This window comes from Eschscholzia californica, unplaced genomic scaffold, assembly GCF_041429995.1.
Source record: "Eschscholzia californica isolate CP2 unplaced genomic scaffold, dmEscCali1.0.p SCAF_1, whole genome shotgun sequence".
Classification (NCBI taxonomy): domain Eukaryota; kingdom Viridiplantae; phylum Streptophyta; class Magnoliopsida; order Ranunculales; family Papaveraceae; genus Eschscholzia; species Eschscholzia californica.
The window spans coordinates 64,377,874-64,449,962 of NW_028238198.1; the positions used below are offsets into that span (position 1 = coordinate 64,377,874).

General features: G+C 35.0%; 4 protein-coding genes across 5 annotated transcripts in view; 1 reads left to right on the forward strand and 3 right to left on the reverse strand.

Moving 5' to 3' along the window:
• The window catches only part of LOC147568220 (uncharacterized), a 4,373-nt gene extending 3,077 nt beyond the window's left edge, over window positions 1-1,296 (reverse strand). The window contains exon 1 of the mRNA XM_086654644.1: window positions 785-1,296. Within this exon, the coding sequence (XP_086510770.1) occupies window positions 785-865 (81 nt within the window). The 5' untranslated portion in view covers window positions 866-1,296. The remainder of the gene's footprint in view (window positions 1-784) is intronic.
• A 24,986-nt stretch (window positions 1,297-26,282) lies between these two features.
• On the reverse strand, window positions 26,283-27,735 carry LOC147568221 (uncharacterized). The gene has a single exon (XM_086670742.1). The coding sequence runs from the start codon at window positions 27,515-27,517 to the stop codon at window positions 26,333-26,335; it is 1,185 nt and encodes a 394-aa protein (XP_086526868.1). The 5' UTR covers window positions 27,518-27,735; the 3' UTR covers window positions 26,283-26,332.
• A 3,690-nt stretch (window positions 27,736-31,425) lies between these two features.
• On the forward strand, window positions 31,426-36,476 carry LOC147568222 (patatin-like protein 6). Of its 2 annotated transcripts, none has more exons than XM_086654650.1 (3): window positions 31,426-33,326; window positions 34,293-34,576; window positions 36,025-36,476. In XM_086654650.1, exons 1-2 carry the CDS (start codon window positions 32,181-32,183, stop codon window positions 34,560-34,562), a joined length of 1,416 nt encoding a protein of 471 aa, XP_086510776.1. In that variant the 5' UTR covers window positions 31,426-32,180; the 3' UTR covers window positions 34,563-34,576; window positions 36,025-36,476. The 2 variants fall into 2 exon arrangements, with proteins under 2 accessions (XP_086510776.1, XP_086510777.1); XM_086654651.1 differs by having other exon boundaries at window positions 31,556-33,326; window positions 35,369-36,476.
• A 1,005-nt stretch (window positions 36,477-37,481) lies between these two features.
• LOC147568223 (putative E3 ubiquitin-protein ligase LUL2) lies at window positions 37,482-41,848 on the reverse strand. Its single transcript, XM_086654652.1, has 4 exons — window positions 41,535-41,848; window positions 40,764-41,358; window positions 38,168-38,666; window positions 37,482-37,980 (listed from the first exon to the last, which is right to left on the reverse strand). Exons 2-4 carry the CDS (start codon window positions 41,255-41,257, stop codon window positions 37,861-37,863), a joined length of 1,113 nt encoding a protein of 370 aa, XP_086510778.1. The 5' UTR covers window positions 41,258-41,358; window positions 41,535-41,848; the 3' UTR covers window positions 37,482-37,860.
• Between the last annotated feature and the right edge of the window lie 30,241 nt (window positions 41,849-72,089).

Sequence of the window (72,089 nt, forward strand, 5' to 3'; positions counted from 1 at the left end):
AAAACATCATGATATAAAACAACTCTGAATCTTAATGCTAGAAGGAAAGTAAGAGTTCACTCCTGTTTCGAAGGAAAAAGGACCAGAAAACTGAAAACAGATTGACCATTGTTCAAAGATGGAAAGGCAACATAACAAAGTTGTATCCGAAAATCTCAATCATATACAAGTTGAACAAAATTTATGGAGTACTTGTCACGTTATAAGTTCCCGATCTTCAAACTACAAAAATACTGATCAACAGTAAAGTTTGAATGCCATGATATTTACCTAAAACAAGCATTTTCCTCGAAATTCATCGTTTAGTATTAGTTGTTAGTCATATTGAAGTATCTGAAATAGTATCGTGGATTTCGAAATGAAAACTAGTGCACAACTGAATTTTGATCAAACTTTAAAGAAAGGCTTCCAGTTATATACTGAAACTAGCCGAATTCTAGACAGAATCAGTAAACAATGATCAAAACCAGAGATACACAATTAAGGGTTTCTCCTAATATGGTAAAAAAGAATTCCCCATGAACAAGAATGAATCCCAAAAATCCAAATACATCCTTGTAGTTTTCTAAGATCAAATTTAGTAAACATCCAAAACAGAATCTCACTCCCTAAGATACAAATCCTTCATAAAATTAGTACAGAAATCCAAAAACACTTCATACAGAGAAACATGAAATTAGAAAAAAAAAAAGTAAAACCCTAGAAATCAGGAATACAGAAATGAAAGAGGAAAACATACAAAATAGTAATAAACTAGGGTTTGAAAAGAATAAAGACAAACTACCTTCTGGTTAGGAAGAACAACTGCTCCGATTCTTGTACTTTCATCACGAACTTCAGAGATTGATTCCTCTTGATTTACCATTTTTCATCACAAGTTCTACAAAACCCAAACCCTAAAAACTCTCCCAAACCGAATAACTTGAGAATTCAATAACAATTAACTTCACTTTCATGAAAAGCCCATAAAACAGAATTGAAATATCTGACAACAACAACAACCAGTCCTAGAGAGAGAGAGAAATTGGGTGTGTAAGTGAAGTTATCTTTTGGTGAGACAATCGATGAGGAGAGAGAGAGAGAGAGAGTGGGGTGGGAATAGTAGTTATTGCTTCTTCATCTTCTTCTTCACAATTATGGCAAAAGAAAAAAAAAAATGGTGTCTAATAGGAGTGGGCTCACTTAACACTACTGTATTATCGACTCGTGCTGCGACATCAATACAATATGCCGCAGTCTAGCAGTAGCGCGTAAGGTTCCACTTAGAGCGGGAATATTCAAAACCTGACGTGGGTCATAGATGGCTTTGAAGACAGCCTGCGACATCAATATTTACCTCTTCCTTGCTTGGCGCCATATTCTCTCTCTCCACCTACTTCTATGAAAATGACCGACACTTTCATCACCCACATTGTAACTTGAGTAGGGTTTTGTACACCCACGTTAGAGTGTCAATCAATCATCTTCTCTTGAAGTTTTTTTTTTTTTGGGTTATTTCCCTAATGGCCCCCTACTTTGTGACCAGTTTTCCGCCTGGCCCCCTACTTTACAAGAAATACCCATATGGCCCCCTTCCGTTATAACACCGTTACTCTCTCTCCTCCATCTCTTTTTCTCTCTCTGCCATGTCACGCCACATCATCTGTTACGCCACCTCATCACCTTCTCCGGCAGAAGTCGCCGGCCGGCCAAATTTCCGGCCGGCGACCTTCAAACTAAAAAAAAAAAAAAAAAAAATTTCTTTTCTCTTCTTCTTCTCTCTCTCCTATTTTCTCTCTCTTCTTCTTCTTCCTCTCTCTCTCATCTTCTTCCTCTCTCATCTTCTTCCTCTCTCTCTCTCTTCCCCTTTCTCCTCTCTCTCCCTCTCTCTACACACTCCGGCGAAGGGTTTTCCCTTCGCCGGAGTGTGTAGAGAGAGAGAGAGAGAGAGAGAGAGGAGAAAGGGGAAGAGAGAGAGAGGAAGAAGATGAGAGAGAGAGAGAGAGGAAGAAGAAGAAGAAGAGAGAGAAAATAGGAGAGAGAGAGGAAGAAGAAGAAGAGAAAAGAATTTTTTTTTTTAGTTTGAAGGTCGCCGGTCGGCGACCTCTGCCGGAGAAGGTGATGAGGTGGCGTGACATGGCAGAGAGAGAAAAGAGATGGAGGAGAGAGAGTAACGGTGTTATAACGGAAGGGGGCCATATGGGTATTTCTTGTAAAGTAGGGGGTCAGGCGGGAAGCTGATCACAAAGTAGGGGGCCATTAGGGAAATAACCCTTTTTTTTAATGAGATATCTTCTCTTTGAAGTTAAAAGCTAGTAATGGAATTTATTGACTTTTTTTTTTATCATTTTAGGCACATTCATGTTTTGTGTTAGGCAGTTAGATAATAACTCCTAATTTCACTTGACTTTATAAGTAGTCCTTCTTCAAGTACTACTCAAATGAAAAAACTCATGATGTAGAAAGGATCATTGACTAACAATTTATTTTTCATCAATAAAATTAAAATTGCCTACCCTAGATATTACTAAATATTTTTTTATATTCTCGTTGTTATTCTGATTCTATATCAAATTTTAATTTACTTGAATCTTATATGTCATCTGAAGTTGTTACTTTACAATGGATTATCGTGAAAGAAGAAAACGGTGATATAAACTCATTTGATAGTTGACTCTATGTATAATGAAAATAAACACAACAATATGGTCACCCTCTAATGTGGTTGACTATATTGTCAGGTTTGGTATAGATTATGCCGCCTAATTATGTTAAGTAGGAGCAAGGTGGAAATGGATGGTGACAAGGCCAAACATTAAAATGATGTGAACAGAAACAAACTCATGATCAAATCCCTGGTAGGGTAGAGGATATTAGCAGCACTCAATTCTCAAAGATGTGGGCACTCTAATTGTAGTTCAAACCTTTTCTTAGTGCTAAGTATCTCTAATCCTAATTCTTTCTAATCCTAAATCCTTATCTAATGAAACATTTAATTTTCTATGTGTTTTCAATTAATAAAATAGAAATAATAATGTGAAAGGGACTACGGGAGTTATTTTATGGTCGCCTTGAATCATGTCGTTTTTGAAATACTATAAAATAGCATCTTTTTTTAACATTCTTTAAGATAATATAAAAACATTTAGTAAAATTTATTTTATGTTATGTATATATTAATCGAATAATCAAATTGTAATATATGATTGAGGGTAGGGTTTGATTGGGAAGGATTGATATTGGAAGTGATGTTCCAAAGTTGAATATATGATGTAGTCTGATTTTACATTTACATATTCCTTAGATGTACTTACCTAGTTACCTTAAAAAAAATAATGGTTTTTAAACAAGCCAATCAAACACTAAACACATCTTTTAATCTTGCTTTATGCAAGTAGTATCATCTTTATTTAAAAAAAAGGGATTAGTGGTTGAAGTGAAGTCAAATATTCTAAAGATAAATTTGGTGGCTATGGTTGTTTAATTATAAAAACATAACCTTTAAAGGCTAAAGTTGTCTTTCTTAGTTGGAGGATTAAGGAATTTTATGCAATAATGGAATTTTTTGCTTTGCATCTATCCAAAAGTGTGACAAAGCCAGACCGATTTATGTCAACCTTTTGTTAAACCATTATCTAAACTATTGATTATTTAACCAATCTTCATTATCTTGAAAACTAATTAAAAGTGTCTATATATAATTTGTTCAAGTCCGATTGATCTGAATCTGATTTGTCTTGCTTATCCAAACAAATAATTAGTTAATTCAAGTTTATTCAAGATAAAAAGACTCTTAATTAAGATTTATTTCTTGTATACATAACTTGTCCAAAATTAGTAGTGTCGTTCAAACAAATTAGATGGAATGGCGAATTAGATAAGGCACAAACATTTTGATATTATGAAAAAGAATACCTTAGGTTAAAAGAGGGTCATTGTTCTTCTCCTTCCCCCTCTCCCTCTCTCTATCTCTTTCTCTCCACAGATTAAAAATATTAATCCACTAGATTTGGATTAGGTTAGGTTATCATTTATTTAAAATTCATGTCATTTCATTGGATGTCAATCGCTTTGGCAAATTCAAATCTTCTTTTTGACCATTACTAATGCAACTAGGTGAGGTTAGCTAATTGGTGGAGTTGAAATATTCGACGTCTCTAGCTCTAAGAGCATCTCTAATGCAACACTCAACAAAAACTCAATTAATTCAATGTGTCAAGTATGAGTTGAGTTTCTCTTTCATAGATTACACTATTGACATACTCAATTCAAAATTCATCTCCAATCCAACACTCAAAAGAACTCAACATTTACTTTAGATTTACTTTTGGTTCTTATTTTAATATATAAAATGTTGATGTGGACCAATTGAGACACAACAATAAACGTTGAGATACTCTAAAGAAAACTCAACAATTAAGTTTTCTTTTGAGTATCTCAATATTTATTGTTGCCACATCATATTGAGACTCTAGTTGAGTGTTGCATTGGAGAGTGTTTTTTGTCAAAAACTCAAGTAGTCCTAGGTGTCAAATTGAGTTTTGTAAGTTGAGTGTTGCATTGGAGATGCTCTAAATCATATAGAACCATGCAAGAGAATTTACACATGAAATCTTCATAGACTAACAGAAGTGTACACAATGTATCATTCTCCTTCCATTCCAACTCTGCTACTATTACTATAACTATGTATTATACAAAAACGGTTAGGAGACTCCATGACATACTCCATAACTGAGTTGACTAATAAGACTAGAGGTATTTTGATCTTTTCACAGTTTGAAAAAGGCCAAACTACCACTTGTCCTATTAAGGAGTACACCATGGCGCATGTCATGGAGTCCCCCTATGAGCTTTGATGTATTATATTCAAAAGAAACCTTATCCTACTCAATTTCATGTTGGACTTAATATAGACCTTGTCGAAAAATTCAATGGAATTCTCATTCTTTTCAGAACCCCAACTCAAATTATTGATATTGTAATCCAACAATGAAACCAATTACTCACAAGATTGATTTTATAGGTCATTTTCCTTGCTCTATTTTGGGATATTATATTTTCAACCAAACAGTTTTTACTCGTTTGTTCTTAGAAGAAAAAAAAAAAGTGCTAAATAAATTCCTCAAGTCATAATTTTTAATTCGTGTGATATTAAGAAATTGGATCAATTGTGTTGTATATCCCACAATGTCACAGTAACTCTAGGATTTCTGTTGCATTGTCCTTAGAATAAACAGGCTCCACCATTTTGAATTAATGCATTTTCTAGTGTATGTCAAGAAAGAAGAAAGGCCGTTGTGCTAATGAGCTTATCTAGTTATCTCTTTATAATATAAAAATGGCTCTTGGAGCCACCCTAGGGACAAGTCTTCATCTACCTTAGGCTTGGGCTCATGGAGTTTTATGGGGTAACTAATTTAAAAGACCTAAATATGTAAATGAGAAACTTTAGCCACACAAAGGTTATTGTTACATACACACCCATAAGCAAAGAAAATTTTTTGCCGCACCAAGGTGTGCATAGTAATAACCCGCAGTGTGTGTGCATAATAATAACCCATGATGTTATAAGATTTTCCATAAGAAAATAGGTAAGTGTTGATAATCGCACTCAAAGCTATGCTTGCTAAACACATCCCAATGGAAGATCTCAAGTGTCTGTTATGTCACTCATTCGAACAAAAAACGAACCATCCCATGATACTGCACCAAAGCCCATCAACTAATGTTCGCTCTCTGCATACATGGTACATCAATTACCGCAAAACATCTTTGTGGGAATGGTATGGCTCTACCCACAACGGGACAACCACTACAATGGACACAATAATTAGATTGGGGCAACAAATAAACATCTAAATATGGCTGTGATTGATCTCAAAACAACCATGTGAGAATTGAGATGATCATCCAACACCAACCTCTAAACATATTCATAAAAGTTTGAGTTTCACACTCACTGTACAGACCAAAATACTAAAAGCAAACTCCCCTAAGCACAGCAACCCACCATGACAAAAGCCACCAGAATACTTTATCAAAATAAACTTTAACGTCTCATTTCTCTTAGTCACACAACCAGCCGCAATTGTATCCACTGTTAATGATTCAAAAGTAAAATGCATAGAAGGTGAAGTGCACCTCTCTCATGTGAGAAAGGTGATGGAGGAGACGTTTTACCTAGACATCGCCGTGTACAATGGGCAATAGAGCAAGGTCATAGAAGAATCATACTAGAAGGTGACTCGTGCTGACTCGCTGAATTGCGGATGTTCGGATACACTCAAATGGAAAGAGATAGTTCACCATAGGACGACCAAAGATGCAATAGATGAAATCTTAAAACATCAACCTTATTTTGAAACATCTAGCTTTTCTTATGTCAATAGACTGGGAAATAGCAAAACAGACAAATTTGCGAAAGCATATGCAAACACTTTATACTATATTTGGATATTGTAGATCCCATGGTCAGCCCACTGTAATTTTGAATTCTTCTAAATAGTAGACGGTGATTAATTAAAAAGAAGAATTTTTGGGTTCCTAGTCCAAAAATCTACCCCTAAATACATATTTAGTCCCCCCTAATATTAATATAAGATTTTAAGCCAAAATAATAATTATAATTGATATTTAGTCCAAATTAGTTAAAGTATGTCTAGACTTTAAAGTTACAGTATTTTTCTGTTTAAAAGTTCTTGTTTTGTTTCATAAATTACCTGTTATTTATTGTTAAAGTTTCATACTTTATTTCATTTTTTTTATATGTGTCATACATAACACTTTATTTATCAACAATGTTTCTTACAAAACGAAAAGGACTAAAAACCTATTTTCTGGGAAGATTGGACCTTAAACTTTTTTTGAACTTTATTTTGGACTTAAAACCCGTGGACCCTAAAAAGAAAAGATAAATGTGTGGAGATTCTATATGCACACTATTTGACTTAGACTAATAGACAATGTTTTAATTTATTAACATTTGGAATAAGCTATGTTTTAATTCAACAAAATTCATCTCATCCAGTTGGATATAAAAAATTTCTTAGCAACTTTTGATAATCTTTTGTACTAAGTTAGTAGTATATCAAGTAGGTAAACTGACTCTGCGATACTCCAAACCATCGTCCAGACAGGAGTTGCAGCCAATTGATGCAGGTTTTATAGCTAGATGGGTCTGCCCTTATGATGTAGGGCTATCGTTCATAAAGAAAATGCTGTATCCTCAATCGAAGTTCTTTAGAGATTGTGATTATCTTCCTTTAGAGGGGCCGGTGAACACTTTTCTGATCAAGCCGAAGAGTCAATTTGTCTTGGATGCACTGAATTTCGGAAGACCATGGATCTTAAGAGGAATGATTTTAGTGCTGAAAGAGGTGGTGTTACCTTTGAATGACACCACAGATGACTTATTCTTCGAACCAATGAGATGTACGTTGTACAAAGTCCCACAAGCTTTGCAGAACAAAGAAGACTTCGATTTCATCTTCAGCTGTATGGGTAAGATAATTAGTATTAAACCAAGAAATTTTGGGAGAGTGAACAACAATACGGTAAGAGTGCACTTCATGTATGACATTAGAGCTCCTCTTTTGGCTGTCATCAACCAGATCTTCTCGGATGGAGAGCAAGAGATAAAGATCAGCTATCAGAAATTCCCAGGAGCCATCTGCCAGCTTTGTAGAATTTTAAAACACCCTCTTAATAGTTGTCCAATTGTGGTCAACTTGTCTGATGATGAACTGGACTCTAACCCTGATCCTATGGATGAAGCTATGGGGGAGGAAAATCAATTTCAGCCATAACCTCTTCAACTCATTGCTCCCCCACCCTCTCCAGTTAGTGGAGTCATTCCTCCCCATCAGCTCTTTCAGGTCTCGGGCAAGAGAATCAGAAACAATACAATCCAGGTGTCAGGAAGCAATTCAATCTCGTCCAGAGAGGAATCAATGGAAGGTGGGGACTTGATCGAGAATTTGGAAGCTAGGAGGTTATTGGAGGAGTCACTGGAGCTCAGTCGAAGTTTAAATATTTTAACCAATGCAGAAGATAGGGATGAAGCTACTCCCTCAGAATCATTCTCCCAGTAGTCTTGGTCTGTAGTTAGTCGGTTTTAGTTAGTAGTAGTGCTGGTTTAGTGTTAGTGTAGTCTTCTGCTTTTCTCTTTTCTGTCGTTGTTTTGGTCGGTTGTTTCAGCTTTCGAGTTGGTGTGCTTTGTGTTAGTGTAGTCTTCTGCTTTTCTCTTTTCTGCCGCTGTCCTTCTAGGACTTTTGTGTGCAACCTTATTTTGGGTTTGAGAGGCTTGTGTAGCCTACTCAGGTCTGGCTGGTGCAGCAGAGAGAGAAGCTGGTTCAGGTCTCTGTTTGTTTTATTTTCTTTGGTGTTGCAGGTTCATGTGGGTTATCCTGTTGTGTCTTGGTTATAAATTATCAGTGTTATATATTAAGTTTGTTTGTGTTAGTTTGTGTTTCTTCCTCTTCTTTACTTTCTTGTCTTAGTTTCCTACTTCTTTTCTTTTTGCCTTGGGTTTTCTATCCTGTTTCAGGTAGCTCGGTTGGGGGTAGTTGTATTGCCTCTTTGTGTTTGACCTTGATCCTTCTATCCTGCTTCTATTAGTTCTGTTAGGGGTTGCCTTCATCTAATTTGTGGTTGGCTCGTACTTGAACCTCTAGGGCTGTGGTTTGCTTGTTAGTTCGGTTTTTAGGGGCAATCATTAGTCGGACTTAGGTTTTATGGAGTGGTAGTCCGGGGGGGTCGGTAGACTTAATAGTTGATCTTCCTTATTAGGCTCACCCGGTTCACCTTGTAGAGGCGCGCTTAGACTTTCAGTTTTAGGGCTGTTAATTTTTGTGGGCGGCCTGGGCTTAGTAGTTTAGTAGGCTTTTCTGTGAGGAGGTGCCCTTAGTTAGCGGCTGGGCTGGGGGTCATTTCTGGTGCCCTCTGGCTGCCTCTTAGATAGTGCTCCTCTTCCTTGTGCCTTCTAGATACTGTCTGGCTCACGATGGAGCCATCCATACTAGCTTGGAACGTACGGGGGTGTGGGAATTTTGCGAATCGTAAACATTTGAGTGGGCTAATTAAAGAATTTAATCCGGATTTTCTCTTTCTGTCTGAAACTAAGTGTATCAATGTGAATCTGGATAAACTTCTGAATCTGAAGGGTGCCTATGATAAGCATGTGATTGACCCGGTTAACAAAGCTGGTGGACTTGCGCTATATTGGTCCCCGCAATATGATATTAAGGTTATTCACTCTGACAATAATATGATTCATGTTCAAGGTAATCTCTTAGATAAGGACAGCAGTTTCTACCTGACGGGCTTCTATGGAAGCCCATATAGTAAGGACAAATCTAAGCCTTGGGAGGTTTTAGCCCAATTAGCCCCTAATCCCCAAAACCCTTGGATAGTTATAGGAGACTTAAACTGTGTTTTTGACCAGGAGGAGAAACTTGGAGGCAATGCTACGCCTCAAAGTGTTATTGATAGTAATAAGCGGACTATAAATAGAATGGGTCTTCAGGATGTAGGGTATGTGGGCTACCCTTTTACCTGGTCAAATAAACAATTCAACAGTAATCTGATCCAAGAGAGACTTGATAGGGCTTTAGTGAACTACACCTGGCTTACCAACTACCCGCACTCCAAACTCACTCATCTCCCTACTCTAGGCTCTGATCACAACCCCATCTTGCTTTCCACTCGACCCAAGTCTACTCTGGGCCGAAAACCCTTCAAATTCATTCGTACGTGGCTGTCCCATCCTGACTGTGCTCAATTCATAAAATCTAACTGGACCGCTTTGCCTGTCCAAATTCAAACCAAACTTAACTCCCTGGCAATCAAACTCTCCAAGTGGAATAAGGAGGTCTTTGGCCACATTGACAATAACATTAAAAGCCTCACTCAGAAACTTCAATCCATCCAGAGAGCTGATCAATTCAAGGAAACCTTCAATCAGATTGAGAATCTCCTTCTTCAACAGGAAAGTCTGTGGAAAGAAAAGTCGAGAATAGCTAACATTAATTTAGGGGATCGCAACACTCAGTATTTTCATGCGAAAGCCACTACTAGAAATCGTAAAAACCAAATCCATGCCATTAAGCTAGAGGACAATACTTGGACGCAGGATGAAGCTCAAATTGCTAATGTCTTCGCTTCCCACCTCCAGAACATTTCGACTTCTGCTGGTTCCTACTTGTCACAGAACTTGTTAGATTGTTTTTCCCATCAGATAACCCAAATCCAAAACAACACTCTTACCGGCATTCCGAATTTAGAGGAAATTCGTAAAGCTACTTTCTCCTTGAAACCAGGAGCTGCTCCGGGGCCTGATGGTTACCCTCCGCTTTTCTATCAAGCCAACTGGGACACAATTAAAGAGGATCTCCTTCAGATGGTTTCAGTCTTCTTTCGTGATGCCACTCTCCCTATGATGTCCAACCATACTCACATTTGTTTAATTCCTAAAACCAAAACTCCCCAAACTCCGGCGGATTACAAACCGATCAGCCTTTTAAACACCACTTACAAAATTCTCACCAAAATCCTGGCCAACAGACTCAAATCTACGCTGGAAGAGATCATATCCCCCTTCCAAGCAGCCTATGTGCCAGGAAGGCAAATCACGGACAATATCATCATTAGCCAGGAGATTATTCACTCTTTTAAGAAAACCAAAGGAGCAAAGAACTACTTCGGTCTCAAACTGGACATGTCCAAGGCTTTCGACCGCATTGAGTGGCGTTATCTGGAGCAAATCATGACTCTGATGGGCTTTGACCCTATCTGGATCAGGCTTATCCAGTCTTGTCTTAATTCCAGCTCCATGGCTGTTCTGATCAATGGGCGCCCTGGGCGCGTTTTTAATGTTACCAGGGGGATTCGCCAAGGCGACCCTCTCTCGCCTTTCCTCTTCGCTATTGCGATGGAAGGCCTCAGCCGTCTGCTGGACAGTCGTCATGGTCAATCCACCTTCATTGGCTTTCCGATTGGCAACTCAAACCTCATTATTAATCACCTTCTCTTTGCTGACGACTGTATTATTTTTGGCCAAAACTCTCTGGAGAACATTCACAATCTCAAGATGATTCTAAAAGAATTCAGTGAGGCTTCGGGACAAATGATAAACTATTCGAAATCAAACATCTTCTTTTCCAAGAACTCTCATCCGAAATTCAAACGGATGATTATCCGTGAACTTAAGGTTCACCAATCCTCGAATGGTGATAAATATCTGGGCACCAATCTCTTCATCGGGAAAAACAAAAAATCTATCTTCCTTCCCCTCCTCAACCAAATCAAAAACAAACTTGCCAAATGGCAATCTAATCTGCTCTCGCAATAAGCTGGTCGCTCGGTTGTTATTTCAACAATCGCAGCGGCCGTTCCCCGATACCAGATGCAGTGCTTTGCGATCCCGAAAGGAATTAGCAACAGCATTGAGTCCATTCAACGGACGTTCTGGTGGGGAAAATCCAAAACTTTCCATACTTGCAACTGGTCGACTATTTGTAAGCCAAAGAAGCTGGGTGGGCTTGGGTTACGTCTACCTCACCTTGATAATCAGGCCTTTCTTAATAAAATTATTTGGCGTATTATTCATAACCCAAATGCGGTGTGGGTGCGTGTGCTCAAAAATAAATACTTCCCGGACACCCATAGACCCACACCCTCGAAGACCACTCATTCTTGGCCCTGGAAATCTATTAACAAACACTATAACACTATGGCAGGTCTTATCTTCTGGGACGTTAATACCGGTACGACAGTAAACATTTGGAGTGATTATTGGATACCCAACCATCCACCTCCCATAACCAACCACACCGGTGCTAATATACAATGGGTGGCCCAACTTATTACTAACAATACTTGGAATCTTCAGATGTTGCAGCAAAATTTTAATGATGATATATGCAATGCGATCCTGAGCATCAACCTTCAAAGAAATCATAATGACATACCAAGATGGTCATTAACCAAATCAGGTAACTTCTCGATTAAATCGATGTATTACTATTTAAGAACGGAAAACATGAATCTTATGCAGGAACAAATTGAGTGGGGATTTATCTGGAATTTAAACACTATCCCAAGGGTAAAATTATTCCTATGGAAATGCTGTACTAATAGCCTACCGGTTAAAGAGAAAATTGGCAAATTCATTGGTGGTCAATTCCAATGTACTAACTGTGATGAATATGAAACATTAGACCATGTTATGCTTCACTGTACTTTCGCTAAAGCAATTTGGTTCAACTATGGTGTGAGAACTAACCACATTAGCTCGACTAATCAATGGATAAAACAATGGAAAATCCTCGATGAGGATACTACTAATCAATACGCCAAGATACTATGGTTCATCTGGAAAGCAAGATGCGAAAATTGTTTCAACACAAACAAATAGAATCCGCAACAAATTATAGAACGAATCAATAACGTGTCTATTACTCCACTTAAGATTAAGATGGAAAATACTAACAAATGCAGGAAATCGACTGAGAAACAAAAATGGAGCCCTCCATCGACACCATATTTAAAGCTAAATGTTGACGCGTCGTTTAACAAGGCTACAGACCCAGCAGGAGTTGGATGTATCATCAGAGATGAGAAGTCAAAATTCATTATAGCGGCAGCATCGTCAGTGCGCTGCCAGAATGCGGAAGAATGCGAAGGACTGGCCATACTAACAGGGATACAATGGGCTGTACATCTCCATATTACCCATGCGCATATTGAAAGTGATAACCAGGCTTTGATAAATCACATCAATGGACACAATAATTTTCTTCAATGGCAATCCTTAAAGATAATACGGCAGATCAAATCACTCATGAACAACTTTGACGAAATCACATTCACCTATATCTCCAGGGAAGGCAACGCTCCGGCCGATGCATTAGCGAAATGGGGAAGGAAGTATATAATTAGGAAAGAATGGATTAATGTACCGTCTTTTATTTCGCATTTACTTTAGTTGTTTTGGTTGTAAGACTCTTGTTGGTTTAATGCTATGCTACTTCATCAAAAAAAAGTAGGTAAACTATATAACGTAGCACGTGATTGGGCAATGCAACTAAGTTGAAAATTTACTTTTGCCACAAATTTATTTGTCATGTCAATCCTCCATAAATTTTATCCTTGAAAAAATGCTACCATTTTTGTCATGTCAACAAAAAAAAATAGATTGAATTTAAGCCTGTTTATGGATATTCGATTATTCGATGACATCTGATCTGTGTTTGATTTTTTTTTTTAAATCTAAAATTTCAGATATCGGATTCAGATATTTTTTTCATCGGATACGATTTGGGATACACCGATATCTGATCCGATAAATATTCATACCCGATAAGCAATATATAAAAATAATAAAAATATAAATTTTATTAATATAATATAAATGGATGGTTGAAATTTATTATTTAGATCTAATGGTTAAAAACTTAGAAAAGTTCACCGGGAATTGTTTTTGTTTATAATATCTGATTTTATCCGATATCCGTTAATACTATTGAAATCGGATTCAGATATTGATATATAATATCCGTCGGATAACTATCAGATATCAGATAACTTATCGAATATTGTATACGGATATGCCTATACCTAACACCTATTATATAACCCAACGAAGATCTATATAAGATCCGTCGAATAATTATCAGATATCAGATAACTTATCGAATATTGTATACGGATATGCCTATACCTAACACCTATTATATAACCCAACGAAGATCTATGATTCATTTATATCATAAAGTCACAGATTTTTTACATATAAGTAATGAAGATCACCCTTATGAATCGAACCCAGTGACCTCTTGGATTTTTGAGTACTATACATCTAACGCTAAAGTTAGTGGAGAATGCTGAGATTTGATGAGTTTGTGCCTTTCGTAATAAAGTGGTTGATCGAATACAATTTTTTTTTTTCTGGATGTCTTCTCTTCTCCATAGACTAACCAAAGTGTAAATAACCGTATCACTCTCCTTCCATTCAAACTTTGCTACTATTACTATAATTATACTATGTTAAAAAGGAACCTTATCTTACTCAATTTCATGTTGGACTTAATATAGATCTTGTCTTAATATAGATCTTGTCGATAAATAAAAAATTCAATGAAATTCTCGTTCTTTTCAAAACCTAACTCAAATCTCAAACTATAGGTATTGTAATCCAAATACAATGAAACCAATTACCAACGAGATTGATTTTATAGGTTATTTGCCTTTCTCTATTTTTGGGATATTATACTTTCAATCAAAAAATTTTACTCGTCTATTCTTAGAAGAAAAAAGTGGTAGATAGATTTCTAAACTCATAATTTTCAGTTTACTCGTGTAATAAAAAGTAAGTTTAGGATTTGTGCAGCATTGTCCTTGGAATGAACAGGCTCCACCACTGAATTAATGCATTTTCTGGGGTATATCAAGAAAGGTGGTTAAGCTAATGAGCTTATCTAGTTATCACTTGAAAATGTCTCTTGGAGCCACCCCAGGGACAAGTATTCATATATACCTTGGGGCTAGGGCTGATGGAGTTTTATGGGGTAACTATGTAAAAGACCTAAATACGCAAGGGAAACGTTATATACACTTACTGTTTTTACCCGATATACTCACGGTTATTCAAACTCACAGTTAGACCCATGAGGTATGCACCATCATCCAGCCACTGATTTTTTCTGGGAGCTCCACGGCCACTTGTTTCAATTGCTGTATGTGATTCTTCAGTCACAGAGTTCTGTCAAAAATATTTGAAAATTAGCAATGTGAAATACAATATTTGTGCGTGCAAACACTTAATAAGAGATAAAGCAATATGGTTATACAGACAGTAGATCAAATCTGAAGCAACTGATTCGAAAGCTGCATCTACTATATGAAACTGCAGTTATACGAACCAAGCTAATTGCCTCATCTATGACGTTTTAGTAGCCATTCTGATACGGTAATGTTTTCCTCCTTCAGATAATGACAAATTACAGTTAATGAGGATACAATCTCCGAAAACATTATTGTTCATCTTCATGAAATTTGAAACAAGATAAGAATAAACAAAAGCAAAAAGAGAAAGAATGCATGAAGCTAGTATGCGCTTGGTGGACATAAATTCCAGCTTACCAAGTTTCTTTTCGATAAAAGTAGTTACCTGAAGTTACACGGTTGGTGACTGTAGTTATTCTTGGATGCTAATAGCTAGTAAGCTAGAGAAGACAACCAGATAAGAACAAAAGGACATCCGAAAATTTCTTAACGAAGCTGACTGACTGTTGCACAAATAGAACCCATTTCGATTGTAAGGAAGTTGACTGACTGTTGCACAAATAGAACCCAATCAGGATAGCTTTATGAAAGTAAACGGAAAACCAAAAGGTTTCTAGCTGAACTGAAACTCTCAAAGTACGAGCAAATCATGACAGGCCAAGGTTTCAGATAGCAAGTGAAAGCTAAGTTACTTTTACGAACATTCACAAAACTAAGTTAAATACCAATGAGGATGAACAAATTGATAGTCGACTCCTGTTCACGCACTAGGAATACAACTGGAATTGGAGAAAAAGAAGTGGGTAAACCATCCAGTCATGCACTAGCAATTCCTTGAGAAACTGGATCCTGAAAATCATACCATTAATTCCTCAGCATTCACCAAATATACTTTACATTTCACTGCTATTTTTATTGAAGAGGAAGTAAAATAAAAGGACTAGAAAGGTAAGCTTGAAGCTTTTCTGCTGATATTCGAGAGTCATGGTTAATTGAAACTCAGACATTTAGATGCATCTACATTATTTTTGTTCAATAACTACAGAGCAAAATTAGCAGCTATTGCATCTGTAACAAGCTCTGTCAGATTACCAAAATCTCCATTGACACAACAATAACACCTCAAATATAACTGCGCAGCTCAATGAAACTCTAAGACCTACAACATGCCAACAGTAAATGTAAATCACTAAATCATCCCCCCGAATACCACACTCCATGGATTTAGGCCTCAAGTAAGAGACTTACATTAATTGCTATTGGTGCTAATAGATTTCAAATTTCTTTTTCTGTGTACACAATACACCAATATTAGAGTTGCTTTGATATAGACTATACCCTGAAAATGCCTTTAGAAGAGCATTTCCTCTATATGAAGCATTTAGAGCCTGGATAAGGTGCTTCATGGTGAACAGTGGTCCAGTCTCAAAAGCCGTATAATGTAACTTCAACACTTTTCTTGAATCAACTACATTATGTAATATAACGCTGAAATGTACGGTACCTTCCGTTCTGAAGCTTACTAAAATCAACTTTTCTCGCAGGTGGTGCTGAACTAGTAGCTGCAACAGCTGCAAAATACATAAATTAATAATAATTTACATTAGCTAAAAAAGAAATTAGTAGTAGAGTTACGAATCCAAGAGCCAATCAACCATATCAAAACATTAAACAAATCCCTGTAAACAAACACCAATCAACTCAAAGAAAATATTGAAATATTAACCAAATCTTGGTAAAAGAGAACTTCAGTTTTGTTATTAATAACCAGCAAAACATGAGTTGAATGTTGTTATACCAGCTGCATGAATTACAACAGAAAGAGTGATGCAAGGGGCAGTACAAAGACACCCTTTACACTTATTCAAATGAAAATATACCCTTCGCACTTATTCAAATGAAGATACAACCTTCTCCCTTACAAAACAATTCCAGTTAAAACGCACGCTTATACACATCTATTAGCTCATTTAGACTCTCTTCGGCTTCCTTAAAGTCATTAAGTTGCATCCCTGCCTCAGTGTAGTAGTGAGTGAACGCGCGCTTTTTGTACAATTTACCAAATTGATTGCCCAGTCTCTGGAACATATGTCGAATTGAAGTACGATTTCCTATAAGAGTGGCAGAGATATTTGAATGTAATGGAGGATGTTCGCATATGGTGGATTTCACGTTATCCGGTACCCATTCAAATACTCGATATTGCTGTTGGATTTTCCTCATACAGTCATCCACTCTTGTCGCCTGCCTCGTCCCACGATATATGACTGAAACGGCCGTATGAAACCCATACGGAGGATGGCCATCACTCATCATGTTTCTTGGATCCCATACCTGTTCGGTCAAATTTTCTATTGTAAAAACTTCATCGGATGAGACAAGTGGGGCATGGGCCACACTTAAAAATCTCATATCCGGAAGAGGAACCATATTCACTGCCAACTTGCGCAGGTTTTGATTGAGCTGGCTGGGGTAACGGAAGGTAGCGGTCACTCCGCTCATTGTCTCGCCTATCAACCGGTTAATGTTTTCCATTGTTATTCAAAGACTTCAAACCAGTATTAGTAATTGACTTTTAATAGGTGTAGACATATATATGTATATATATATATATAGAGAGAGAATAGCGAGATACTTACGTGAAGGAGTTATATTAAGCTTTCTTGTACATATATTGTGTAAGGCTTGATTATCAAATATAATTGATGCATCAACTGATTCTCGAAGTTCCTTGAGAGAGAGTACGGTGTTATACACGTCACAAGGAGTGCTTTGCACAAAATTAGAAGGTAACACTGAGAAATGTACACGCATCTTATCGGCTATTTCTTTGGTGTCCCTTTCTTTAATATATTTAAGAAAATTACTCACCATTCCGGACCCTGTTTCCCCTCCAAGAGAACTACATACTTGAAACCCTAAACAAGAGTTTTATGATTCAAATTAGCCCTATATATGCAGATTTTAACTAAGTTTCACTAGCCATATTGAAAAACAACTATATTGAAGACAGATATTACCTTGTGGATGATCACACTTTTCAAGTTCCCTTCTCAGCGTTCCCATTGCACGATGTTTCAGCCAATTATTCTCAAAACCTATCTTATAAATTCTGCCCGTTGAAGATTCATTGTGAACAAAGCAATTTGGATCAAATAGCTTCCTGTGATCTCCAGTTTTGATTTTACCGACTACATCACAGGCAGAATCTACTAGAACGGATCTAGCGACAAATTTTGCATCTGAAGTTTCTCGGAAGAAAATTTTTGCCATCTCCGATGGCATTGTTACCAGCAGCTCCAACTTGAATTTGGATGATTTCTCCCATTTTGAAGTAATTAGGGTTAGCTAGTGAGAAGAAGCTAGCAGGAAGAAGAGAAAGAAAATGGAGGGAAAAATGAAATGGGGGGCCGTATTTATAGTAACAAGCAGATTAGAACTTACATCAAAATTAACGCTCACGATTAGAGAAGATTAACGGTCAGGATTGATTTTAAATTCTTCTTGGAATTACCAGTCACTCCTTTTCTTATCGAACAAGTCAAAAACCGAGAAATTAACGCGGAAGAAGAAAATCATTGGCGACTGCCGACTGATATGAGTTTGGGAATTTGGGTCAAATGACCTTTGACTGAAAATAAATCGGTGGAACGACCCTTGTTTTCAAGTATTGGTCAAATGACTCTTTTCTTCCAAGTTTACCCCTCAATATAAAATCAAGTCTAGATTATCTAGACATAGAAATTTGCCCTAATTTCTAATCAGTTCGGAGAAAACGATTTACCCTTTTGTCTCTCTTCCAAACGTTGGTTCCCTACCATTATCTGAGTTGATCTTGATCAAGAAAGTTTCCCTTGCTGCCTCTGCTTCTGGTGTGCATACTTTTTCTCTCTCTAAAAAAATATGCTTTCTTTCTTACTACTAAATAGATCATTCTTTATCTATTCCTTTGATTGGAATGACCTATTTTTGATCTTATACATTCAAAGATTGATCATTTATGTTCTTCTACCAAAAAGGATTTCATCAGTTTGAAACCCTGATCCCATTTCTTTAAGTTTGTACTCAAAGCTATTAGACTTATTTTGAGATCTTGAAAGGGTTGTTAGATATAAACAAAATTCCCCTTGAACATGGCAATTTTTCATGTATATAGAAAAAGGATCTTTCTTTAGTTTCTTGACCCGATTTTGGATGGTATTGATTTAAAATATAATTTGACTTGAATTCCAAGTCCATGTTGTGGGTTCAAACCCCCATTTGACTCTAGCATCTAAAAGCCAATGTGAATTGGGTCTAATTTAAGATACATTTTATCTCCTTTGGTTTGATTATGGTTAGTCTGTTTGTAATTAACTTCATTAGTGAACTCGGAGAGGAATACCGATTTAAGTAGTATCTCTTTTGACTTGAATTCTCTTTTATGCTTGATCTATTTTTTTTTCCAGCTCAATCTCTGCAAGCACCATCTCCATCTCCAACATCATCCAGACAAGATTCCCCAACATCAGCACCAGCACGGGAATGAGGAAATGGGACGCCAGCTCCCGCTCCAGCCCAATCTCATGCATCATCTGCTTCCTCATTTTCGTTCCTAACCTTATTTGCTAGTCTAGTTGTTGCTTCCTACTTCTCTTACTTCTAAATTTCGAATTTAGGTGGATATTAGGTAGTCTATTCTATCTCTCTATATGCGTCTGATATTGAGAATTAAGTCATGTTTAAAGTAGAACCTGCCCACTGTTAAATGTATTCAATAAGTGTGAAACCAACCATCTATAATTTCCATGATAGATACTATAAACATGGATATCATTAAGAAAGATGAGAGACACTCGTTTTAAGTGTGAAACGAACCAGCTTGTTGATACTCTGAAGTGTGGTAGTTGTAATGGTGGGTTTATCATGGTTTGCTTGAGCTCATTTATGTCTTCTTTTAGTAAGGTTGTAATGTATAACATAAAAAAGAATATTTGGGTTGAACTCCCTCCATGTTTAGATCTTATACCCTCAAAGTTTTCTTAGTCTTTAATGAATTAGTGCTAAGTAAAGTTGATGAAAATTGTGAATTTATTTTTATTAAATGCTTCCTGTCTGCAAATTAAACAACCTCTTTTAGAGGTGCAAGTGATAGTGTGATACCTGAACAAGCATTTCTTAGGTACTTAAGAGATGCTTGTTATGTTATGCTATGAGTGTTTTCATATGCTTTACTTGTATGTATCACATGGATGGCTTGTTGAATCAGTTTCATAGTTTCCATATGATTGGCTAATTAGTCTTTAATGAGTATATATAACAATCTTTTTTTGTATATTAGGTCCTAAGATGCGAAACTGTTTCTTAAGTTACCAAATTTTGTATAGAAAGATTACATAATTATTAACTAATTCTTTGATCTTATATGACATTGTTTGGTTGCAGTAAATTGGGAGTGATTGATAATTGCTTAGACTACAGAAGTCCCACATCAAGAAGGTTTCATTTTGTTCATTGTCAAGGTACTTCTACAAAATGTTTTTGATATTGATTCTACAACAATATCGCACCAAGTTGTTCTTCTAAACAATGGCCATCAATAGATCTATATAAAAATTATTGACTCTTGTTTGATACTTGATTTGTATGAAAGTACTCATATCTGATTGTAAAATTTTATTTGTGTAAACTCGGTCTGAGACAAAGAAACGGAAAGCCCAGGCGCAAGAAGCTAAAAAGAAGAAGATGATTCAAAGGGTTGAGCGTAAAATGGTTGCAGTAGCAAGGGATCGAGCTTGGACTAAAAGACTAGTAGAACTCCAACAACTTGAGGCAGGAAAGGCTTGAATCAATATGACTCAAAAAGTCATTTTTTAGACAGTTGGCCTTTTGTTTGAACATCGATTTCGATTTTCGTGTTTCGTGTTGTTTAATTTTTTCCAACAGTTATGTCGGGAGGTACGAGATAGTGTGGATCTGTATGGTTTTGTTATTTGATGTGTACAAGAACGACAACACCTGCGATCACTTCATATATATATGTCATGGATCTTTTCTTCCAATCATTTTTTCTTCCTGTTTTGTCATTTCATTAATCATTTAGGCAAGTCTAGACCAGTATAGACTCAATTTACACAAGTCGACACTCTGTCTAGACTAGTATAGACTTTGTGTAGGTAGGTCTGTACAGAGTATAGACTCTGTCTAGGTAAGTCTAGACTCTGTCTAGACCAATGGAGACTATGTCTAGACATGTCTACTTTGTATCAATCTTGCCTAATACGTTAAAACAAACCAAATTACATTTCACATAAGAAAAGATACACATTGGCACATCTGTCTATCGTTAATATTATTAATCGTACTAATGAACCAAACACATTTCTACATAGAGAAACAATTATTTACCTAGTACGTAGGGGTTTCCTAAGCATCACTATCTAACGAATAGCTTGACAAAATTGAGTTTTATGGTTCCGGGGACAATTCAAAGTACTTCACTTATGGAAATACTTCGACTTATTTTACTTTGATATCTATTACAATTTAGTAATATTAATTTGAATGCTTAAATTTTTTATGGATTTGTCCACACAGTGTGAGAGTAGACATTGAAAGACTCCTTGAGACGGTTTGTCTACACTGAGATGGTCTGAGTCTAGACTCCTGCAGTCCGAGTCTAGACTCCTGGAGTCCGAGTCTAGACTCCTGGAGTCCGAGTCTAGACTCCTGGAGTCCGAGTCTAGACTCCTGGAGTCCGAGTCTAGACACCTGCAGTATGAGTCTAGACTACTGTACTCTTGTCATATAATACCGTCTAAATTTTTTTACAACTATGGAAGAACATAAATTTACGTCTTGGAATAGTCACATACATACAATGAGTTCACAACAGAATTAAAAGTGCACAAAGTAAAAGGTCATATTACATTAGAATATATTTCATTGGAGATACATTAAGAGACTTCACAAATAATTTTTCTTCATCGACACAACAATCTTTGTGACAATATCTCTAAATCTTTCTTCTCTGTTATTTGGGTCAAATTTTCAAACATTACAAATCAAAAATACAAATTCATTCACCATGTATCAAGAAATCGTGGCATACTATAAAAAATAACCGTTTAAGGTCTGAAAGTTTTGTAGCTTTTGCTTGCTCTAAAAAATAACGAAAGGAAATCATCTTTCTTAAACTTTGCCTTCAAATTATTACTAAGGTGGTAAATGCATGCACCGTGCATTGCATCAAGAAATATAGTTTGAACTCCTTTTCTAATCTACCACCATGAAATAACCAAATGCTCACGGATTTTGTTAGGAATTACCCTACAAAACAAAGATAAATTCATTATTTGTACGTACTAAAATTACTACCAACTTCCAAAATACATACAAACATGAGATGAATTCAACATGTAAATTGACAACACATAAGATGAATTCAACATGTAAATTGACAAAAGCGAAGTACCAATTTGAAAAGTAACACTCTCCCACCTTAAAAGTGTTTCATCCAACAGGAATTATGCTTAGCACCACATGCATTAGTGCAGAAAAGGATGACCATAAACAAAAGAACTTTATACACATTATTTTTTAGTTTTAAGCAGCAACTTGCATTAACCTTCATTACAAAAGTCAGCTTCTACACCATATGCAAGGTTCCCAAGTAAAAAACAACAGTTCTGAAGTATCAGTTTGGTCGTGGAAATGTTGTGAAAATGCTCAAGATAGATGAAGAACTTTTGTTTTGTGTTAAAAAAAGTAACTTCATTTTATAAATTCTTGTAAGTTCTACCATTTGTCATGACATCTATATTATTTGGTTCTGGTCCAAGAATAAGTAAGATGTTTGTTGTATACACCAATTAAGGAAGATGAATTCAAGATGTAAATTTACAATCAAGCAATACATAATATGTAGTAATGAAGATGAAGTAAGAACAAACTTCAACAAACATGAACAATATTTTCATTCATTGAGGACTATTAACAAACACATGGTGAACATTGTCAAGCAAAATAACCAATGCATAAGATTAAGGTAAAATCCAAGCAAAAATTGAAAAATTAACAATATATTAGATGAATTTAACATTAAACATTAGATAAACAATCAAAACATAACCTAAAACAATAGATAATCATGAAGTTGTAAAACTCTAGAAAGATGAACAATAGCTAGATAAATCAAAAACCAATTCAAAACCAAACAAAACAACATATAGTATGAAACGAAATAAAAATCAAGATGAAATAAGGTAACTATAACAAAGATGAACTTACCTCAACAAATCAACCACCCTAACCAAGTAAAAATTTGGGGGAAATTTTCCATGAAGAAGAAGAGATTTAAAATTGAAACCCTAGATGGGAGAGAAGATTCAAGATGTTTCATGATTGACTAATGATTTTGAAAACCGATTTGGATGCCATAAAAATTGAAACCGATTTCATGATTGATTAATGCCATATAAATTGAAGAGGGAAGGGTGGAATGATTTTGAAAACTCTAAGAACCCATCAAATTTCGTTCTAGAGAGGGGGGCTCGGTTTGGATCAAAATCGGGTGTCTAGAAAATCTAGACTCTATTTTATATTGAGGGGCAAATTTGGAAGAAAATGGCAAAAATAGGGTCATTTCAAGGAACTTGAGAAATAAGGGTCATTCCACCAAAGTCAATTGGGTCAAAGGTCATTTGACCTAATTTCCCCAGTTTGGGAATTTGGGTCAAAGGTCATTTGACCTAAGCTACTCCTTATTTATGATTAATTTGGCATCCAATTTGTGTTTCTTCATGATGATTTCATTTATTAGAATTTTGTTAGGTTAGAACTTTGTTAGGTTTGAATTTTGTTAGGGTAGAACATTTGAATTGTCAATTAACGTATAATCTTTCTGGCTTAAGATTTTCTACTTGCTTTCAAGAGAAGTCTCTGTTTGAAGCAAATAAGTCTTGATTTCATTAAATTGACTGCCAAATCATGGGTAAGGACATAGATGTGATATAATTCCTTTTTTTTATCAAGAGAGCTAGGTTTCTTATTGATGAAAACCATTTCCATTATATATATACTAGGGTATATCCTGTGCCCTAGGGCACGGACACTTATATCAATCAAAAGTTACAAAATTTATTTTATATTTTACTGAGAGCAAGATCTTTGTTAGTTATTATTTTTTTGTATTATTTTTTTTGTTTCTATTCTCTTAAATTAGTTATTATTTTATTGAGAGAGAGAGATTTTAATTTCTTTCTTTAACCCTTAAAATTTATTTTGTTTCTTTTTTTCTTAAATTAGTTATTTTATTTCTAAGAAGGAAAGGATTGTTGTTTTTTAAATAAGTAACTTTATTTCTACGAAGGACTATATTTTAAATTTTGAGAAGGGCTTCTAGACAATATGCATAATTAAATAAGGATGTTTGTCCCAGTCATCGTTTTCCCTTCTGTTTTATATAATAGATATATAAGAGGAAACTATTAGTGCATTCAATCCATACTAGTTAGTAATAGAAGAAACTCCTTAAGAGGGTATCTAATTATGTGAAAGATCAAAACTGTTTGTCATTAATTTGATTAAACTTATTAATGTAGAAGATTCAATCTTGAGGCAAGTTGTCTTCTTTTACCCTTTATGTAAAAACTCTCTCTCTATATATATATATATCCAGAATATCAAAGAATTGAAAATAAAACAACAAACTAGAACCACAATTACAGGGGCCTGCTAATTGAATTTGATGGAGCTTTTGAGTTGACCTATCTCTTTCATTTTTTTGAACGGTTTGAATTAATAAAGCGAAATTTTTGTACAACGATCTAGAGCTTTTTGGCTTTAGGCAGGGACTGATTAGGCGTCTGTGGGCCAAAGTAGAAAAACTATAATGTTACTATTAAACATTCCAAGACATAGTACATCTAAATGTATGACTTGAATATAGCCCACTTATCCTCGCAGTATAGAAAAGACTCGATTTCTTTTATACTCTTTTCAAATCTCGCAGTTACCCCCTTAAATATAGCATTGTTCCTTTGCTTCCATATTCCCTAAACCAATGGATATGGGATGATTTTCCATACCTGGTTTCCTTGCTATGTAACTTGATCCTTTCCCACTTATCAAAAGCCATATGTATGGAAGATGGTGAATACCATGGTATGTTGAAACACTTAAGAAAAAAGTTTCATACTTCGGAAGTAACTTCATATTGCAGCAATAGATGGGAGCTGTTCTCAGCTTGTCTCTTACATAGACACATCTGTTTGGTCTTAGATCCCCACTCTTTAGTAGGTAGTTTTTCGAGCATATCAGCCCATAAAAACAAAGTTTACTCTACCTGGAATATATATCACATCTCCAAAGCCTTCTTTTACTCCTTGTTTGTTCTCCCGGGACATTAGTGAACCTTTGATAGCTGCGGCTCACAGACAAGAATACCTAAGTTTCACAATTGGAACTATATATATGCCTAACCATCAATATCTGACTTGGAAAATCTACTTCCCATCCTTTATTTTGTATTCGATCTTTCATCTGGACTAGTTACACTTGTTTTTCGTATCCCTTTCAGGTTGCTGTGGATGTATCCACGTCTCATCTAGGCTGTCTTCCCATTGTTGTACAAGTATCCATTTGTTCATTTTCTGTCTCGTTCTTGTTAATGGCGAGAACACCATGTATTTTATTTCTATGTACATAATAGTCTATGGTGAAGTTGTAACAGATACAATCGTCAGGTTTATAATTAATAATTCCAACAGAATTTTTGTTTGTAGTTTGAGTAGGTGTTTTCTTTTCGTGTTAGGAATCTGAATCAAATACGTGTAGATTTAACCTAGAATTCTGTAGAATCATTGAGCTTTGGATTTTCAAAAGAAAATGCTGGATTATGTCAAGTTAGAGAACCCAGATCTTCATATATAATTCATCTTTGATTTAATATCACCGACTTCCTCAGACAGAACCCGATTCACCAACTTGTTAGAGGTTTTTGAAGATGAATATCTGGTGACTAGCTAATGGGATTTGTGTCGGATGTGTTGTTTTTGAAGCTTCGTTTGATTAGAAAACATGAATGCGGATGCATTTTTATTCGAGCTCAGGTTGCTCCCTCTCGTAGCAAGTTCTGTGAGGAGGGCCTTTTCCAGCAAATAACCTGTTACTGACCTGCGGCAAGCCCATTGAACTATTTTTTGCTTTTTTTCTCTTAGTAACACTGCTGTGCGCCTGTGCTGGCACTCGCTTAACTGCGGATTTTTCCGACAGGACACCACTTTGGTCAACAAAATGTTTCAAGCACCACATATTTAACTAGCTTACATAGATTGTTACTCTTGTTAGCATTATGATGTTTACATTAACCTACTTATTCGTTGGATATGTTCTTCGTAAATGTTGTCACACCAAAGGCAGAGAACTTTGATTTCATTCTCGAAGATTTTCAAGTCTAAAGAATCTTTTGGCTCACAAATTGAGGTAATATACATGTGATTGGTAACTGATATATAGATAAAACACATTGACAATAGGTAAGACAAGAAAGAAAACATTTCATGTATATATAAACATAAAAGTTGTATAACTAAAAATAGTATTCAGTTTTTGGTTCTTGATAGTTTCGAGAACTTGAAAACAAAAATAATACACTACCAGATGTATTAGTTATAGGTTTCTCGCGGAACATTGAATAAGGATGAAATCTCTGAGTTCCATCTTGCATGAATCTTTCTAAAGAAAGAAAATTCTCTACATGCACAGTTACTTCTTGAAGAGCGAAACAGGACGGTCCTTCTAGTATGTCTAGTTGTTTGCGGAACATTGAATAAGGATGAGAGTCTTGAAATCTCTGAGTTCCATCTTGCATGAATCTTTCTAAAGAAAGAAAATTCTCTACATGCACAGTTACTTCTTGAAGAGCGAAACCGGACGGTCCTTCTAGTATGTCTAGTTGTTTAGTATTTAGATTATATGATACAATAGAATTAGATTCCTTGACGATCGAGTAGAATAAAAGTTGATCGTATAAGCTTACAACATGGCCCAGCAACATCGGTACTGAAAATGGAAGAAGAAAGATTTCCTTCGTCCAGTCGGCTTTCTCCTTGGTGGTGGAGCTGCTATTATTAAGTGTATAGAGATGTAGCTCAAAACTTTTTGTTTCTTTCATGACAGTTGCAACACAAAAATATCCCTTGAATTCTAGCAGCCGAGTCTCACCGGGAAATCGGTTCTTCTCTCTAGCATTAGGTGGGACTTGAATGACATGAAACTTCTCATCATGGAGGTCGAAAACTACGACTTTAAGACCAGATTTTCTTGATTCACCTGACATCCAGTAAAGATATCCATTACAGAAAAGAGATGGGTACGTTTTGATAACATAGGGTTCAGGAATGATTGTAGTGCTGGGTCCAATCCTTCTCCATGAATTGGTTCCTAATGTGAAAACCATGCACTTAAGGTCATTAATATCATAGGCATAGCAGACAATCTTGTATTCTTTTGTTACAGTATCGAGTCCGAATCCAAAATATTTTACACGTTTATGTAGTCCATCTCTTATTGGAGCTGAGACGGCGAGTAATTGACGTCTACTAGGATTACAGACTTGAAACATACCTTGTTCTCCTCCCACAGATGAATAAAAACAAACCAACCCGTTACAATAACCGACTAGGGCGTATTGGAAACTAGTACTGATGTGACCTAATTTACAAAGGCTAATACTAGTACTGTTTTTCTGTAAATAGAACAATCTATGTAACATGGAACTACTGAAATCTGGAAGATAATTATGGAAAGTTGTTCTATTGATGTTAGAGGTTTCTTTGAAGAACTTGAAGATGACAAGTGGTTTTGTTTTAGAATGTTGAAAGTGGTGGTTTGGATCTTGATGAAGAATGAGATTGAACCATAACTTACAAACACAACTGAATCTAATCAGTGCCTTTACTGGTAATCTTGGTAGAATATTCAGAAGCAGCTCCTCACATAAATATTGAGAATGGTGATGATTATTCTTCTCCATTGTTTTAGACATTTGGTTGGTGATCTTCCTTTTCTTCATTGTTAAGGTAGATAGATGTGTGAATGGAGGATTAAAGATCTCTACTTTGGTTTCTTATTTTGAGGATTTCTATTTTTAGTTTGATTATATTTTACTTGTAAGATATTAGATATGGTAGAATATTATATTATTTGAAGAGGTTTAAGATTTTCTGTGATTTGGTATAATCCAAACTAAACGACCTCTTCATTTTCTAGGTTGGTGCTATGAGGTCCAATTTTAGTTGCTCATCCAAAAAATTGGTCAATCCAATTGGACCAATTAGTTTAAGACCCAAATCTTTATGTTTTACTCCCTAATCTTCCATCCATAATTAGTATTCACTTCTTCATCTCCATCACCCCACCTCCTACCACCCCCTCATACCGCCAGAGTTTGTTTTTTCTCTTCTCTCAGGCATATCTCTCTCTTCTCTCCCTCTTTCTTCAGGGCCTTTGTTGTTCCCATTCACCAAGAGTAGTGTTGCTTATTGGTCCGGACCGATCCAAAACCGACCCATTTAGGGTGGGTCGGCTTGTACAGATGGTGGACCATGTTGGCCCGAGTTGGGTTGGGCTTGATTTTGAACCCATCAGACTAGTCTTGTCCGACTTGACAGTGAAATCAGATTGGGGCAAAGTCCGATCCTGTCTCTATTTTCTTTTCATTGCGTAAGTTTTTAATTTATATCTCATAAAATCCTGAAAAAGTAGAATTTATATCCCATAAAATATTGACATATTTTAAGTTTGTAACATAGGATCATCACTAATTAGATGTTACATGTCCCCTTGGATTGTATACATGCCCTCCTTCACTATTACATGTTACATTTATGTCATTTGGGTGAACATTTTGTGTCCACTATATACTAGTACACTCCACTTGTGGTGTTATCCATTCTCATATGGGGTGTATTCATCATTTATGATCTCTTGTCCGTTTTGACAACAAAGGATAAAAGGAGTGGGACGTGCTCCGTTATGGGCCAATTTTTTTTTTCCCCACACAAAGGAACAAAATTTTGAAGATGGGAGAGAAGGGAATTAGCAACATAGACCTAGAGAGAGAGAGAGATAGTATGTTAGTTAGGTCTACAACTTGACATTCTCTTGTTTTGTTCTTTCTAGACTTCTCAGGATTATTTCTCCTACTTCCCCAAAGATCCCAAAATACATTAAAATCATCCATGTGGACTCTCATTACAACTGTGAGTAGCTAGCTATGTGTTAACTGTAAATTTGTCCCTTCCTTATTATTTGTTCAACCCTTTCTACATATACAAACATGGGGTAGAAAATATTTGAAAAAAGTACAATAAAATGTAATTAGATCGTAAACGACCTCTTTATATCTTGATCGTGAGCTAATTTGTCGTAGATTTTTATGAAATGTAACTAGATGTTAGTAATGTATGTCACAATCTTCATTTATTGGGTCAGTCATAGTCCAATACGAAAAAAATTCATTTTGATAGATGAGTTTGGAGGATGAGCTAGCAATATTCCATTTGTCTCACTTTTTAGAACGAAAAGAGTATATTTTTGAAAGAAGAAAAAGGAAAAGATGGAAGATTATTTGATAATTGAAAACTTTAATCAAAATACTATTTGCTCACGTCCTACATAGTAGTTTTATCGACCCGTTAACCATTTTTACGTGGGTCCTAAGAAGATATGGTCTCAAATGTTATGGGTGAAATCAAGTCCAAGAGAAATAATTATCATATAAAAATGGCGGATGTCTTTTTGTAATGATAAGTAGAAGACTGTAATCTTATTGTACATTTTTTTTTATAATTTGACTCTTTTTAATCGTAAGATTGTTTTATGTATATCTTTAAACTTCACTTTTGTTTTAGTATAACAATTTAGATAAACAGAAACTATTTTCATATTTGTTTTCTCATTATTACACTAACAATAATAGACTATTACACTATTATGCTTTATTGGTTTCTTTATGTAATAGTATTTGATTTGTTAATTGGTTAATATTTTTAAATTATCTTGACAATATCTTCATTTTCTCCATTGAGATTTGGAATATTATGCAATTTGAATGATTTTTTAAAATAAAAAAGAGTAGGTATATATAACTTGAGTCCACGTTCACTTATTGCTACTATATTTATAACCCCAAGTGGAGACAGAAATTTAGTTATGAACCCCACACGGTAACTACTTCAACGCGCGGGACTTAACTCTCCTTTTTGCAGTTAAATCCGGCAATAAACGAGGGAGAATAAAGGAGGCAATCATCAACTTCCACTATCTTTTCCAACATTAGTGATAGGGATGCTGAATTTTTGGGGTCTAATTGGCTAAAATCCACAGTTGGATTTAGCGTATGTTCCTCAAGAGTCGAGAGAGAGAGAGAAATTGGCATAAAATCCCAATGTTGGATCGATTTTTTACGCCAAATGTTAGCTTAAGAGCTGAATTTTGTTTCATACTTAGAGCATCTCTAATGCACCACTCAAATCGAAAAACTCAAAGTGCACTTAAGAATTTTTGAATTTTTTTTTGTAAAAAACTCTCTCCAATGCAACAGTCAAATGATGTGGGATCATTTAATATTGAGCTATCTCAAGAAGAAACTCAATATTTGAGATTTCTTTTGAGGATCTCAATTGGGTCATTCAATATTAAAAGTAAATCTAACCATCTAGGAAATGACACCTAAATTTTTAGAGTGTTGCACTGGAGATGTCTTTTGAATTGAAGATCTCAACATTGACATCTAAGAAAGAGAAACTCAATTGAGCCTTGACACATTGGGCAATTTAAATTTACTTTTGAGTTTTGCATTGGATATGCTCTTTTACAGTTACCCATTTCCACTTCCTTCTCAATTTCTAATGTTTTATATTATAGGATCCCTAAAAAAGCTCTTTTGTATATAGAAACTTTCAAATAAAATTGATGCATCTCATCGAAAAATAAAATTGATGCAATGTGTATATTAAAGTGGTGTTGAAAAGACTCAAGCAAATAAACAACAACAATTGAAAACGATAAACACACTAGTTGAGCCTCATAAAGAAAATATATTATATGTTAGGTTCATCCTCACAGGGCCGGCCCAAGTATATATGAGGCCTCAAGCGAAATTAAAAATTAAGGATATTAAAAAAAATTAAATAAAATTTAAACAATATAAAGGTTAGGAAACGAACCCTTGAAATTGATTTAAAGTATAATTAGTTTTTCGAAAGTTACACACGAAATAGAAAACATGAGGCCCTTGATTATTTAGAGACAAAGCGATCGCTTTGGTGGCTTTGGTCACGGGCTGCCCCTGCATCCTCACCACCTTGCAAAAAAAAAAAAGGTTCATCCTCACAAACAAAATTAGAACAACAAAGAATAATTAAGATGGACCCTCGATCCCAATCAACAACAATAGAGAGGTTAAAAATGTGAGTCTATTGAATTTTAGAATTTGGCTCACATTTATCATTTTTGAATCATAATTTATAATCGAAAAGAGAGGAAGGTTATAATCCAAATTTTGCAGACTGTTATGTTGAACTGTCGGTGACCCATCCTTCTCTGGGTCTGGGCCGGCCCTGTTAATAAATCGTAACGTCACCTTTGAAAAAGAAAGAAAGAAAGAGAAATTATTTTGTTCTTGCGATATCCTTCTTGGCCTTCCTTCCTTGGCTGGGAACACCCTGTCCCTACCAATGTCCCCTCCCTCTTCTTTTTGGCTTCTTCCCCCCCACCCACTAATTCCTCTCATAAACACACCCAATTTATTTTTAGAGAGAGAAACAGGTAAAATTTTAGAGAGAGAGAGAGAAAAAGATAGATTCATAAAGGGGGTCCGAAAAATCTTGGAAGTTTTTATTTTAATGAGAACAGACATACTCTCTGCTACTCTTCTTCGTCTTTTTTGTTTAATCATCTTTAACTCTCTCTCTCTCTAGGTTTGTTTGTTTCCGCGTGCTCTGGTTTTGAACCTTTCAAGATAGATACATAGATAGATAGAGAGAGAATGCAGAAGTTTTAGAGAGAGAAAGATAGAAAGACTCGGTCGGAGTTGCAGAGAGATTTTGATCGGAAAACTTCTTTTAGATTTCTAAATTTCTCAATATGATTGAAGAATGTAAACGATCAGCCCGAAATCTGCATTAATCCGTCAAGGAATAAAGTTGTTGAAGAGGATTTGTATAAAACTTCGGAAATTAGAGCTTGAATGACGAATTTGAGTGTGGAATCTTCAAGGAGAAGATATTCGAACCAAAAACCTTTGAGACATTTAAAGCTGAAATTGTAATTTCAATGACATTGATTGAAGAGGAATGAGCATGCAAATTCATTGAAGTTAGAGAGAGAGAGAGAGAGAAAATTGCAGTATCATTTCTAACCTAATTTCTATAATGGCTTGTAATATGAGTCCTTTATTAGAATCTCCAGAACCAAGCATCGACACAGATAAACTCAGCTACGAGATTTTCTCCATTCTAGAAAGCAAATTTCTCTTCGGTTACGATGATCAGAAGCTATGGCTTCCTAAACAAATCACTGAAGCAATCATCGACACAAAATACGATTATACAGGAGAAGGACAAACTGTAACCACTGATGATAATGATAATGGCCTTTCATTGATCAAAAATCAAAGAGGTAAGATCTGTATACTCACCATTGATGGAGGTGAAATGCAAGGAATCCTCTCTGGAAAAGCCCTAGTTTATCTTGAACAATCTCTCAAAAAGAAATCAGGTAATCCCGACTCAAGAATAGCTGATTATTTCGACGTCGCCGCTGGAACTGGCGTCGGTGGAATTTTCACGGCGATGCTTTTTGCAACGAAAGGAGATAATAATAATAATCGTCCGATTTTTAAAGCTGAAGATACCTGTAAATTTCTCACTGAACAAGGAAAGTTGTTCTTTAATCCATCTGGTTCAGGTCGTGGTGGCGGATTACTTCGCCGGCTAAAAGTAAGTAAAGGCGTTTCGTCAACTACAAGATTAGAACGAGTTTTGAAAGATTCATTCACGGAAAATGGCCGAAATCTAACTCTAAAAGACACATTGAAACCAGTTTTGATTCCTTGTTATGATCTTTCAAGTTCAGCTCCATTTCTGTTTTCTAGAGCTGATGCTTTAGAAACAGAAAGCTTTGATTTCAGACTATGGGAAGTTTGCCGAGCAACCTCGGCTAAACCAGCAGTTTTCGAACCAGTAGCATTATGTTCGGTGGATGGGCATACTCGGTGTGTGGCGGTTGACGGTGGTTTAACGATGAGCAACCCCACTGCGGCGGCCATTACCCACGTTCTGCATAACAAGCAGGAGTTTCCGTTTGTTCGAGGAGTTGAGGATTTGTTGGTTTTGTCATTGGGAAGTGGTCAGCTGCTTGAGAGTAGCTTTGATTATGAGCATGTTAAAGGGTGGAAGGCGAAGGATTGGGCAAGGCCAATGAGTAGAATAGCTAGTGATGGATCTGCAGATTTGGTTGATCACGCAGTTGCCATGGCGTTTCGCCAATGCCGGAGCAACAATTACGTCCGTATTCAGGTATACACAATTCAACATTTGCTTCAAGCAACCATCTTACTTGACCATTTTTTGCTAGTTAATTTCGATTTGGTTTGTTTAATCAATTTGGTAATAACCCTGGATGTTTGGCTATGGTAGATTCCATTAAGTTGTTCTATTTGCTTTAAGTTTAATCCGTTTCGTTAACAATGTGATATATATAGCATAAGCTTTTTGGATAAGAATACGATTTTTTGATATTTGCTTTGCAAATTTCTTGCTTTAAGTTTCCCCAATTCATTGAATTTGTTAGGTGAGTTGTGCTTGTCCTTCTGTTACCATTGCTAATGGGTTCTTAGGAGTTATCTGCCTGTGCCAGTGTGCTATTAATCCTTTTTAGCTTTGGTGGGGATAATGTTGTTTGGATTTTCCAAGTTTAGGAAATGTGAGCTGGTTCTGAAAAGCTCAACAAGTGCTAATATCTTATGTACACTTGAAGGAAAAGCAGATATTTATGCTACTTATGGTACTAAAAATGGCGAAATAATATACTAAACCTTTGCCCTGGTTGTTGCCATTCTTTGTTTAAAAACTGGTACCACTTGTTTTTCTGATTCTTTCAATTGATAGGGATTTCAGTTGGTGTATCTGTCCCAATTTTTTCCGAAAAAGAATATGTATCCTTTTCAGATTCTTGAAATAGTTCTTTCTTTTGGTGAACAACTCATAATGATAATCCTCTCGTTGTATTTACTCTTTTAGATTCTTTTTACTCGGAAAAGTGCAATTGAGTAGGTCAGACTGACTCGACCGAGTTAGTTTGGTTGAGTCGGGCTCGATCAAAATTGTTGTTAGTTGGTCATTCCTCTGTATCCTCTTCATCTTTTTACTAGCTTATCTGCCTAGATGTGAACATATGAGCAAGTCACTTGAACATGTAATTGAGTCTTCATATTGGATGCTTTTGCTCATTGCTAACAACCCAATTGATCAAATTTTGTTTAGGCGAATGGAACAACTTCATTTAATACTGGTGTGAATTTAGATTCAGACCCAAATCCCAAAAATGTGCATAAGCTTGTTGGAGTTGCAGAGGAGATGCTAAAACAGAAAAATGTCGAATCTGTGCTATTTGGAGGGAAGAAGATAGCAGAGCAGACCAATTTCGAGAAGTTGGATTGGTTTGCTGAAGAACTTGTGCTGGAACATCAAAGGAGGAGTTGCAGAATCGCCCCTACAGTTGTATTTAAGCAAGCAACCCCAAAACCCACCTAAATCAAAATATTGAAGTAAGGACTTAAACCAAATATCTCTAGTTATATCTTACTGTTCTCAAATTGACTTTTTGTTTACTCCTTATTCTAATATGTTCGAATGTTGAATCCATTTTAAAACATATAAGAAACATCATGCTTGTTTTTACAAATAAAAGCATCTAGCAACACTTGTAGAGGATAGCCTTCTACTTAATGAAGTCGTCTAGGACTAGAAATCCAAAATTCCATAAATTTCCACCTTGGATAAGACCGGAGTGTTAATTATCGTCAAATGAGATATATGCTCAATCGATGAACTAACTAAATACCACCATCGGGAAATACACTCACCTTGAGGAACATAAATCACCGTTCATCCTATTTAGAGTAACTTCTGTTGACTAATAACACAACTTACTCCACCATGACTAAAATGCTATTATACATTATACATCATAAATATGTCTAGGCAACTTTAATCTCAATTATGATATCACTTGTTAGATATGCAATTCCCCAAGTAGCACCAATAATTTCCTAGGTTAAAACCCACTTGATCATGCTTACGCGTGGGGTAGAATAATTTAACACTATCCATTTGAAACACAATCACTACGAATAACATGATAGATGGACCATTGAAAGTGGCTAGGAAGTGAATGGGAGAGCAGATGATCTTAATGTTGTTAGAAATACACACAAGGGGTTTCAACTTTAAGAAACCCCCAGGAAGAAGAATAATCATTTGAATTTAGGGGTGTTCATGGTCCACTTAGATAAAATTAGAAATCAAGTTTCTTGGTCCTGAACTCTTCTCCTGTTCAGGTATTGGTCCACACTCACCACAAAGACAACAGAGAAAGCTTCCTCTCTTTTTTCACTCCAAGTCTCACTCTGTAACCTCCACTCTGGATAAGTTATTTCAGATATCACAATTTCAGTCAAAATCAGTCCTTATCCCTGATAAAGTCATTTCCAGTCTTTTAGTCATTTCCTCCATGTCTTCACTTCCAAATTTTTTATCACTTGTTTGTTTTTATCCCATCTCTGTAGGCTTAATAATAAGTCGACTACTAGTTGGTACGACAAAGCTCATAGATACGTGAGGACACCTGGGGACTGGGGTTCGACCCCCACCTTCCTAAATTCCATTAACGTTTACCCATATCTTGTCTGATGCAGGTGTCGCGAATCTTAAATTGCATACGCTTTAGGGCCCATGGGTTGCTCTTATTTTATGTCTTCTTCGTACATTGTAGATTAAGTTCGAATTATTGTCGTAGGCCGTAGGCGTACTAACGTTTTTTTTACTTTACTAAGAGCACCTAACTAATTATGGTAGTGTTTCTATGCTCGAACCTCAAAATCTTGACCCACTTTCACTTTCCGTTATTGCTTTATCTTTTATTAGAAGAAATGAATATTTGAGATTTCAAAAAAAGTTTCAAGTGGCCTCATTTATTTGCTCTTTGAAAATACAGGAAAAGCCTTTTGTCTAAGTACTCAGAGAAAAGAAAAAGGAAATGGAGAGAAAGGAAAAAACTGGAGAAAAGAAGAAGAAGAAGAAGATATATAGTATAGACTAGTAGCTATTGCTTTTCAGGGAGTGTATAAAGAAAGAATATTGAAGAAAAAAGTTGTCAAGGTATGAATTAAAGTGGAAAAAGACCTTGAGAGAATTGAGAGCTCTCAATTGAGGATTATTGGTCTTAGCACAGGGGCCCAGCAAAAGTAGTATGTGTTTCTACTTTAGTCCCACCTAGAATAGTGAGAGAGAGAAAGAAATATATTGAGTGGGGAGTTTTTTTTTTATGTGTTTGAGCTTTTTCAAGTCAAAATTTATCAAATTTGCCTTCAATTTGTTCAAAAGGTATTTCATATTAATGTGTTTTACCCTATTATCTATCTGTACCTCTCTTTCTCTCACAACAAATTAGGTCTTGTGCTGCTATATGTCCCCTTCCACTCCATATTCTCTTGTTTTTATCTTGCTTTCATTATTTTGTTTTACTAGTTTGTTGGTTGTTTTTTGGGGGTCAAAGGGCGACTCAAAATATATATATATATATATATGTATAAGTTTTAGTAGGTGGGATGAGTAAAGTGGAGATGACATGAAGGTGGGGTGGTGTATCTTTTAGAAACCGACCATATCTTATGAGGAAAGAATTAGTTGATTGATGGATGTTTGGTATTTTGGAGTTTTGTGGCCAAGGAAAGAAGAGGCTATTTCTTCTTCTTCTTTTTTTGTTGAAAAGAGGCTATTTCTTCTTCATGAAGGATTTCAATGTGCTTTTTTTTTTTTAGCCTGATGGGTCATAAATCAATAGTCCATTCTTACACGATTTGGAACATATTGACACATTATGAAGTGGACATGAATTTTTATTACTTTTGTCAATTGTCGGTTATCTTAATTCTATTGTTCCTAAACGTCTAATTTGGATTTGAAATAGTCTACAAACCAATTATGGACTGTTTAGTTAGTTACTTGACGCATTGGCTAGTTGGATACGAGTTGGAAACTCGAAATCCACAAGATTATAATATCTTGTACAGGGCCAATATAAACTAGAAAAAACATAAGATTCTAGGGCCAAGAATACCCATAAGTTACCTCTGTTAATTTCTCCATTCTACCCTAGGGATCAACTCATTTTTATTTCACTTTCAAACACCAAACGTAACCCATAAATCACTCATGTACATGTCTATTTAGATAAAAGTATTGAATTCATCTCTCTTACTAGCCGTAAACTGTCTGTAGAAACCAATTGTCATCATGAAGACTTTGGAGTCAATCTATATTGACCAATTTTTTCTGTATTTATTCTCTGTCCTCTCCATCCACTTTGCCGTGACCATGAGAGAAGAGACAGGGGAAAAGAGACAGAGCAAGAGAGAGAGAGAGAGAGAGAGAGAGAGAGAGAGGAAGTCATACACAAACAATTGTCATATCTTTGAAGAACTAAATCGGAACACATAATGAACTTCTAAAGTTGGTTCCATAAATTCATTAAACATGCTTCGACTCACCCATGATCCTTGTCGATGCAATTACATATCCATATATAAAGTTCAGTGCTAGAGAGAGAGAGTAGCACCTCTTGGGCATTACACCTCTGCCGGATGCATAGTTGATGCTAGGGCAAAGCTGCTGTTGCTGCAGCTGTGTATACTTCTTTTATCATATAACATCAATCCTGTCTTTCATATCATGTCAAAGACAGGGACAGAAAAATCCAAGAACACAAATAACTTTACAATAATGTATTATGGGTGCTTGCAGTATAATACTGTAAAGAGACTCTTCCTCATCAATTATCATCCGGTCTGTCATTGACTTTGATTTCCAAGAGCCTCTCAACTGGCTGACGACAAATCGGGCATCGATCCGTCTGAAACCTCAAAACCTTTGCGCACTCACTGCACATACACTGCACACCAACAAAAGAGTTACAGAGAGACTCAGAATTAGATTTCAGAATATTTCTCTTTGTCTGATGCAGAACGCCTAACTCTTTTAAATGGCTACTTTGGGCTGATTTTGATTCCATTACAGGCGGACAGTTCATATTCAGACAATGAAAAAACCAGTACAACCTAAGAGTAAAATAAATTTACCATGTGTCGGCATGGGAGAACAGTCGTATCCCGTGGTTCCGAAAGGCAGATGACACATTCTTTTCCTGTGTCGTTTCCGTCAAAGTCACTTTCACCCGAATTGCCAATTCCATAGATCTCTTGAAGCTCATACCTCATCCCATTGACCCAAAGGATCTGCTTCATCACTCTCACCTGGTACTCACCATTCTCTTTCCTAAACACTGCCTGTGTGATCTGAGATGTCCCGCCTTCCTGCGTTGAATTTCCCTCCTCTGAATCATTATGGTCTGATGTGAATCCCTCGGCCTTTACAGCAAGAGGATAAACTTCCATATCAACCTTGTTCAATAATTCTGCCTCTTCAAACATTGTGAGATCGATTCCAGTTCCTGGTGGTTGCTTGAACTTCTGTCCCAGACCTCGTTGAAAAGATATTGTGATTGGTTGAAAAAGGCTCTCCTTCATTGGCATCAGGCTGAAGTCTTCACCTTCTTTCGCGAAGAACATTAGGGTAATTCTGGTGATACAAGAGAAAACTAAATTAAACTTTAAAAAATGCTAAACTTATAAACTTAAGTGCAGAAATGAACACCAAAATTAAGAACTATAGTTTTATTATGTAACTTCGAATATAGAATAGAGATACAGAAAAATAAATAGGCGTCTGCGTCTGCGGGGGGGCAAGTGAAAGACTAATTGTCAGACAACAGAATATGAATCATATTTTTATTTTTCTTGACAGTAGAATATGAATCATATTAAATCCTCTAAATTGACCTTTTATGATATCCTTATTTTGCAGAAATCCAGAATACTACGGTGTTCTGGTGAGAACGTGGGGTGGTGTGGTTGCACTGTGGCAGCGGCAGCGGTAGCGATGAGGTGGTGGTGGTTACTGGTTAGGAGAACTTCGCCAAAGGCTCTAGGCCACAAATGCTTGCCTTTTTACTCCTAAAATCATTTCTTGCCATGCTACCTATTACCATTCATGAAATCATGCTTGATCTGCTTTTCACTAACATAAGTTGAGAAGAATGACCTAAGAGTTTTTTTTTGAAAAGTTGAGAATGACCTAAGAGTCAAACACTCTCATCAATTCTGCATCTCCGAGACACATACATGATACCTTTTATAGTAGGATTGTTCTAGCCATTGTAAAAGACTTTCACTGCGAGAAATAAAGAACTTGTTGATAACAACAGAAGAGCTTCTAAGCCTTCAGAGTACACTGTCCCTCGCGGCCATAAGCCATCATACACATGCTTGTATGAACCTTACATGTCTATCAATACATCTTCTCAATGATCTCATTAAATGTGGTAAACTATTGAAATTATTAAGTCTGTCCTCCTATATCACTTGGATAGTTAGATGCCGCTTCATTTCACACGCATTAACTCCATGCCCAAATTGAACACTCACTAAATCTGTTACCTTAAACAAAATCTCTGTATGAGCTTGTCCTCCGTACTCTAAAGGGTGGTGGTGCTCATTCCAGCTTGATAGCTCATCACTGAATTAAACCAAAGCTGAACTATATCTAGCTTACTAACTTCCCAAGTAGCAGCAGTTTCTTTACGAAGTGAATTGTTTATAGTGGCTAAGAAGATAATACCACTTCGGATAGAAAGGAAATAAAGAATACCCTAAGAAATATATCTTGTCAGCATATCTATCTCCCAACCAGATCATTGTTATCTAGTTACTATTGTTACTATTGTTACATTGTAAATGACCAAAGACAGAAGAGGTTCCTTGTTTTCAATTGCAATTCTTGTAATAATCAGATGACGACATGCTACCAATATAGGTTGCTAAGATAAAAGTGCCCATTCAAATCCAATCGGTATCCTTCACTTTATCAAAGTAGTACCCCCTCATGAAAAAACATTCGCTCTTATAAGATGTACAACTAGCCTGAACACAAATATTCAAATGGAATATCACTTACAGCTTGACTTCCGGGGCCAGAAATGTCATTACAACATAACTTACTCATTAATTACATTCCGCCACAAAACCCCACTATGATGCATTGAAACTCGAACACTCAGAAGCTCTGTGAAGATTAGATCATCTACTTGTGGTTTATTACTAATCGAATTTTCTACCGCAAAAAAATGCATAATCCACCAAAATCCAACATTTCTATCACAAGTTACAATCCTCTATCTGATCAGGGAACAAATCTTTTTATCTTCTAAATACCAATGGAGTAGATTAGTCAAGGATTTAAACGGTATTAGCTCCAGGATTGTAATAAATGACAAACAGGTATGTTCTCTTTTGTCAAAATGTCAGACAACAGAGTTCTTTCATAGGCAAGTTTTTAGAATTTTCTCTTTTCCCTATTTAGAAAAATGTCATTTTCCAAAGGGTTAAGTTTATAATACAGGATCACTTATTCACCAACACATTTATTAACAACTGCATCTAGTTTATTTCACGAGTACGCTTTTTATGTCAAAACGTTAGAATTGGCAAACAGAAAATGGCAAAACTAAAAAGGAAACATGATATATGAAAGGGTAACATCAATAACCCAATGTATTTTACTGACTTCCACAAAAATTCATTTAAATTGCGTCCAGTGATCAATATTAAAGATTCGTACCTTCCTGCAACAGTGGCATCAAAGGTGAACGTAACAAGGGAACGCCCTGGATTCTCTTCGTCAGGCTCCATTCGTAAAGTCTCCTTCTTTAGATTAACATCATTCCGAATCGTAACAGCTTTTTGATGCTCAACATAAGGAGTGGGTAGATGAGGAACAGGGGGATAAGGAAATCTCCCACCTACCCAATTCATATGTGCAGGATCAACGTTTGGTCCAACACCACGGTGATGATCAAACGAAGACGGCATTGGAACTGGCATTGATTGTGGTGGAGGTGGTGGGTAATATCCAGGGTATTGATAGTAATGAGGATTTGGATTAGGGTTAGCGTTAGGATAATGAGATGGGTAAGGGGTTGCAGCAGCAAAAACATAGCTATTTCCAGTCATTTCAGGATGAGGATGATGAAGTGGATGAGGTGGTGGATGATGATGGTTATTATTGTGGGTTGAATGCCTTCGCCTACTACTGCTACTGCTTCCATTACCCATAATTCCTCCACAATAAGAATCAAATCTCTTGAAAAACCCAATCTTGAAAGTAGATTCGATTTCCTTTGTGATTATTCACAAACAAACCCTAATGACATTCACTACAGAAATAAAAAAAAAAAAAAAAAAAGATATCAGATTATATTCCTCTACGTTTTGTTTCAAAAGAAATATAAACCCTAGGAAATTAGCAAAATATGATCTTTAAACAGAAATTTTGGATTTGAACGGAAAATCATAAAAATTGCGCCAACTTCTGAAGAAAAAAAGAGAATACCTTTTGGGGGAAACCTTTGTTCTTGTATCCTTCTTTGCTTTCTCTGACTAACGAATTGAACGATGAGAGAGAAAATTAGGGTTTGGAAAGAAGACGGAATGAATGGATTGAATGGGAAAGCCGGAAAGGGATGAGAAGTTAGAGAGAGAAAGAGAGAGAGAGACAGATGTTATTGGGGTGGAAGATGAATTCACCGGCAAGTCTTTGTGAAAAAATTGGGAATTGCGTAGAAACTCCACAAGAAGTAGTTACGATAAGATGTAACCTAGTGCAATATAAGGAGAAATACTGGTCTTCATCACCATCGTTGATTTAGAAAAAGGGCTCACATTGGTGAAAATGTTAAGGCCAGCGCTTTAGGGAAAGCGAAATAGTTTATCGGGTGTGAAAACTTGGTCAATTTTGTTTGACAATTTTATTTTATAGGGAATGTTTTTTACCACTCTCTCTCCCCACCACTCTCTCTGTCTTCTCCGACCAGGTCGCCGGCCGGAAAATTTTTCGGTCGGCGACCTGGTCGAAGAAGACAGAGAGAGTGGTGGGGAGAGAGAGAGGTGAGGTGGGGAGAGAGAGGGGTAAAAAATATCCCCATAAAATATGTTTTCCCGGAAAATTTTCAAAATTTTGCATATTCCCTTTAAAATTTCACACCCCGAAAACTATTTAGCTTTCCCCAAAGCGCTGCTCAATGTTAAATAGTGTGAAAGTTCCAACCCAATAGTGGTGTCTTTTAATAAAAAAAAATATTGATGTGGCCGGTTCGAATTGGTCAGACTTGATAGAAAGAAAGACTTGATCAATCATCACGCTTCGGATTGTGGTTGGTCGTGGTCCTCAGGTCATTTAGCAATTACAAGGAAGATGATCTACCGATTAATATCTCGATTGAATCCTAATTACATACCGCGATCAAAATTCAACTAAGAGCATCTCCAATACAACACTCAATCTTAGAAACTCCGAGTGCCACATAGGATTTTTAGAGTTTTTTCTTAAAAATCATCTCCAATGCAACACTCTATTTGGATCTCAAAGATGACGTGTCGAGGATGGAATAGAGATATCTCAAGAGGGCACTCTATTTCTAGAGTGTCCTCTTGAGATATCTCTAATTGTCCAACTCATCAATATTTAATTTTCAACCAATAAAAATCAAGTCTTCTATATTTTCGTAAATAATTAATTATTTATTTACAAAAATAACTATACCACATAAGTAAATAAGATAAGTTTAGAGTTTTGCATTGGAGACAAAAAAAAAATTGAAGATCTCTATTAACGCCACGTAGGAGTGAGAATCTCAATTGGAACTTGACACATATAATGAATGGAGATTTTTTTGAGCTTTGCATTGGAGATGCTCTAAGATATTTATTGGGCATAGTACTAGGTTTCTATTAGAATACCAATCACAATTCGCAAGAGAATGATATATCCTTTGCATGATGGAGGAAAGAAAAAGAAACCCCGGCTATGTTTTTTTATGACCATTGAATTTGGAAAGGAAACCTACTTAAAATGTTTTTCATCATTTCTTCGAGGTCTGTCTCAGTTTAACAGTAATGACATGTCACACGGTTAGTCTTGAAGGCCAAACGAGCAAAGCCTCGCTTCGAGCTCCAGGACCAAAGAGTCCCCGCGAGACTATTGAATAAAGAAGAGTAAGGGGTTCAATTTTTCTGCTCCTAAGAAGAATATTTACAAGAATGAACAAGTAGCTTGTCTTGGGGGGGGGGGGTATTGGATTGGGACTTTCGTAGACGTTTGAGAGTCCGCGAAAGTCCGAGGCATTCAAATCCAGACATTTGAGAGTCCACGAACGTCTGAGGCATTCAAATCCAGACATTTGAGAGTCCACGAAAGTCTGAGGCATTCAAATCCAGACATTTGAGAGTATATGAAAGTCCGAGGCATTCGATTGTCTTCCAAAATGTCCCAGACTTTGGTGGACTTCATAGTTTGATGGATTTTGTGAAGGATTTTGGACAAATTTGGAAGCCAAAATGTCTTTCAAAAAACAAGAGAAATTTGAAGTCCATCATGTGATCAAAACAACAATAATAATATTAAAATAATAAATGTCTACCAAACGTCAACCAATGTCCACAAATATTCACAGATGTCTACGAAAGTCGAAAACTATATATTTGAAATGTTAATATAAATATATTATTTCATGTGATTAAACAATAATAATAATATTAAGATAATAAATGTCTACCAAATGTCCACAGATATTCACAGATGTCTACGAAAGTTGAAAAAAATATATATTTGAAATGTTGGTATATATTTTTTATGATTAAACAATAATATTAAATATATTATTTCATGTGATTAAACAATAATAATAATATTAAAATAATAAATGTCTACCAAATGTCCACAAATATTCAAATATGTCTACGAAAGTCGAAAAATATATATTTGAAATGTTAGTATAAATATATTATTTCATGTGATTAAACAATAATAATAATATTAAAATAATAAATGTCTACCAAATGTCCACAAATGTCAACAAATTTTCGCAGATGTCTACGAAAGTCGAAAAAAATATATATTTGAAATGTTAGTATAAATATATTATTTCATGTGATTAAACATTAATAATAATATTAAAATAATAAATGTCTACCAAATGTCCACCAATGTCCACAAATATTCGCAGATGTCTACGAAAGTCGAAAAATATATATTTAAAATGTTAGTATAAATATATTATTTCATGTGATTAAACATTATTAATAATACTAAAATAATAAATGTCTACCAAATGTCCACCAATGTCCACAAATATTCACAGATGTCTACGAAAGTCGAAAATTATATATTTGAAATGTTAGTATAAATATATTATTTCATGTGATTAAATAATAATAATAATAATAATATTAAAATAATAAATGTCTATCCCCAAGACATTTTGTCTATGGATCAAATGTCTTGAAATGTCTATAAAGACATTTTGTCTACAAACTCAATGTCTTGAAAATGTCTATGAAGACATGTTGTCTATAAAAAGTCATCCGAAATGTATTGAAATGTCTACGGAACATTTTGTCTATAAAAGTATGTGAAATGTCTACGGAACATTTTGTCTATAAAAATCATCCGAAATGTATTGCAATGGATCAGTTGAGAAGGTAAAAGACAAGTTACATTGTACGAACATCCCAAGCTAAAGCATTTTTTTTTAAATTATGCTTTTCTATTTATTTTACTTTTCTTTTTGTTGTTGACAGTTTATCTTACTTTTAGTTAAGACTACTTAACTTGTGACGTTATGAGTAGTGTGAGAAACATTATAAATAGTATGAGAGACATTAATTGTTCAATACACATCTATGGTATGTTTAATATTCTTTTAGTTGATGAATCCAAATGTTTTTACTAATACAACATCTTATAAATAAAAAAATCTAATTTTTGAAGTACCACTGCTGAGACCCTAGGCTGGATCCCAAGCAAAACCAAGTTAAACGACCGTGTCAGTCATCATTGTTCTCTCTTTCATCTTCTCGGAGAATTATAACGCCTTAGTTTTTTCACTTTATAAGTTCAGACTCTTTTATACTATTTAAAAGAAAAAAAAGACTCGACTTGAATGATTCCAATCAGCGATTGTTGAACCTTTGAATTAGAGATTCAACTAAGAATTGGTTCGGACACTTTTCGAGTGAGAGTCGATTCCTTAGTAACTCACATAGGTTGTTTGACACAGACTTTGTAGTTATGAACACAAGATTCATTTTTAAACCTAACATTAGGTGTAAGGAGAATCTAAAGGACTTTGTGTGTACTACAAAAAAAATTCTTATGTAATGAATATGGGCCGCATTCTTCGAACTCGCTTCAGACTCCCAAACTCTCAGGACCGGCCCTGTGACATGAACGAAAATGTACAACTCCTTTATGAAACTTATAGTCTCCGAAGGACACTATCTTTTAAGATCATAAAGAGATGAAATCTACATATCCCACTATTAGACTATCTCTATAACAAAATACAACAACTATAAAACCCAATATTATTTCTACCAATACAAAATGATTATATTTTATTTATTGTTTTGTGTGTGCAAAGTTTGTACAGACTACAGAGTAATTATTTTTGTTCATGATGGAATAGAAGTTCTAAATATATCACAATGTAATGAGGAGAAGAGGACAACATATGGGTAGTGGAGTAAGTGAACTCCCATCATACTGTTGTAGGGACCAAAATCACCAACTAAATCAATTATGGCCTAAAATGTATAGTAGGTGGATAACTTAATCATAAGCTACTTTTGTTTTTTTGTTGAAAAATTATAATAAGGTAAACTACCTTATTTCCAAAATATTGGATACCAAATTCTTATGGTGCTACTGCTGGACATAAGGAGAGCGAAAGAGAAAGACTGATAGTTTTTATAAATCTACCAATTTCTTCTTCCATTTGATGTGAATGGTGAGATGGATAAGGACAACATTTTGCCACAATAACCAATTTCTACTTTATTCTTCATTTGGAAGAATAAATGAGGTTCCAACTACACTAAATTTTTGTATGAGGGTGTCACGAGAATGATACCAAAACTCTTTTCTATCAATTAGGAAATGTATTATCTTGTATTCAATAGTTAAATAGTGAATAAGTAGATAGAAAGCAAATTTAGTGTTCTCCTTGAATAAAAGAAAAGGCATCAAAATGTGGCATTATAATCAACTATGGTACGGCAGGAATAAGGTTCCATACCTTTCATTAGATCTTTGTTCTTGTATATTTTCTTCTATACATAATCTGATTCTTAAGGGTTATATCTCTTACTCTCTTAGAATGAACCAGCAATCACATTCCTTCTGCAATATCTTTCTACGTCTTCCCTACTTGTCCCTCTTGAAAGAGTTTATCTGAATTTTGAATTGAATAAAGTCCTAGTCTTTAGGGATATTTTTCTGTTTTGACTTGGTCCAAGTTTCTGTTAGCACTTTTGCTTAATTCTAGCTTAGTGGTTGTTTTCTCGTTTCTTTTGAGTTAGTGTACTGATGGCTATTTAAGCCAAAGCTATTGTCAATAAGGTTGAGTCATTCAGTTCTCAGTTCAGCTTGTTATTTTACTTTGGTTTTATCCTATAATCAAAGTTCCCAACAATCTGGTACCAGAGCCAACCTGAAGAAAAATCAATATCAAAGCAGCAGTCTTTGAAGTTCTTGCAGCAGCAAGGAAGATGACTACAGAAGGGAGTTTCGTTCAGCCGGCCATTCCTCGCTTTGATGGCCATTATGACCACTGGAGTATGCTAATGGAAAACTTTCTACGATCTAAGGAATTTTGGGGGTTGATTGAGCCTGGCTATATTGATTCGACCAATGAATCTGTGCAAACAGATGCACAAAAAAGGAAGAATGATGAGATGAAGTTGAAGGACCTGAAGGTGAAGAACTATCTCTTTCAGGCAATTGATCGAATGGTGCTTGACATCATTCTTAAGAAGGATACTGCCAAAGATATATGGGACGCCATGAAGAATAAATTTGAAGGTAATGCAAGGGTGAAGAGGTCTCATCTTCAAGCTCTCCGTAGAGAATTTGAAACTCTTGAGATGAGATCTGGTGAAGGAGTAACAGATTACTTCTCTAGGGTTATGACAGTGGCCAACAAGATGAGAATTTATGGAGAAGATATGCAGGATGTTAAAGTAGTCGAAAAAATTCTGCGTTCTCTGACTGAGAAATTCAACTATATCGTTTGTTCGATTGAAGAGTCAAAGGACATTGACGATCTTAGTGTTGATGAGTTACAAAGCTCATTAATAGTACATGAACAGAAGTTTCAAAGACGTAATGATGAGGATCAGGCTTTGAAAGTGACAATTGAAGGAGGAAGAAGTCATGGTCTTGGTATCTATAGAGGAAAAGGAAGAGGAAGAGGAAGAGGGAGAGGTAGAACAAACTTCAACAAGGAAATTGTGGAGTGTCATCGATGTCATCAACTTGGACATTTCCAATATGAATGTCCTTTTGGTAACAAAGAAGCAAATTATCCAGAGCTTTATGAGGAAGAAGAAATGTTCCTGATGGCTTATGTGGAGTTGCATGAGGCCAGAAGAGAAGATGCATGGTTTCTTGATTCAGGGTGTTCTAATCACATGTGTGGTGATCGAACTATGTTTAAGGAACTTGACGAAACATTTCGACATTCCGTAAAACTGGGTAACAAGACTAAAATGATTGTGATTGGAAAGGGAAGTGTGAAGCTACTTGTGAATGGAGTAAGTCATGTTGTTGCTGAGGTATACTATATTCCTGAGTTAAGAAATAATCTCTTAAGTATAGGGCAGTTGCAAGAAAGAGGCTTGGTCATTTTGATCAAAGAAGGAAAGTGCAAGATATTTCATCCCGAGAAGGGTTTGATAATTCAAACCAACATGAGTGTCAACCGGATGTTTATCTTGTTCACTCAGTCTCAAGCTCCCTCTCATAGACGATCAGATCAATGCCTACAAACAAGGACACAAAATCTGCCTCATCTTTGGCATAGGAGGTATGGGCACTTAAGCTACAAAGGCTTAAGAACCCTGCTGTATAAGAACATGGTACATGGACTTCCTCAATTTTCTGCCACCACTGTGACCTGTACAGACTGCATAAATGGGAAGCAACACCGTGACCCCATTCCAAAGAAGAGTACTTGGAGAGCAACTCAGAAGTTGGAACTTATCCATGCCGACATTTGTGGACCCATCACTCCTACATCTAACAGCAACAAGAGGTACATTTTTTTTATTTATTGATGACTACAGTAGAAAGTCATGGGTGTGTTTTTTGGTAGAGAAGTCAGAAGCTTTTAACTCTTTTGAATGTTTTAAGACTACGGTTGAAAAGGAGGCAGGGTTATCTATTAAGTGATTGCGCACTGATAGAGGAGGGGAATTCAATTCAAGTGAGTTCAACAATTTTTGCAAACAAAGTGGAATCAAGAGGCAATTAACCACTGCTTATACTCCGCAGCAGAACGGGGTAGCTGAAAGGAAAAACAGAACCATAATGAATATGGTTCATTCCATGTTATCTGAGAAAAGCATTCCGAAGACCTTCTGGCCTGAGGCGGTTAATTGGACTATCTACGTTTTAAACAGGTGTCCTACATTAGCAGTTAAGGATGTTACACCACAAGAGGCTTGGAGTGGAGTGAAACCCTTAGTAGGTCATTTTCGGGTATTTGGCTGCATAGCACATGTTCATATTCCAAAAGAGCAGAGAACAAAACTTGATAATAGAAGCATTACCTGTGTTTTATTGGGAGTTAGTGATGAATCAAAAGGTTACAGGTTATTTGATCCACTTTCTAAGAAAATCATTGTAAGTAGAGATATCATTTTTGAAGAAGAAAAGCGATGGGATTGGGATGTGAGTTATGAAACACAAATAGCAGTGGACTTAGAATGGAATGATGATGAAGGCGAACATGATGGGGTGACTGAAATTGGGAATGAAGAAAATATTGATGGAGAACTAGAAGACACTTGTGATGAAGAAGTCAGAGAAGAAGTTACTTCTAGTGTAAGCGAAGAGAGAGTGGGGGAATCAAGGCATATTCGTGAGAGGCAACCTCCGAGATGGATGCGTGACTATGTTAGTGGTGAAGACCAATTTGAGGATGAAATACATATGGCGTTGATGGTGTCAACTGATCCATTGCACTTTGAGGAAGCTGTGAAAAGTGAAAATTGGAGGTTAGCCATGGACAGTGAAATTCAGTCCATTAAAAGGAATCATACATGGACACTCACTGAGCTGCCATCCGGGGCTAAACGAATAGGAGTAAAGTGGGTGTACAAAACCAAATACAACGAACATAGAGAAATTGATAAGTATAAGGCTCGTTTGGTTGCGAAAGGGTACTCTCAGCAATACGGAGTGGACTATACTGAAGTGTTCGCACCTGTGGCAAGGATGGATACAGTAAGAATGATTATTGCTCTAGCTGCACATAAAGATTGGAAGATTTTCCAGTTGGATGTCAAGTCGGCTTTTCTCCATGGTGAGTTGAGTGAGGATGTTTATGTAGAACAACCAAAAGGATATGAAAAAAAGGGCAGTGAGCATCTAGTTTACAAGTTACACAAAGCCTTATATGGACTAAAACAAGCTCCACGAGCTTGGTTTAGTAGAATCGAAACACATTTCATTAGTGAAGGATTTCAAAGGTGCGATAGTGAGCAAACACTATTCACCAAGAGAAGCGGAGAAGGAAAAATTCTAATTGTTAGTGTTTATGTTGATGATTTAATTTTCACAGGTAATGATGAAGTTATGATGTCTGAATTTAAAAGTTCTATGTTAAGAGAATTTGATATGTCAGACTTGGGGAAGACGAGGTATTTTCTTGGAATCGAAGTGCTACAAAAGTCTAATGGTATTTATATATGTCAAAGGAAATATGCATTGGAAGTTTTAAGAAGGTTTGGTATGATTGAAAGTAATTCAGTAGGCACCCCAATAGTTCCAGGTTTCAAAATGAGCAGAGATGGAAATGGAAACTTAGTTGATGAGACACATTATAAGCAGCTGGTGGGTAGTTTAATGTATCTCACTGCCATGAGGCCTGACATGATGTTCGTTACTTGCCTCATAAGTAGATATATGGCAAAACCAATGGAGATTCATCTACAAGCAGCTAAGAGGGCACTTCGATATTTAAAAGGAACTATGAACTATGGAATTTTTTATAAGAAAGGAGGAGATGGTGAATTGTTGGCATTTACAGATAACGACTATGCAGGGGATATTGAAGACAGGAAGAACACATCTGGTTACGTGTTTTTAATTGGTTCAAGTGCTGTCTCATGGTGTTCAAAAAAGCAGCCTATTGTGACTTTATCAACTACAGAAGCTAAGTTTGTGGCAGCTGCAGTTTGTGCTTGTCAAGGAGTTTGGGTAAAGAGAATTTTGAAAGAGTTGGGGCATTCTGATGGAGGTTGTGTTACTGTAATGTGTGACAACAGTTCATCTATCAAACTATCAAAAAATCCAGTTTTGCATGGTCGCAGCAAGCATATCGATGTGAGATTTCATTTCCTAAGAAATCTTACTAAAGAAGGGGAAATTGAATTAGTTCATTGTGCTAGTCAGGATCAAATCACAGACATAATGACAAAACCCTTGAAACTTGAAGTTTTTCAGAATCTTCGAAAGCTATTGGGAGTCTGTTCAATTTCTGATGTAAACTAATTGTTTCATTGCATTTAGTTTAAGGGAGGGAATGAAAGAGTTTATCGGAATTTTGAATTGAATAAAGTCCTAGTCTTTAGGGATATTTTTCTGTTTTGACTTGGTCCAAGTTTCTGTTAGCACTTTTGCTTAATTCTAGCTTAGTGGCTGTTTTCTCGTTTCTTTTGAGTTAGTGTACTGATGGCTATTTAAGCCAAAGCTATTGTCAATAAAGTTGAGTCATTCAGTTCTCAGTTCAGCTTGTTATTTTACTTTGGTTTTATCCTATAATCAAAGTTCCCAACACCTCTATGTATAAACCCCAAAATGCTTCCACCCTTTCTCCACCTTCGAATTTTTTTAGACCCTTGTATATCCACCACTACCATCTCTAGAAGCTAAATCGAAACTCTATTAGATCCAGATATTCATTTGAGAAATTCTCTAATATATCATCGTTACGAATCGATTTGAGTTTCATGTACTTCTATTCAATCAATTGAGATGAACCAAATATAAATGGAAGAAACGGTAATCATTAAGACCCCAGACTCCATGAGATCCAACTAATTCAAGAAAATAGACAATTTGTAATTTCCTCATTGGCAACACATAATCAAATTCTTACATGACTTCATCATCTTATGTATAAATACTAGGTATAAATACTAGATAATGTTAAATCGAACACTTTATGTGTGTACGGACGACCAACAAATTTATTAATTAACTATGTATCACAATTGTCCTGCTGATAAAGGACTTGTACTTTAGAGGTTGAAAACCATACTTGCAAAAAATTAATTAATGTCCTCCATACTTCACCAATAAGAGAAGATTGTGACAAAGAAGAAAATCATACTTTGCAAAACAATATCGATTGTTGTAATCTAGAACAATTTAAAATTGTGGTTTTAATGACTTTCACCTGCTCCGTAAAGCTGAAAACATTTAAGCAATGTTTTTATGCTCAAGCCTTTGTCAAGTACACGGACAACATTATCAGTAAGGAAGTATCGATGTTATGAATGCATAATAGAAAAATATCATGTGGTCGATCTAGATTACGAAATTTGGTTGTGTTTTTGTGTTTGCCTGAGGGTGCTTCTAAAGGCATCCGGCCAAAAGGCTGTTAGCATCCATCTTTGTTAGCACCAGGCCCAACCGCTCTTTTATCTATTAGCACCGTCTAACTATGTAGGCACCGGTCAAGTAGAGTTAACCCTAACCCCTCCCTCCAAGAAGACGTTAAAGCCAGAACTAACTAGTAAAGGCAAGATTTTCTTCTCTTATGCTTCAGAAAATGGCGTCAAGATAGCTAGAACCATAAAAATTTAATTGGGGCAAATCTATGTGTATATTATAGATTGAATTTAGGGCTTAAAGTGTCTTATGCTTTGAATTTATACTGATCGACAAAACTCTAGAGGTTTCTCTTTCAATGGCGTCAAGATAGACATAACCCTGTAAATTTCTTCAGAACCCTGGCAAGCTTGGGTATGGAATGGAGTTAGATGGTATGATTTTACAATACTTCATGGTTCTTCTCATACTTGTTGCTAGTTTAATTTTTTTAAAAAGTAAATTATTGGGTTCAATTCTAGCAAGCTTGGGTATGATTCAGCACCTTCGATATCTTCATCTATCAAATAATTTAATTAATGGGTATCTTCCTTTATCCCTCTTTAATGCTTATAAACTGAATACTTTCTCTAATCATTCCATCTCTTTATTGGATCTGTTCTTCACGAGTGGAGGACTGGGTGTGAACAACATATCCCCATGAACAGTGGCGAAGCCAGAAACTTTTATGAGTGGGGGCACCTCTTTGTTATAGGTAATGAAAGAATTCCACAGTACACGATCAAGCTAGAATCGAAAAGCAAATTCTTAACAAAATTTTATTTATAGTTTGGATATTCCGTGGTAATTTTGATGTATAACAATCAATCTCTAATTTTCTCAATATGGATCAAGGATCTTTCCTCCAACTGGCTTCTCAAAATATACTGAAATAAAAAACAAAGGAGGGAATGAAGAGATAATGGTGAAGATTAAGAAGAACGATGCTAGATGATGAAGAGGAAGTGCTCGTAATTGAAGAAAAGATGAAGATTAAGTTTTCTATCTAATAACATGTTTACCAAAGCAAAAGTCTAAAAAGGACAATTTTGAAATTCAAAATACAAGTCACCGAAAAATCAGACAAAATCAAAATTAAGGGGGACGTTTAGAAAACTCATCATCTCTGCGAGGCCATTTTATTTAGTTGGTCACTTTGAGGAGGTAAAAATTGAGTTATCTCAATTAATAAGAATCAATTTTAAGCCAAGCATGACCTTTATAATGTATTTTTAATAAGTAGTCATCTTAAACCACAATAATTTCAACTAACTTAAGTGGTAGATATTTTAGGAAAAAAAGTCTAAGTAGTATAAATTTTCTAGAAAAAAAAATGTTGTGTGTGGGCTCATCCCTTGACCTCAATATTGAAACATAATCGCTTCACCAACTAAACTAGGGAAGAATTGTGCTCGAAACACGGAAATATGTATATATATAGATATATGTATCTAATGTAGCGGCAAATGTCGCATAACATTAATGAGCCACGTTAGGGTCGTGGGGGCCTATGCCCCCACGGGCCCTTATGTGGGCTCGCCCCTGCCTATGAATGGAGAACAGATCTCCATTAATGGAGGTCTTTTCTCAAAGAAAATAAATTGACTATTTTTTTTCTTGAAAATTGTTGGTTGAAGTGTTATTTTCGATTAAAAAAATTATGAGAATTTCTATTGGAAGTCATGTTAGAGAGAGAAAAATAAATAAGTATTATTTTGAAAGAAGAAGAAGATAGAAGAAGCAAACGAAGGTGAACGTCACCCATATTAAAAACTGGTGCTTATAGAGAACTCGGGTCAATAGCCATTGACCCGAATCAATAAAATTTCCGGATGCTAACAGCCTTTTGGCCCGGTGCCTTTAGAAGCACCCTTGCCTGAGGGACTAACTGTGACCATCATACGTAAAGTGGTTTAAGAAAGATGTGATAAAAAACGTAACAACAATGCATAAGATAACAATAACCATAACTAAATCGAATTTATTAAAAAAAAAAACCAAATCTAAGCCAAGGTGAAAGTAATTACCACAAAAACATGAACAACACATTCTTATAGAAGTTGTAATGTATCATTTATCTCATACGTTAGGAAATTTTGATGACCGCATACCAATAACAATTGAACCACAAATCTAAACCGACCCATGGACAAATCTGATGTGATTACTGCGTGCCTTTTCTTTTGACTACTGATGTCAATTCCCAGATCAACCATTTAGACCACTGAAACACCCTTTGCACTTAGGAAAAATCAAATGAACAATCTATCAATTTTATACAGAATAAATTTATCCAAACGTACATATGATCGATAAAATCAAAGAAATGCGTACATACCATTTACAATTGCTAGTATTTACGTCATTTCTTCTAATCTTCAGAAAAAAAAAACAAAACCAAAAAAGCAATTCAAAATCTAAGCAAAAAACTAACAACCAATATATCTTAAAGTTCTAAACCATTAGTATCAAACTCCATAAAAGTATTCATATTTTGGTCTCTCCTCACTCATAAGCATCTAAAAGACCAAATTAATAAAAATATAGAAAGAAAAAAAAATCCGAAGTAAATTAAGCGAAAGAATGCAAGAAACACTATAAAGAAAGAAAACTTAGTAGAAAAAAGTAGATTACCATCTCTCTTTGTTGGTGAAGAAAGATCCTCTACTTTAAGTCCTTTGATTGAAGTTTTTTACTGAGAAATAACCATGATTCAATGGTCAAAAAATACAATTCAATGATGTTGTAAATTGGTAAATGAAAAAGAATTGAAAGATGGAACGATGTAACCCATGAGACACCTATAAATGCTAGGAATGGTGTTTAAATGAGGGCAAAATGATATGTAAGGGCTAGGATAGGTGAATGAAACGGTTTGTAATTTAGTTATTACTAGGCATGACCCGTGCCTTCGGCATATACAAATTATTATGTGTCGCAGAATCGTAAAAGTATTGGAAAAGTTACTACATTTTACAATGTCAGTTATTTTTCTATGTGACGGCCATATTTATACCACTTTATATGACAAATAATTTGACTTATTGTCACACTATTGAAAGAACAAATATTACAAAATAATAGTATTACGAGATTGAGAAACACCATCGACCCATAGTTTTGATCATTCAGCTGCGGGAGGAGGTTATCTATAAGAATTATTTTGCCTGTGTAGAACATTGTAAAAACACCAGATTATGATGAATAAAATAAGAGGTTGGAATAAAAGAAAAAGAGAAAAATTGGCCTCAAAGAATAATAATAATTGTAGAACAAATGTCATGCTTGCAAATTTTCTAAGCTGCATGTTGTGATTTTCATAAGTTATTTGAGAACATTTATTAAACGATTTAGCAGGACTAAATATATCTCTGGAAGAAAAGTAAGGATTTTTGTTCACTAATTGCAGTTTAGTTTATAATGTATTGAGTTAGCAGGTGTGGGAGGAAGCCCATAAGGACTTGCAACATGTACATTTGGATTAGGATTGTAGAGTATAAATATCACTGGCATAATGATATTGAAAAGACACCCTTAGTTGTGATAGCTCCAAAACATAGTGCATGAAACTACCAGACTATTTTGGCAACTTCGATGTTACCATACAATGTATTGTTTATTGATCAAACAACTCGACCGAAAGAACTAACAGTAATTACACTTACATTATATATCTTAATACTTTTAAGTATGATAGTAAATTCACCTCTTTTTACCAAAAATTGAAGAAAATGTTAAGTCTAGACCTATGAATGAAAGTTAAAGTAGAATAGAATAATAGGGTAATATTTTCTTCATTTAACTGATGTTTCCTTCTTTCTTTATGTTTTACACATGTTAGCATGGTGGCAAACTTAAGAAATGAACATCAAAGAAACACAAAATAGTGACCAGAATAAGGTCAGAATACGCCTCAGACACGGTGAGATTTGTTGAACATGTTATGCAGTTGCAAGTGCGGTAAGATACTAACATTATAAGGCACGGTTCAAAAAAAAAAGTTGACGGAAGTCATAGCCATAATTATCATAATGCCGCATATAGAGACATTCAACCAATCAAACGCAAGTCCTCCTCGTAAAGAAGGCTATGTACAACCATTAGGCTATAATGCTCAGGTGATTGTTAATTGGTGAAGTTACTCAAACTATTCAGCTAATCGGAACCAACTTGTATTTTCCTCGTATCGACAAAATACCGATTTTTTTTCATTACAATGGACAACTACCTATTCTACAACTATTGAAAATATTTTCTATGCAAACCATTGAATTGAAAATAGTGGGTACTATAGGATCATAGATATGCTAATTTTAAGATTCTTATAGTTATATCAACGTGGATATACAAATTTTGAGAATACTATAAGTTATTTATTTTTGTTGAAAGTGAGAATATTATACTCTAACACAATGAAATAAAGTACATTAAACAATTCAAGCACTCGCTGCCCATCTTTATGACTCCCTTTCTCAAGTCGAAACTTTCCAGTTCAAACACTCGTTCCATTGCTTTCGCTTAATATTATGAGTATGATCATCCCTACCACCTACTGTATATGTAGTATTTTTTAAGACGATAGGAAGAATAATTTGGAATGAGTATATGAGTAAAATAATTATACACAAGTACATAAATGTTTGCATGTGAAGTGATCGAAGGTATGATTGTTTCTCCTGAAAAAATGATTATTTAGCCTATATTTTTCAACTTTTGAACATCTAATTCTTTTTAGTTTTCCTTATTCATATATTTCAATTTTTTCTTTATGCAATTCAGCTTAATTCTTATATAGAATTGTCATCCACTAATTATATACTCGGCATTTAAATTTAATTGATCAAAGTGAAGAAACAAATAAAGGAAATAAATTATTTACTTCATCATTCTTAACCGGTTGAATCCCTCTACAATATGAAGTACCTTTGTATCTTTATTTTTGTTGAACTGCAAATTAAATTATTTTCTTTGGATGGAACTTGCTCAAAACTCCAAAACTTGTACTAATACTAGATTATTTGTTTTTATAATAAGTTTAATTTGTTTTGGGATGCAAAGGATAAATAATACAAAAGACAAAAACAAATATATATTTTTTTAACCAACTTACTTCAACAAATTAGAGAACTATCTTTGTACCAGAAAAGAAAAACATCACCCTCATGTTTCTACCATCTCTCCCACCTGTTTTTTCACCAAGAAAACTCTTAAAAATGAAAAACAAGTTGAAGGTTGAGAGAGAGTGAAACAGACATCATCCAAAATTATTGCTACTCTAATAGTTAATAAAATCAGATAAGGTGCCTAAAATCGAATTGAATATGGTGACGAATCGAGTAATCATCACCACCTTCTTCATCAAAAGCTAGATTCGGGCAAAACAAATATTCATACTGAGATCTTTGAATATCTTTCTGTCACCAAAGTTTAATCCCTCATTTACATAGAAAACAACATGACAAAATTATTTCTCGTTGAGAAGATCATAAAATGTAAAAAATAAAGGGGGAAACTAGTGAAATGTTTGTAACAAAAAGGAAGATGATATTTATATAGGAAGATAGATAACAATTAGATTCCAGTAACAATATTGTAGAATACATTTATAAAGACTTATGGAAGAAGATGAAAAGAGTCTAAATTCATATAATTTGTAACCGAATAATAAGTTGGAGCAAATGAGAAGAGAAAGAGCTTCCTAGGACACGAAAATTGAAGGAGAAATTAATGAAATTCAATGATGGGATGTGGAGAAACACAATTAGTAATAGACCACTATATAACGGTTTAATGAGAGATTTCATTAGCAATATAGCACTGATGACCTTCCTCCAAAGTTTCCCGTACTCAACCATTTGCATGCATAGCAAAATTGAAACTGAGGGAGAATGTGAAGGAAAGTAGGAAGTGGAATAGTTGGGAAGTAAAAAGCTGCGATTTAATGCAAGGTTTCACCAATTGAAGAGGGATCTAGGGGTTCAGATTCAAGGGTTGACACTCAAAGGTTAGGATTTAAATATGATGCATTAATTTTGCCCCAGTCAGCTTGCATTTATTTTGTCTCAGTCTGCACAAACCCATTTTGTTTTGTTATATAGATTTCATTAGCAATATAACACTGATGACCTTCCTCCAAAGTTTTCCGTACTCAACCATTTGCATGCATAGCAAAATTAAAATTGAGGGAGAATGTGAAAGGAAGTAGAAAGTGGAATAGTTGAGAAGTAAAACAACTGCGATTTAATGCAAGGTTTCACCCATTGAAGAGGGGTCTAAGGGTTCAGGTTCAAGGGTTGACACTCAAAGGTTAGAATTTAAATATGATGCATTAATTTTGTCCCAGTCAGCTTGCATTTATTTTGTCCCACTCAGCAGCCACCCATTCTGTTTTGTTATATAGATTTATGATTTAATGCCAAAAGTTAAAACCGACCTAACATTAAAGATTATAGTTAATTATTATTTAATGGTTAAGATAATCTATTCGATCTGGCCCAAAACGGAAAATTAGATTTGTCTTTTTGTTTGTAGAAAGGATGAGACCGTGCCAAATTGAAACAAATGATCGGATTTGTCTCTTGATTTGTCATTGAGTTTGTCCTAATCAGCACTCATCATCCTATTTTATATTGATATGAATATAGAAAGAAAAAAATCCAAAGTAAATTAACCGAAAGAGTGCAAGAAACACTATGAAGAAAGAAAAATTAGTAGAAAAAGTAGATTACCATCTCTCTTTGTTGGTGAAGAAAGATCCTCTACTTTGAGTCCTTTGATTGAGGTTTTTTACTGAGAAATAACCATGATTTAATGATAAAAAATATACAATTCAATGATGCAGTAAATTGGTAAATGAAAAGAATTGAAAGATGGAACAATATAACCCATGAGACACCTATAAATGCTAGGAATGGTGTTTAAATGAGGGCAAAATGATATGTAAGGGCTAGGATAGGTGAATGAAACGGTTTGTAATTGAGTTATTATATATGATCATTTAATGCCAAAAATTAAAACAGACCTAACATTAAAGATTATAATTAAGAATTACTCCCTCCGTCCCATTTTGTTTGGGTCTTATTCCTTTAAAGGAAGTCCCAAAATGTTTCTCCACTTACTATAAATAAGACTCATTTATTACTAATTTTATTGACATTCTCCAATCTACCCTTACTTTCAACTGGTTCTACACTACTTCCAATATAGTATTGGTTGTAATACTCTAAAGTAATTATGGGTAATTTAGGCAAATATATAAAATTAGCAAGCAATAAATGAAATTCCTTAATAAGTTAGATCTCCCAAAAGGTCAAACAAATTGGGACGGAGGGAGTATTTAATAATCAAATCGATCTGGCCCAAAACAGACAGTTAGATTTGTCTTTTTGTTTGTCCAAAGGATGAGACCGTGCCAAATCAAAACGGATGATCGGATTTATCTCTTGGTTTGTCTTTGGTTTGTCATTGAGTTTGTTCTAGTCAGCACTCATCATCCTATTTTATATTGATAAGAATATAGAAAGAACAAAAATTCTAAAGTAAATTAACCGAAAGAATGCAAGAAACACTATCAAGAAAGAAAAATTGGTAGAAAAAAGTAGATTACCATCTCTCTTTGTTGGTGAAGGAAGATCCTCTACTTCGAGTCCTTTGATTGAAGTTTTATTTACTGAGAAATAACCATGATTTAATGGTCAAAAAATACAATTCAATGATGTTGTAAATGTTGGGTTTTACACCCTTCTACTAGTGTTTATAGCGAAAATAAGAAATCTAATGTCTACACTAGTATTCTCAGGATCACATGCATAAGCCCATAATAATACTAAGTAAAACTAGAAAGATAAATACCTTATTCGCTAGTTTTCCCTCGAACCTTTCTAATTGCTTATGAGAAGACCAAGAGCTTCAAGCGTAGCTCCTCTACTTGGGACACGAGCAATCAACTTGATCTCCCACCTTGTTGTTTAGCTAGCACACCAATGGTGGTTGGAAGAAAAACTCCTTTCTTCTTGACTAGATAGATAGTCAATGGGAATTAGCTCACTTTCTCCTCTGTACTTGATATGGTAGAGTAAGAAAGCTTAGAGAGAAATTCCACACCTTATTCTCCGTCCTAAAAATGTTTATATAGAACCCTAATGAGAATACACCTCCTCAAAGGTTTTCTAGAACACCCTTTAGAATACGATTTAAGGAAATAGTCGAAAATAGCATCTAATGATATTTTCTCAATTCCTTAATGAGGAGGTGTCCAAACACCACGAATTTTGCATGCACACTACTGGATATGTCAGAAATCTCCCCTCAAAATTTCAGCCCAATCTGAGCCCTAGAAGTGCCCGAATCGGCTAAGGCCCAAAAACCCTGTTTTTGGCCTTTTTGTACTATCTTTGCCTAATTCCTTTTTAGGCCTATGAGATATGTTTGTGGGGCATTCCCAGTCTTATATCTCACTCCCACTAGTCATATCCTAGATCAATTTGACACTCTTATGTGTAACCCGTTGTAGGATCCGATCGAAGTTAGCCGCAAATTACTTCGTAGTTCGACGATCGTAGTTGGTCTCTAGCTACAACTCTACGATCCCTAAATCAATCGGACTTGATGATCTTCCACATCAGTTGTCCTATCTGACAAATTGTTCGCATTGTCACCTTGGTCGAAGGACATCTCCTTCAACTCCTTCAGTAAATTGGTGAATGAAAAAGAATTGAAAGATGGAACAATGTAACCCATGAGACACCTATAAACGTTAGGAATGGTGTTTAAATGAAGGCAAAATGATATGTAAGGGCTAGGATAGGTGAATGAAATGGTTTGCAATTGAGTTATTATTTATGATTTAATGCTAAAATTAAAACCGACCAAACATTAAAGATCATAGTTAATTATTATTTAATGGTTAAGATTCAATCTAATCGATCTGGCCCAAAACGGGCCGTTAGATTTGTCTTTTGTTTGTCAAAAGGATAAGAGCATGTCAAATCGAAACGGATGATCGGATTTATCTCTTGGTTTGTCCTAGTCAGCACTCATCAGCGAAGGTGAAAGTAAATACCACAAAAACATGAACACCACATTCTTATAGAAGTTGTAATGTATCATTTATCTCATACGTTAGGAAATTTTGATGACCGCATCCTATTTTATATAATAGATATTTCCATCGGTTATCCAAAAATAAGTATGACCGTCCGTTTTTTTTTGGAATTTCATAAAGGTAAAGTTTGATATCACTTATTTCCATAAAAATGAAAGAGTTGTAATGAAAATAAGTATTTAGACCATTTGATAGAAAGTTTATCTCCATTAACTTAATTTTCCATAGAATCTATTTCTGAGAAATACACCACTTTTAATTCTTTGCAGGGTTGGACGAAGGGCCTCTTGATTTGGATTTTATATGTAAGTGGTTTTGAGTGGGTCGTTTGCTTTTAAATGCCTACGTCTATCATATTCGGAAGGAGCGAAACAACAGGGTATTTAGAAACAATGTAATGTTGTCGGGACTGATTATTCATAATATTGTGATGAAGTGCGTATCAAGTTGAATACCATCACCAAACGGTTTGAAGAAACAGATGAGAACCGAAGGACTAGTGATCGTTGGAATCTAACTATCTCCCTCCAAAAGTCGGTCTATACCTCACGTAAATGGACTCGACCGATGACAGGAAGATACATGATTAACACTGATGGTGCACTAAACGAGGTGGATGCGGGGTATGGAGCTATTATTCGAGATTCAGAAGGAAGTGTTGCTAGGGCAGCTACTGGCCCGGTTGATCGACAAACTATTTTTATACATGAGTTGTAGGGTGCGGAGTTGGGATTGGAGTTAGCAATTAGTGTCGGGTTGCAGGAAGTTGAGCTTGGTCTTGATTCACTGAATATCAAGCTACTTCTTGCAAAACCACATCAATAATCACCATGGAGGGCGAGGCGAATATGGAAAAGAATTCAGAGGTTCCGAAGCTAATTTCGAAGTTTTCGAGGTTTTCACGTTTATGGAGAAGCTAACTGTCTGTGGAATTAGTCAACATTATTAATTCAGATTCTAGAGCGACAGTGAGAATGGGGAAAGGATGGGCTAATGAAATGATGTAATTTGTGTTGTTGTTTCTGCTAATTTTTGTTGTTTTTGTCTTCTTATTTCTTTGTAGTCGGTTCGGGCTTCTCCAACTTATCATTATAAAAAAAAAACATACAAGAGGTTCACAGTTCAAATCCTCCAACAAACACTACTAATATGTTAGATTTGTTGACTTGTATACATAAAAAATTTTCTACAAATATTAATTAATACTTTTGTTCATTTCTTTGAAGAATATGGATACTAGATTGATTTCCGAAAATTTTTGATAAGTACTTTAATGGATTGATTTAATAGAGTTGCATATCGTCCTAGATTGATGAAACTAATTTAGAAATCAATCTCGAACTACAAAATCTTCTCTAAATAAAACCACCAAAACAACAATTTAAGAAGTTTAAATACATCAGTGATTGTCGAAGGAGATCGATTTAGGGGAAGATGACTGAAGCGAGGTCGATTTAGTAGAAGATGAAGTAGGAAATTTTTTTTTACCTTAATTGGACCTGGGCTAGGGAAAGAAATCAATTTAGTAAGGAGATAAATTTTTTATGGGCTAGGAAAGAAATTTAACTTAATCTGGATCGTATATAGATTTCCTACAATTTTAAAAGACGGGTGCTATTTACAGAGCTACTAAGTGTTATTTACTGGCCTGGCTATTTGTAGATCCACTTTTTACTATTTACAAATCTTTTGACTTTATCACAACTTATTAGTTATTTAGAATAAAAACCCTAATTTAGAGATAGGTCCCCTGATCGAAAATGCTGAAAAATTAAACATCAAACTGACCGAAAATGCTGAAAAATTAAACATCAAATTGACTGAAAATGTTGAAAAATTTAAAATCAAATTGACCGAAAATGTTCATCGTTCTAAGCATTATTTCATCGAAAATTTGGGTTATTCACTTAGAATGTTGACCTATAAACCTGATTTCTTTTTTAGAATAATCACCACAAATTAGTTTATCTTACCTCTAATGTTATGTCATCACTTAGAATGTTGTTATATGAGTCCAATGAAGAGTTGTAGTTGAGTTCTTCAATACCAAACTTTTCCATTAATGAAGCCTCTTGACCACTAAGCTCTTCCATTAATGTATCTTCCTCATTGTTAGGTTCTTCCATTACTAATGTTTCTAGTAGGTGATTGTGAGTTGATTGTTCATAGTTATGGTGGTGATTGTTGGGGTGGTGGAAGGTGTTGGTGGTGGGATTTAGGAATAAAGGAAATAAAATATCATCTACTCTATAATCAATATTTTTTTTCAGTTTGATCCTTATCAAAATTTGATTTTAGTCCCTATGTGCTCTGTAAATAACAAAGCCTTATTTACAGAGAAAGTGAAAAGATTCCAACTTTTGGGCTTTGTAATTAGCCAAAGTAACTCTGTAAATAGTTTTGACCTTTTAAAATCGAAGAAGGACTATATTGTAAATTTTAGGAAGGACTGGTAGACAATATCTTTTAACTTTAAAAAAGAGGTTTGTCACACTCAACACAAATTCCTTCTGATTTTCCGCTGAGTTCGGGCGCGACAAATCCCTTTTGGCTAACGCCTATAGATCATAAAATGGGGTGGATAGTTATGGAGATAAATTAGAAATGCTAGAATAAATCGTGAGAGAGAAAAGTAGAGAGATTGTGGGAGTAGTTATTGTAGGGAGATCATAACCGATTTAGTCTATTTACATAGAAAGGTTTTTATATCATCCGTCGGATGTGATCTTAATCAAACTCTCAGAAAAAATGAACGGACAGGCTTATTCAAAATAGCCGACGGCTGAACTGTTTTTATATATAGATAAAAATTTTCTTTTTGTTTCTTTTTTTCTTAAATTAGTTATTTTATTGAGAGAGAGATTTCGATTTCTTTTTTTAAACCCTTACAATTCTTTTTGTTTTTTTTTTTCTTAAATTAGTTGTTTATTTCTAAGAAGGACACAACTATTTTTTTTAAATATATTATTTTATTTCTAAGAAAGATTATATTTTAAATTTTGGGAATGATGTTTATTCCCGTCAGCCTTTTTTTTCTATTTTGTTAATAAATATTATTATCATTTATGTAAAATTATACAATTCTTCGAAATAAAAATTAACAATCAACCAAGAGAATTTGTATTTATATAGAATTTGTGTAAAACTTTCCGTGCGAACTTTTTTATTTGGGTTAATTCTATTTTTACTCCCTAAAAATGACCAACCCACCAAAATGGCCCCCTCAAGATGACCAACTCCCAAAATGATCCCCTAAATCATTTTTTCGTTTAATTACCGTCATATATTAAGTTCTTTTTTCTTTCAGATTTTACCCACGTTACTCCCAATATTTATAGTTTCAAGATCATTAATCAACAAATCATGTCATTTATTAATAAATTCTTATTTTCTCTCAACAATTGATTTTTTTCCCTAATTAATTTTTTCATCTCCTCCATTATCTTTACATCTTCTCATTTCCACCTTCATCACCATCATCATTTTAAAATTCTCTTTTTATCTTCTTCATCTTAAAAAACTCCTTTTATCTTCATCATCATCATAATCATAATCATCATCATAATCATCATCTTCATCATAATCTTCATAATCATCATCATCATCATCATCTTCATCATCATCATCATCATCTTCAGAATCTCTTTCCACCATCATCGTCATCATCACCATCATCATCATCATCATCATCATCGTCATCATCACCACCATCATCATCATCATCATCATCGTTCCACATTTTGTTAGTATGTTTTAAAGGGGTTTGTTATGATGGAAATGGTTAGCTGTTATGGAAATCATTGTGGGTGCATTATATCACTACAAATTTACATTTAATTACCCTTTAAAGATGAGAAACATAATGGTTCAGTTATTGATTCTTATTGGTGCAAGGTTTGTTGTTATATAAATTATTAGCTGCATTCCTTATTTCAACTGGTCTATTAGTTAATTTTTTTATTCACTGTGTTCTCTCTCTAGATTAGGGCTTTTTGAAGTACCCATTTACTTATGATTGTTGATTTTAATGGAAAGGTTTGATTTTTAAAATAGTTTAGTAGCTTAATGAGTAAATATTGATGATAAACATCTAGGTTAGAGATGTTGAAGATGAGAGAGAGAAAAAAAAAACTTGTTAAAATTAATAAAAACTAGTTGTTAAGAGTTCCAAGAATATTTGTAATGAATTAATTAAACTTAATAATCAATGTTCTTGGGGCCATAAATATTGTATAAGTAAAGCCAACAGGGTAGAATTGGTAGTGAGCAAAATAAAAATTAATATCTGACGGTACAGTGGACGGAAAAGTGATTTAGGGAGTTATTTTGGAAGTTGGTCATCTTCAGGGGGGCTAGTTTGGCGAGTTGGTCATCTTAAGGGTGGCCAAAGTAGAATTAACCCTTTTTATTTTGATGAAATTGTTTCCATGATATCAAATAAAGCCAGAAATATTTCAACAAAAAAGAAAATCCTCAACAAAAAAAATAAAAAATAAAAATAAAGCCAGAAATTAAACCTAATTAACGTATAAAGATTTCTCAAAATTTTGAACTCATTAAGTAATTATTGAAAAATGTAAAGGGTGATATAGTCATTTAAAAGAGAGAAAAAGGGAATGTAGCAACGGAAACTACCTCGTTCTTTCCATCTATTTCTTTTCCATTTCACACTTTGGCTAGTTCATTCTAGTACTTGTAATGTTGAATGAAAATCACCACTTTTTTTTTTTTTTTTGTTGAAATGAAAATCACCACTTGAGTAACCTAAGTCTTACTTTCCATCATCAAAAAGACGATCCTTAAACATTACTAGATTCCAATGTGATCATGGGTCCTGGATAAGAAGACATTTTGCCTTTTGCCTAAAAATAAAAATTGTAAGCTAGATTATGAGAGTGTGTGTGTGTGTGTGTGTTTTGGCAACATATGAGTCCTTCATATATACAATCAGTGAGGAGACAAAAAACACTTTGATTGTTCATGATCAGCTAAGAAAATTATTATGTGCAAAAAAGAAAACTCTTTTCCTCAAAATTAAAACTGCTATTTCATAGATAGATACAAAAACATGACCTATATATGACAAGTTAATAATCCATTAGACAAGTATGCCTGGCTCCCCCTACGCCATTTTCAAAGACATTCAAATCATTTGTATGAAACTTTCAAAATGGCATACAGGGAGCCAGGCATTTCATTATCTATATATATATAGAGAGAGAGGAATAAAAACCCATGAAGCACCACTAATATTAGACTAGGTTTTTGGTAGGCAGAGACTATATATATATAGAGAGAGAGAGAGAGAAGAAAGAGAAGATTATGCGGAGGAGAAAGACATATATACTCCTAAAACTTAGTACTTATCCGGATGCACGTGGAAAATCTAGTCGCCAATTTGAAGTGTGAACTGAAAGAGAGAGAGTGTGATAGTGGTAATCATGTAAAACCAGATTTTCTCCCCCAATACTGCCTACTTTAAGGGCGTGGGAAAAACCAACTCCCACTACTACTTTACTAAATTTAGTTTTTGACAGTTGTGAGTGGGTACACGAATTTAAAAAAAAAAAAGGTATCTCTAACTGCTAAACAAGGCATATCACATATGCAAAGAATAAACTTACTAGAAAATTCAAGTTTCGGAGAAATTAAGAAAAAGTTACAATTAAAAAAATTAATTTTAAGTAAAAAAATCATTTCTCTCTACAATAACTACTTCCACATTCTCGCACGACTTATACTTCGTCAGGATATCCATTCCCTAATTTCTCTCTCCAAGTACCGACCTTATTTTTCACTCTAAATACAACTCTTAAATTTAGAAACTCCGAGTGTCACGTATGATTTTTTTAGATTTTATCTCTAAAAATTCTTTCTCCAGTGTAATCAGGGGCGGACCCACGTTGGGACCTATGGAGTCACGTGCCCCCACAACCCCAAATCAAAAAACCCTATAGCCCCAAACTATCAGAGTTTTATTGCTTAATTATAATTGCGCCAAACAATCACTAACGAACGGTTGGCTCATTGGAGACGTGTTAAGATTACCACGGGATAGGTCATAGGTTCAAGCCCCACCATCTATTCCTCTCTCATTTTTCGAATAATATCTTTGAGTGTTTTTAAAGGCGCCCTTTCAAGTAGCTTTCACGCCCATCTGAAAGGCAATTATTTGAGGGCCGATTATGAAGAAATGGGGCACTAATAACACTTTGGACAACCCTTTCGAAATTACTCATTTATTTTTGCTCCTACTTGGCACTTTAAATTTTCTTTTTAAATCTTATTTTCTAATCAGATTTCCTTTTTTTAATATTCTTTTACAAATTCAAGTTTGACTTCGACTTTTGCTAGTATTCATCCAACCTCAAGCAACGTTATTTGTATCCTTGTATAATCCATATGCCTTCTTCATCTTTTAAGTTTATATATTTTTCTTACAATGTACTTTTTAAATTCACTCTTATCTCTCTTCCACTCCTTCCTTAATTTCTTTACAGCATATAGATTTGTGAAAAAAATTTAAGATAAAAGATCGTAAATATTTGTTTTTATATAATTTAACTACACTAATTATTTATTTAGATTTCGTAGCCTAATTAGTTCAGAGCAATCTTATGACATATATGGATCATTAATTTGAAAGTTTCTTTTGATAATTTACTTAGGATTTTTGAATTTAAGGTCCAGAAATAGGGGGGTAATGAGTCATATATCCACTCCTAAATTAATAAATAAAATAAAACCAAAATAAATCAAAAATGTAAAATAAGTCCAAAAATTAACTATTTGGTGGGCCCCATGCATCAATCCTTTAATTATCTCTCATTTTTGCCCTTTCATAAATATTTTTTAACCATTGGTAAACCAAAGGTTTATACTGGTTAAGTTAATAACTCTTTCCATATATTTTATGAAAGAATATTTATGTTTGATATTTAATACCAATCTTTATTTCCATAAACTCCATAAATATTTAACCAAATCAGCGGATATTTAACAAAAATGAGTTGCACTCTAAAAAAAACTAGTTTCTATCTATGTAACTCTATATTCTTTGAATTCAAGAAAGTATATTATTTCTACATCCGTTGTATTTGATTAAAGTAACCTACCAAATCAATGGATATTTACCTAAAACGAGATGCTCAATCCCAAAAACGAATTTCTCTCTCTGTAACTCTTTGTTCTTGAACTTCAAGAAAGTATGAAGTTGTGATTTGCGTTTTATCTCCATCTCGATCTAATTAGACATCTACAAATTCGTTTGTGAGGTATGTCCAACTTAAATTGATCGTCGGAATATATAAATCTCTATTACTACAATCTTCTTAAAAAAATTATTTATTTTAACAAAAAACTTATATGTAACATTTTTTATCACTTTTTGGTAAAAAGTGAATGTTAAAATCTCTATTAATTCAATATTTTTTCATAAAAAAGTTTTATAAAGTGAAATTGTGTTTGCTACATTTTCGGTATTCTACTAGCATTTTCTACATTCTATTAGCATCTGTTATGAATCTAATACAATAGGTTAAAAAGCAAATACTATTTTTCTAGCATCTTATTGATTCTAATAACATCTTTTACATTCTATTAGCATCAGTTGAATGTATTTATTGCAGTAGGTTAAAATGCAAATACTATTTTTCTAGCATCCTATTGATTCTACTAGCATATTCTACATTCTATCAGTATCTGTTGAATGAATTTGTTACAGTATGTTAACAAATACTTTTTAGTAATTAAAATGTATAACGCGAAATTGTTTTTGTTACATTTTCCGTATTCTACTAGCATTTTATCGATTCTAGTGACATCTACTAACATTTTCTACATTCGTATTCTACTCTGTCAATCTCATTGATCTCACATGTAGTTGCGGTAGGTGGTCGATAGATGGTATCCCTTGTCAACATGCCATGTTGTGCTTCAAGAATTATGATGGTGATACGACAAGTTTTTTTTGATCATTTTCACCAAACAAGCGTTCGTTAACACTTATCAATGTTATGTCTACCCAATACCAAATTATGATGAGCCAATGGAGTACATCGATGAAACAAGAACACTACCTCCGTTAACAAAGAGAAAACCGGGAAGACCAAGGACAGTAAGAAGAGAGAGCTCAGGAAACATACCCAAAAAAATGAGGGTTTGCGGTCGGTGTAAAAAACCGGCTTATCACAATAGTGCCTCATGCACGGCAGCTATATAATAACTAACTTAATTTTTGATTATGCAGGTTTACTTATTCTGCTAGAAACATAAATATTCTACTTATGGCTTTTATATGTTTAGAGAATTTGATCAATGTTACCAGATTATCGTATTTAAACAAGAGGATTTTCCTATTTCTTATTAAATTTTATCAATGGTTACGATATTATCGTAGTTATACTCATATGTATTTGGCTAGAGTAAGTTACAAAATGTCGAAAAACTGAAAAATGCTGGTAGTGTTGGAGAAATTTTGTCAACATCTAACTGGTATCTTTATACCCATTGGACCATGCTAGAAAAATTTGTTTGATGTTTCTAGCAATTTAGTAATTTTCAATACAATCAAAGCAGGTTGGTTTTAGCCTTTGTTATATTTTAATCAAAATGTCCAGATTTTTGATATATTTTTGTACGAACTATTTGTTTCCTTAGTTATATATGTTATCAACGGATTCAGCATCAAGTGTTTGAGTTCATCATGCCTTTGCCCTACCACGTATTATAATTGTATAGTTTCAGTAGTGTCCAAGAAATTTGAGTAACATCTTTATCGTATCTATAAACTTGTTGAACGACATCTAAAATATAATATAATTGTGGTATTATAGAACATTGATAAATAATCCCATAACTGCTCAAGATGTTATTCAAACTTAAAACATAAACATGTTTGCTACGTTTTATCACATAGTTCGTTACAAAATACAAGTTAAAGTACTTAAACATGTTTTCTCCATATATCCTTCGATTCATGCAGCAACAACCAAGTTAGTTCACCCCTCTTCCTTTGCGCTAGTTTTGTCCAATCATCTTTTGGCATCTCGTTAGGAAAATGTTTATAGTTCGATTCGATATAAAGTTCTTCCATGTGCAAAATCACATACAACCTACAATCAGGCCTGTCAAAGTTCAAACAACAAACCAATTCAACATCTTTGGGTTGTAACCATTTATGCGTTTCTCTAAGAAACTAATAAAAATGCTAGTCAAACAGGTCATTTTTCTTATAAAACCAGTTTTGAACAGTAACCGTTTCAAGGTTCTATGATAAACATCAAAAATGCTAAACAAAAAAATGACATTGTTTTTACAATCCAATTTATTCTCTCATTTTTTCCCATATTACACCATGGAATGTTCTATGGTTGTCAAAAAATCAGGTTTGACAGGTAACCATTGATAAAGTTTTATAAGAAACTTAATAATGCTAGACAAAATATTAAGTTTTTATTGAAAGTAACTATATTCTGGATCTAACACTATGCTTGAAAGTAGGGGTGGGAAAACGGTCCGGGAACCCGATATCCGGCCCAATCTGCCCGGACCGTTTACACCCGAAACCGATTGCTACCCGAGCCGGGTATACCCGGCCCGATGGCTCGGGCTATATGGGCCGGGACTCGGACAAGAGCTCATATCCGAGTCCCGGCCCGAAATACCCGTCTGAAACCCGTCCGTGAAGATCCGAAGGATGCTACCCAAACACCCTTTTTATACCATATCACCAACACAAGTTTATATGATCCGAAGGTGTGGGACTAAAGAGCTTGAGTTACTTAAAATTTTAGCTTTTACCAAGCCTTGTTTTGGGATGCAAAGGAAGAGGTAGATATAACTTCCACTCTTGCTTCTTTTATCCTTATCCCAACAATGTGGGACTAATAAATGAAGCTTATTTAAAGTTTTTAACAAAACATGTCTTCCAAAGCAAATGAGGAGGTTATATATAACCTATCTCCTTGCTTCTTTTATTTCTAACTCAAAGGTGTGGGACTAAAGTATTTTGATTTATGCGAAATAACATGGTTGTCCAATTGTGCCATAGAAAGATGAGTTAGAGGTGATGAAAATATTATATGTGCCACTTGACCCCCCCATCTACTTGTGTAAACTGATTGAAAAAATCCAAGCTAATCCTTTGGACATTCACTTCCTCTGTTACTTTATGTAATTTGTTTTTGAGAGATGGACATTTATAGTTAGTGGTGATGGACATTCACAGGGATTTGTGTTAGTTGTAGTTATCCATTTGTATCAATAATAATCAGTAATTTTAGATTTTCTTGTTAATCATGGTGTATGTTTAAACCACATTTCTTTGTTTTATGGTTACAGTCAATGTGTGGTTATTCTTTTTTTCCTTTTATCATATGTGAAGGTAATCCTTGCAAATTTATCCAAGGATGGATCGACTGAGAGCTTGAGGAAGGATGGAAGGATACAAGTCCTGACTATATTGCAGCTAAACCGTTTCCATTCCATGAATTGGAAGCTGAATAAGGAACCTAATCACTGAACAAGGTTGGTTTGTAATTTACTACAGTTAGTTATGTTGGACTGCATCACTGTTCTCTTAGTGGCTTGATAACTTTGTTTTAAATGAAAGTTGTAAATAGTCCTGAGACATGTTGAATTCATGAAGATTGAGTTGTTGTTAACTGCTCCATGTGATACATGGAGTCTTATACAAAATCTAATCAAATGTGAACAACCGAAAGGAATTGTAAAGTTCGAATTCTTATGCTACATTGTTGTATTACATTTTTATCTCCAATCTTGTGTTCATAAGACAAAGAGAAAGAGGTAATGAGGGGAGAGCCCATTTAATTTATCACTGTCTCTTTAACATCTTTCAAGAAAGTGGCTCAATCCAATAATGGATTAAATAGATAAATGGAGGCAAAGACTACACTATGAAGGAAAGAAGTGGCTCAAGAACTTGTTTTAATTGATGGTCTTGGGGAAAAGGAAACAAAGAAATTATAGAAGATGAGGATTGTGAATGCACACATATTTGTTGGAACAATCTAGTGGAGAGGTGTGGGAATAAATAGATGAGAAGATGAGAGAAGATGAAAAGTGTGGGACTAAATAGATGAATGGAGGCAAAGAAAGTGATCTCCAAT

Excerpts from the sequence above, each read along its gene's own strand:
- LOC147568221 (XM_086670742.1), bottom strand. The coding sequence starts at position 27,517 with ATGTTACATAGATTGTTCTATTTACAGAAAAACAGTACTAGTATTAGC.
- LOC147568222 (XM_086654650.1), top strand. The coding sequence starts at position 32,181 with ATGGCTTGTAATATGAGTCCTTTATTAGAATCTCCAGAACCAAGCATC. Across the intron at positions 33,327-34,292 it reads ACAATTACGTCCGTATTCAG|GCGAATGGAACAACTTCATT; the intron begins GTATACACAATT and ends AATTTTGTTTAG.
- LOC147568223 (XM_086654652.1), bottom strand. The coding sequence starts at position 41,257 with ATGGGTAATGGAAGCAGTAGCAGTAGTAGGCGAAGGCATTCAACCCAC. Across the intron at positions 38,667-40,763 it reads GATGCCACTGTTGCAGGAAG|AATTACCCTAATGTTCTTCG; the intron begins GTACGAATCTTT and ends TTGTATCACCAG. Across the intron at positions 37,981-38,167 it reads TTCTCCCATGCCGACACATG|TGTATGTGCAGTGAGTGCGC; the intron begins GTAAATTTATTT and ends GTTGGTGTGCAG.